The sequence below is a fragment of the Anthonomus grandis genome, chromosome 19, assembly GCF_022605725.1.
Source record: "Anthonomus grandis grandis chromosome 19, icAntGran1.3, whole genome shotgun sequence".
NCBI classification, from domain to species: domain Eukaryota; kingdom Metazoa; phylum Arthropoda; class Insecta; order Coleoptera; family Curculionidae; genus Anthonomus; species Anthonomus grandis.
Window position 1 is genome coordinate 897,707 of NC_065564.1, and position 72,089 is coordinate 969,795.

General features: G+C 35.1%; 2 protein-coding genes across 3 annotated transcripts; both read left to right on the top strand.

Annotated features, from left to right (window-relative positions):
* Nucleotides 1–12,121: 12,121 nt before the first annotated feature.
* On the top strand, nucleotides 12,122–31,605 carry LOC126747570 (uncharacterized). Its single transcript, XM_050456307.1, has 6 exons — nucleotides 12,122–12,330; nucleotides 19,982–20,196; nucleotides 20,251–20,386; nucleotides 30,885–31,018; nucleotides 31,117–31,345; nucleotides 31,409–31,605. Exons 1-6 carry the CDS (start codon nucleotides 12,282–12,284, stop codon nucleotides 31,486–31,488), a joined length of 843 nt encoding a protein of 280 aa, XP_050312264.1. The 5' UTR covers nucleotides 12,122–12,281; the 3' UTR covers nucleotides 31,489–31,605.
* A 13,679-nt stretch (nucleotides 31,606–45,284) lies between these two features.
* Nucleotides 45,285–48,681, top strand: LOC126747332 (G protein-activated inward rectifier potassium channel 3-like). Of its 2 annotated transcripts, none has more exons than XM_050455887.1 (6): nucleotides 45,285–45,476; nucleotides 45,531–45,832; nucleotides 45,889–46,091; nucleotides 46,158–46,408; nucleotides 48,231–48,461; nucleotides 48,528–48,681. In XM_050455887.1, exons 1-6 carry the CDS (start codon nucleotides 45,319–45,321, stop codon nucleotides 48,673–48,675), a joined length of 1,293 nt encoding a protein of 430 aa, XP_050311844.1. In that variant the 5' UTR covers nucleotides 45,285–45,318; the 3' UTR covers nucleotides 48,676–48,681. The 2 variants fall into 2 exon arrangements, with proteins under 2 accessions (XP_050311844.1, XP_050311843.1); XM_050455886.1 differs by having other exon boundaries at nucleotides 45,286–45,476; nucleotides 45,889–46,094.
* The last annotated feature ends 23,408 nt before the right edge of the window (nucleotides 48,682–72,089 follow it).

Consider the following 72,089-nt stretch of genomic DNA (forward strand, 5'->3'; position numbering starts at 1 on the left):
GTTATTGTTAATTTTTGAGTTTTTTTGCTTTTCAGGATTTTTTTTTGCTCTTGTTTTGATAGTTAGAAAAAAATGTTATTAGGCTTTTTTGATGACAATTTAATGGTCTATCTCGTGGTAATTTTGTTTTTTAATTTTCTCAAAATTTGAATTTTTCGAAATTTTTGAGGTCAAAAATTGGGCTGTTTTCAAAGAATCGCCCATAACTTCCGCATTTTAGGGTAAAAAGGTATTCTAGCTTTTTTTTAGATATTCTTGCATGGAATCTAATGCAAAAATAAAATCACCAATTTTTTTCACAGTTTCCAAGAAAATTGGGAAAATATAGAAATCGGTTTTCTTCAATTTTTTCGAAAATGGTCATAGATAAAATTGTAAAATATTTTCAAAATGGTAGCTCTTCTTAGGCCCAATAACTTTTATAAAAACGATTTTTCTCTCAGCATCAAATATTTTCCAAAAAAAAATAAAAACCATTTTTTGGAGAATTTCCCTGGGGTACACCCTGCAAATTTTGGGGTCAAAAATCGATTTTTTTAAATTTGCATTTTTGGTTCTGGGAACTCACTTATAGCAAATCTAACACATATTCACCCCTCAAAGCGTTCCCTTCTTAACAATTTTTTGAGTTATAGCCAATTTTTGAGGTGCTTTTTGAGGAAATAATTTTTCAAAAATTTTTTGTGCCGTTATTATTCAGTTTGGAAAAAAATGTTATTAGGATTTTTTGACACTTATTTAACCCTCTACCTTATGGTAATTTTGTTTTTTGATTTTTTCAAAATTTTAATTTTTTGAAATTTTTGAGGCTAAAATTTGGGCCGTTTTCAAAGAATCGCCCATAACTCTCTTAATATGCTTTTTAGGGCAAAAAGGCATTCTAGCTTTTTTTCAGACATTCTTCCATAGAATCCAATGCAAAAATAAAATCACCAATTTTTTTCACAGTTTCCAAGAAAATTGGAAAAATATGAAAATTGGTTTTCTTGAAATTTCTCGAAAATGGTCATAGATAAAAATGTAAATTATAATGAAAATTATAACTCTTTTTAGGCCCAATAACTTTTGTTAAAACAATTTTTCTCTCAGCCTCAAAGATTTTCCAAAAAAATAAAAAAACCATTTTTCGGAGAATTTCCCTAGGGTGTACCCTGCAAATTTTGGGTCAAAAATCGATTTTTTTAAATTTCCATTTTTGGTTCTAGGAATTCACTTATAGCAATTCTAACGCATTTTTACTCCTCAAAGCATTTCCTACTTAACCATTTTTTGAGTTATAGCCAATTTTTGAGGTATTTTTTGAGGAAATAATTTTTCAAAATTTTTTTGTGTCGTTATTATTCAGTTTAGAAAAAAATGTTATAAGGATTTTTTGATGCTTATTTAACCCTCTACCTTATGGTAACTTTGTTTTTTGATTTTTTCAAAATTTAAATTTTTCGAAATTTTTGAGGTGAAAAATTGGGCTGTTTTCAGAGAATCGCCCATAACTCCGTTAATATGCTTTTTAGGGCAAAAAGGTACTCTAGCTTTTTTTTAGACACTAATGCATAGAATCTAATGCAAAAATAAAAAGACCAATTTTTTTCACAGTTTCCAAGAAAATTGGAAAAATAGGAAAATCGGTTTTCTTTAATTTTCTCGAAAATGGTCATAGATAAAAATGTAAAATATTTTGGAAATTATAGCTCTTCTTGGGCCCAATAACTTTTATTAAAACGATTTTTCTCTCAGCCTCAAAGATTTTCCAAAAAAAAATAAAAACCATTTTTCGGAGAATTTCCCTAGGGTACACCCTGCAAATTTTGGGTCAAAAATCGATTTTTTCAAATTTGCATTTTTGGTTCTGGGAACTCACTTATAGCAATTTTAACACATTTTCACCCCTCAAAGCGTTTCCTTCTTAATAATTTTTTGAGTTATAGCCAATTTTTGAGGTTTTTTTGAGGAAATAATTTTTCAAAAATTTTTTGTGCCGGTATTATTCAGTTTAGAAAAAAATTTTATTAGGATTTTTTGACGCTTATTTAACCCTCTACCTTATGGTAATTTTGTTTTTTGATTTTCTCAAAATTTGAATTTTTCGAAATTTTTGAGGTCAAAAATTGGGCTGTTTTCAAAGAATCGCCCATAACTTCCTTAATATGCATTCTAGGGTAAAAAGGTATTCTAGCTTTTTTTTAGATATTCTTGCATGGAATCTAATGCAAAAATAAAAAGGCCAATTTTTTTCACAGTTTCCAAGAAAATTGGAAAAATATGAAAATCGGTTTTCTTGAAATTTCTCGAAAATGGTCATAGATAAAAATGTAAAATATAATGAAAATTATAGCTCTTTTTAGGCCCAATAACTTTTGTTAAAACAATTTTTCTCTCAGCCTCAAAGATTTTCCAAAAAAATAAAAAAACCATTTTTCGGAGAATTTCCCTAGGGTGTACCCTGCAAATTTTGGGTCAAAAATCGATTTTTTTAAATTTCCATTTTTGGTTCTAGGAATTCACTTATAGCAATTCTAACGCATTTTCACCCCTCAAAGCGTTTCCTTCTTAACCATTTTTTGAGTTATATCCAATTTTTGAGGTATTTTTTGAGGACATAATTTTTCAAAAATTTTTTGTGTCGTTATTATTCAGTTTAGAAAAAAATGTTATAAGGATTTTTTGATGCTTATTTAACCCTCTATCTTATGGTAATTTTGTTTTTTGATTTTTTCAAAATTTGAATTTTTCGAAATTTTTGAGGTCAAAAATTGGGCTGTTTTCAAAGAATCGCCCATAACTTCCTTAATATGCATTTTAGGGTAAAAAGGTATTTTACCTTTTTTTTAGACATTCTTGCATGGAATCTAATGCAAAAATAAAAACACCAATTTTTTTCACAGTTTCCAAGAAAATTGGTAAAATAGAAAAATCGGTTTTCTTTAATTTTCTCGAAAATGGTCATAGATAAAAATGTAAAATATTTTGGAAATTATAGCTCTTCTTAGGCCCAATAACTTTTATTAAAGCGATTTTTCTCTCAGCCTCAAAGATTTTCAAAAAAAAAATAAAAACCATTTTTCGGAGAATTTCCCTAGGGTGTACCCTGCAAATTTTGGGTCAAAAATCGATTTTTTTAAATTTGCATTTTTGATTCTAGGAACTCAGTTATAGCAATTCTAAGACATATTCACCCCTCAAAGCGTTTTCTTCTTAACAATTTATTGAGTAATAGCCAATTTTTGAGGTATTTTTTGAGGAAATAATTTTTCAAAAATTTTTTGTGCCGGTATTATTCAGTTTAGAAAAAAATGTTATAAGGATTTTTTGATGCTTATTTAACCCTCTACTTTATGGTAATTTTGTTTTTTGATTTTTTTTAAATTTGAATTTTTCGAAATTTTTGAGGTCAAAAATTGAGCTTTTTTTCAAAAAACTCCCATAACTCCCTTAATATGCTTTTTAGGACAAAAATGTGTTTTAGCTTTTTTTTAGACACTAATGCATAGAATCTAATGCAAAAATAAAAACACCAATTTTTTTCACAGTTTCCAAGAAAATTGGGAAAATATGAAAATCGGTTTTCTTTAATTTTCTCGAAAATGGTCATAGATAAAATTGTAAAATATTTTCAAAATGGTAGCTCTTCTTAGGCCCAATAACTTTTATTAAAGCGATTTTTCTTTCAGCCTCAAAGATTTTCAAAAAAAAAATAAAAACCATTTTTCGGAGAATTTCACTAGGGTGTACCCTGCAAATTTTGGGTCAAAAATCGATTTTTTTAAATTTCCATTTTTGGTTCTAGGAATTGACTTATAGCAATTCTAACGCATTTTTACTCCTCAAAGCATTTCCTACTTAACCATTTTTTGAGTTATAGCCAATTTTTGAGGTATTTTTTGAGGAAATAATTTTTCAAAAATTTTTTGTGTCGTTATTATTCAGTTTAGAAAAAAATGTTATAAGGATTTTTTGATGCTTATTTAACCCTCTACCTTATGGTAACTTTGTTTTTTGAATTTTTCAAAATTTAAATTTTTCGAAATTTTTGAGGTCAAAAATTGGGCTGTTTTCAGAGAATCGCCCATAACTCCGTTAATATGCCTTTTAGGGCAAAAAGGTATTCTAGCTTTTTTTTAGACACTAATGCATAGAATCTAATGCAAAAATAAAAAGGCCAATTTTTTTCACAGTTTCCAAGAAAATTGGAAAAATAGGAAAATCGGTTTTCTTTAATTTTCTTGAAAATGGTCGTAGATAAAAATGTAAAATATTTTGGAAATTATAGCTCTTCTTAGGCCCAATAACTTTTATAAAAACGATTCTTCTCTCAGCCTCAAAGATTTTCCAAAAAAAAATAAAAACCATTTTTCGGAGAATTTCCCTAGGGTACACCCTGCAAATTTTGGGTCAAAAATCGATTTTTTTTAAATTTGCATTTTTGGTTCTGGGAACTCACTTATAGCAATTCTAACACATTTTCACCCCTCAAAGCGTTTTTTGAGTTATAGCCAATATTTGAGGATTTTTTGAGGAAATAATTTTTTAAAAATTTTTTGTGTCGTTATTATCCAGTTTAGAAAAAAATGTTATTAAGATTTTTTGACACTTATTTAACCCTCTACCTTATGGTAATTTTGTTTTTTAATTTTTTCAAAATTTGAATTTTTTAAAAATTTTGAGCAGTTTTTAAAGAATCGCTCATAACTTCCTTAATATGCATTTAAGGGCAAAAGGGCATTCTAGCTTTTTTTTAGACACTTTTACATAAAATCTTTCCAAGAAAATTGGAAAAATCAATTGACAAGGAATCCTCCTCCAATTAGACATGATTTAAATGCAAAAACCGCGACTCTTTAACCCCCCCAAACGCCACAAATCAGCCATAAAAATCTACTAAAATAATTATTATTATTCCCGAATATTAAAACGGGGATAAACAAAGAAAATATGGACGGCCAGTACATCGAAAAACGCACCCCCAAGCCCTCGTTTAACATGACAAAAACCTCGTGTATAATCCAGGTCGATCCGGTGGTGTACGTTTTCGGCTTTTTATGTGCATATTCATTATACGTTCGGGAGCCGCGGTCAATTTAAATTAAAAAAAAAAAAAAACATAATGTGGAAAGGGTGCCAAACATTATTGTTATATAACAATTTATTAAATCCCCCCCTAATGGGGAGAGTCATAACCGAACTTTTCGTCGATTATACGCCATCTTTGAATTATGAGAAAACTTGCTGGCAATCGGATTAATCCATCCGGCGGCTCGTAAAGGCTAAAAGCCCCATTTGCCCTTTCCGGGGCATTTCCTTATTTAATTGGTTTTATTAAACAAATTAATCCGGGGCGCGGGAATATACACATAAAAGGTTGGGGTTTTTGTTATTGCACACCATCTTTAAAACTCACATAATGAAATAAGTTCGGGCTTATCTTTTGTATATAAGTTGCAACACTCGAAACTTGCACGATATATTATATTGGGCGGCTGTGGTGGGTGATGTTCCGGAAGGAAAAATGCAAATGTCTGGAATCTGGAAGAAGGTAAAACTTCTCTCACTCCGTTCCGGATTTCCGGGCGAAAACTTATACAATTTATTCGTAATTTCGTGTTAGAAGTTGTGCGCTTTGTTTTAGTGCGGAATTTGTTTTATTAGTTCGTATGTAAGTAAATGCCAAACAAAAAGGAGACGATGCTTTCAGGAAAATGTCCACAGAAAAGTTGTTTTGGAGAATCGCCCTGAACGAGGAAAAAGCTCTTAAAAATTCCCCAAATTTAGGGAATCAAATTAAAAAAAACAAAAGGGAAAACCGCCGTTGGCAACAGCGCAAATATTTAGGTGAACCTCTTTTACTACTGAAAAACTGTATATTCTTCCAGTCGTCCCCGGGTCCGCCCTTTGTTCACTGCCGATAAAAAAAAAGAGAAATCTGTTTTATTAAATTTCTGGAATAAGAGAGGGGTCAAGGGAAATTGCCCCCCCCCCCCCCCCCAAGTAATAAGATCCAGGGAAAACTGCTCGCTCTTACATTTAATTCTTTACGCCGTGTTTTATGCGGAACTTAATGGGTTTTCGAGCTTTTGTTACCCTCTCCACCTCATTTTTTTTTGGTGTCGAATGGTTTTTATTGGTTAAAATAGTAACGGTTTTTGGGGAATTTCCCATTGGTTTCATTCTCTAAAATGTGGCAATTTGGTTTTTATAATTAACGAAAATTGAGAGAGCTATTCAAAGCGATCAGGAAAATGAGTTCTCAAATTAGACTTGGCCTGGAAAAAGTCTTGATAACTTTTTAGGTTTTCATGATAAATTAGTGGAATAAAGAGCAATAGGTACTGGAATGATGTGGCTATGTGGCTGTGTATTCAGTTATAGTAGATTCTAATTTAAAAGTGTCAAAATTTTAAATTAACTGACAAGAAAAATTATTTTATTAAATATAATTAAAAGCGATGTGGGACATGAGTTTTCAAATTAAACTTGGTCTGAATAAATTTTCATAACTTATGAGGTTTTTAAGATAAATTAGTGAAATAAAAAGCAATAGGTACTGAAATGATGTAGCTATGTAGCTGTGTAGTCGGCTCCAGCATATTCGCATTTAAAACTGTCAAAATTTTAAATTTACTGACGAGACTTATTATTTTATAAAGTACAATTCACAGCGATGTGGGACATGAGTTCTCAAATTAGACTTGGCCTGGAAAAAGTCTTATAACTTCTTAAGTTTTCAAGATAAATTAGTGAAATAAAAAGCAATAGGTACTGGGAATGATGTGGCTATGTGGCTGTGTAGTCAGTTATAGTAGATTCTAATTTAAAAGTGTCAAAATTTTAAATTAACTGACAAGAAAAATTATTTTATTAAATATAATTAAAATGATGTGGGACATGAGTTTTCAAACTTGGTCTGGAAAAAGTTTCATAACTTCTCAGGTTTTCAAGATAAATTAATCAAATAAATGACACTAGGTACTGAAATGATGTAGCTATGTAGCTGTGTAGTCAGCTCCAGCATATTCGCATTTAAAACTGTCAAAATTTTAAATTTACTGACGAGACTTATTATTTTATAAAGTACAATTCACAGCGATGTGGGACATGAATTTTCAAATTACAGTTGGTTTGAAAAAGTGGCTTAACTTCTTAAGTTTTTGGGATAAATTAGTAAAATAAACGGGAATTGGTACTGAAATGATGTGGCTATGTAGCTATATATATAGTCGATTATAGCATTTTCTCAATTAAAAATAACAACATTTTGATTTTAATGACAATAAAAAAATTGCATTGTTATTATTAAAATCGATCGGGATTATGAGTTTTTAAACTTGGTCTGGAAAAAGTAAAATAACTTCTCAGGTTTTCAAGATAAATTAATCAAATAAATGACACTAGGTACTGAAATGATGTAGCTATGTAGCTGTATAGTCGATTATAGCATTTTCTCAATTGAAAATAACAAGATTTTGATTTTAATGACAATAAAAAAATTGCATAGTTATTATTAAAATCGATCGGGATTATGAGTTTTCAAATTAACTTGGCCTGGAAAAAGTAAAATAACTTCTCAGGTTTTCAAGATAAATTAATCAAATAAATGACACTAGATACTGAAATGATGTAGCTATGTAGCTGTGTAGTCAGCTCCAGCATATTCGCATTTAAAACTGTCAAAATTTTAAATTTACTGACGAGACTTATTATTTTATAAAGTACAATTCACAGCGATGTGGGACATGAGTTTTCAAATTACAGTTGGTTTGAAAAAGTTGCATAACTTCTTAAGTTTTTGGGATAAATTAGTAAAATAAACGGGAATTGGTACTGAAATGATGTGGCTATGTAGCTGTATAGTCGATTATAGCATTTTCTTAATTAAAAATAACAAGATTTTGATTTTAATGACAATAAAAAAATTGCATAGTTATTATTAAAATCGATCGGGATAATGAGTTTTCAAATAAAATTTGGCCTGGAAAAAGTAAAATAACTTCTCAGGTTTTCAAGATAAATTAATCAAATAAATGACACTAGGTACTGAAATGATGTAGCTATGTAGCTGTGTAGTCAGCTCCAGCATATTCGCATTTAAAACTATCAAAACTTTAAATTTACTGACGAGACTTATTATTTTATAAAGTACAATTCAAAGCGATGTGGGATATGAGTTTTCAAATTACAGTTGGTTTGAAAAAGTGGCATAACTTCTTAAGTTTTTGGGATAAATTAGTAAAATAAACGGGAATTGGTACTGAAATGATGTGGCTATGTAGCTGTATAGTCGATTATAGCATTTATTAATTTAAAAATAACAAAATTTTGATTTTAATGACAATAAAAAAATCGCTTAGTTATTATTAAAATCGATCGGGATTATGAGTTTTCAAATGAAACTTGGTCTGGAAAAAGCTTCATAACTTCTCAGGTTTTCAAGATAAATTATTGAAATAAAAAACAACGGGTAGTGGAATAATGTCGCTATGTAGCTGTATAGTCAGCAGTAGTCAGCAGACACTACATTCCCATTTAAAAATCTAAAAATTTTTATTTTATTGACATATTGACAATATTTAAATTATTATTCAAAACGATCAGGAATACGAGTTCTCAAATTAAACTTGGCCTGGAAAAAGTTTCATAACTTCTCAAGTTTTTAAGATAAATTATTGAAATAAAAAACAACGGGTACTGGAATAATGTCGCTTTGTAGCTGTTGAATCAGCTTTAGCATATTTTTATTTAAAAATATCAAAATATTGATTTTACTGACGAGAGCAGAAAATCATATTTAATATTCAAAGCGATTAGGGACGCGAGTTTTCAAACAAAAATTGGACTGGAAAAAGCTTCATAACTTTTCAGGTTTTTAAGATAAATTAATGAAATAAACGGCAATGGGTACCGAAATTATGCAGCTATATAGCTCTTGAGTCAGCTACTCGTCACTCTTATTTAAAATTCTCAAAATTTTGACATGACTAGAGAAGCTATTAAGCCTCTGGCACAAGGGGTTCCCAGTAAATTTTTTAAGCGTAAATTATTCAATTTCCTTAAGAAATGTAATGGAAAAAACCAGAAGTTATTTACTTACTTCTCGCCCCTCCCGCTTAGAGTCAACTGGCCAATAATCCCCGGAATAAAACGGCCACACGGCCGATATTAGCGAAATTTCATTAGTGCCGTGCCAGTGCTCTCCTTTACCTCCCTGGGTGCGGATATTGGATTATATTATTAAGTTCGGCCCCCCCACATATTTTCACCGTGAAACAGCCGCTTCGGAAAATGCAAAAGTTTCAGGGTGGAAAAGTGCAGCCGGCTTTTACAATTGTACCTATTACAACCAGGATGAAAAAGAGAGAACAAGGAAAAACGACAGGATAACTTCATTATCCCTTTTTGGACAAGAAATCGAAAACTCCCCCCGGACTTAATCCAATTAAATATTGCAAAAAGGAAACTTTGCCAGTTTCAGCTTTTCATTTACGATCATCGGGACGGGATAATTTAGTTTTCTGAAGAAAAGTTTCGCTCGTCGGGACACGGATGATGATAATAACGATCCGGGTTTTAATGTGCCAAAGCGGAGGGAGAAGAATTGCTCGCGTTTTGTGGTCAGTCCAAGTTGACGGTTTCCATCTACTATTCCGGGCGTCAAGTTATCAAATCAAAAGGGGGGCGGGAGGACTCGACTGTGTCGACACGAATTATTTACGAAACGCGAGCGTTAAAAAACGTTTTTCTGCGTGAAATACGGCGCCCGAGACGATTTGTCAACGCGAGTTTACGAGAGAAACTCTCGACTGTTAAATAAATTCGCTGTCGCCGGGGTCCGGTTTTTTTTTCCTTTCCCTCGGCGATAAAAAGCGATTTCTTCCTCCCCCCCCAGTAATGCACATAAAAATTGGACACCCCACCGACGTTAAGTAACGAGAGAGAGAGAGAAAGAAGAAGGGTGTATTCCGTGTCTCAAGGACTTTTTAAATGATGACTTAACAGTTACATAGCCACATCATTTTAGTACCTACTGGTTTTTATTTCATTAATTTATCTTTAAAAACTGAGAAGTTATGAAGATTTTTCTGGGTCAAGTTTAGTTTGAAAACTCGCGTCCACGATCATTTTGAATAGTAATTATTATAGTTCTTCTTGGCAGTAAATTCAAAATTTTGGCACTTTTAAATAATAATATCCAGTAGCTGACTATATAGCTACATAGCAACATGATTTCAGTACCTATTGCTGTTTATTTCAATAATTTAGCTTAAAAACCTGAGAAGTTAGAAGACTTTTTTCGGACCAAGTTTAATTTAAGAACTCGCGTCCCTGATCGCTTTAAATATTAATTTTAAGAGTTCTTCTTGCAACTAACTTCGAAATGTTGACACTTTTAATAAAAATGTGCTCTAGCATACTATACAGTTACATAGCTACATTAATTCACTAGGTATTGCTGTTTATTTCACTAATTTATCTTGAAAACCTAAGAAGTTATGAAACTTTTTTCAGACCAAGTTTAATTTGAGAACTCATACTCCTGATCCCGTTGAATAATCAATTTAATTAGTTTTGATCCAAAATTTTGTTAGTTGTCTAGTGAGTTTGGATTTCAGGATCAGTGAAATAAACGTCCAGTTTAACACAACATGACCGACGTTTCTTAAAATATATTTGCCTCCTCAGGGCGCTAAAAATACAAGATTTTTTTTTTTAAATAACTGCTAGAAGTGCATCAAAGAAATAAAAATCGAAATAAATAATTGATAACCATCAATAGTACATATTTTATCATTGTCCTTTATGATTATACCAAAACATTTTAATTCGTACGTGTCTTGTCTTGTGTTAAGAAATATATAAAAAAAAACAATTATGTTTTTACAAAAACTTGCTTTTTTTTAGGCCCCCTGAGGAAGCAAATATATTTTCGCGAAACGTTGGCCATTTTGAGTTAAATTGGAATTTTATTTTACTGATCCCGAAACCCAAAATCTGACCAGGACAATAATTTTTAATTATAATTAAATACAAATTAATAGCGCTTATAAATAAAAATACGCTATAGCTGACTATACAGCTACAAAACTACATCATTCGAGTACCTATTACCGTTTATTTTACTAATTTATTTAAAAAACTTAAAAAGTTATTAAGCTTTTTTCAAACCAACTTTCATTTGAAAACTCAGGTCCCACATCACTTTGAATTATATTTATTAAAATGATTAGTCTCCCCAGTAAATTTAAAATTTTGACTATTTTAAATAAGAATGTGCCGTAGCTGACTAAACAACTACATAGCTACATCATTTCAGTACCAAGTGTCGTTTATTTGATTAATGTATCTTAAATACCTAAAAAGTTATATAACTTTTTTCAGACCAAGTTTCATTTGAAAACTCATGTCCCACATCGCTTTAAATTATATTTATTATAATAATTTTTCATGTCAGTAAATTGAAAATTTTTACGCTTTTATATAAAAATCTGCTGTAGCTGACTATACAGCTACATAGCCACATTATTCCAGTACCTACTGCTGTTTATTTCACTAATTTATCTTGTAAACCCAAGAAGTTATAAGACTTTTTTCAGACCAACTTTAATTTGAAAACTCATGTCCCTCATCGCTTTGAATATCAACTATAATATTTTTCCTTGGCAGTAAATTTAAGATTTTGACATTTTTAAATAAGAATATGCCGTAATTGACTACCCAATAATATAGCTATACTATTTTAGCCCAAAAGGCTGTTTATTTAATTAATTTACCCCAAAAACTTACGAAGCTATAAAGCTTTTTTCAGTTCAGATCTTGTAGATGCGTAGCCTCTGGCCACATAAGGGCCTTTTAATTTACATTTTTAACACGGAAATTGTACAATTGGAAACCCCCTTTTGCCTCAATTTTTTCCCTGATGAATGCAATTTTTTGAATAGAAAAGAGACTTTTACACCACCCCGCTCCACCCCACTCCATCGAAGCATCATTAAATTTTTCGCTAACTTCGCGAATAACGTTTCGAATCAAATTTTAATTTTTTTTTTAATTTAACGGGGCATGCGTGTGCGGGGATCGTCCGCGTCCCGTGCCGACGCCGAAATTCGCGCATATTTTCTCCGTCGCGACGTCCGTCCGTCAGTCCGTTTCGTGAACCGACGTCGCGCGTACCGACGCTTTTCCACCGTTTTCGCAATTTTCTCACGGCGAAAATACGCGCAAAATAGTATGAAGTGAACGTCGGGAAAAACTGAGCCCCCTTTCCTCCCCCTCATAAGTTTCTAAAAGGAAAAATGCGGTTTTCCACGTGCGTGGCCCTGGCGATTTTACTGATTTTCGAAAGTAAGTGGTGCGCGCGTTAAATTTAACTTAATTAAATCAACTAATTACGGATGCGGTCCTGCACTTGACGTGCAATTAATTCCGGTTAAATAGAGAAATAATTGTTTTAAATGGGGGGGGGGCAAGTTATGCAACTCCTACCCTACGACTACTGACAGGGGAGACAAATTTAATATAGGAAACCCTCCTCAGTGGAAGCTTTTATATAAATTGAATTCGTTAGTCCAGACAATCCAGGAGAATCTCTTTTATTTATTTTTTTAATTCGCTTCATATTTGAGATTTAATGCGGAAAATTGGCCTCCCTGCAGGGACGAAAAGCCCCAATTTATTTAGAAAACGGGAAACTGAGTGGTAGAAAGCGCTTGAGGGAGGAAAAAACAATTTCCCACGATGAGGTTCCCTTTTGAGCCCTTTGGACACAATTTGAGTTTATTTGAGGGGGGTTAGAGGGTCCGACCCCTAATTGAAAATTAATCATGATTTTCTCAACGGCATTTCCATCTGGATTAATGAATGGATGGGGTGGTAAAAGTTGCGGCGTTCACAAAAGATGATCGATCGCCATAAACGACGAAGTTTCCCAACGAATAAAATAATTGTCTGCGTTGTGTGGAAACTTTTGGAAAATGTCATTTTTTTTTACAATTTTTTTGAAAAAAGATCATAATTTCAAAAATAATTGACCAATTTATTTATGGTCTTTGCACATCGATTAGCAATAGAAATATTTATATTGTCAGTAATTTTCACGTAAATTGGACTAAATTTGAATTTTTTATGAATTTTTAAAGTTGGGACTAGATTTTTCGTAGACCGTTTTTTGAAAATTTTTCATATAGTAAAAAGTAATAAACCAATTCTCTTTTGGTCTTTTTCCATGGATTGCCAATAGAACGTTTTATAATTCCAGTAAGTTTCATGTAAATTGGTCTTGATTTAAATTTTTTATGAATTTTTAAACTTGAGATCAGATTTTTTTTTGAACATTTTTTTGAAAAAAATTCATAATTTTAAAAATATTAGACGAATTTACTTATGGTTTTCGCACGTCGATTAAGAATAAAACTGCCTATAAATTTAGTAAGTTTCATGTAAATTGGCCTTGATTTAAATTTTTTATGAATTTTTAAACTTGAGACCAGATTTTTTTTAACCATTTTTTTGAAAAAAATTCATAATTTAAAAAATATTAGAACAATTTACTTGTGGTTTTCGCACGTCGATTAAGAATAAAACTGTCTATAAATTTAGCAAGTTTCATCTAAATTGGCCTTGATTTAAATTTTCTATGAATTTTTTAACTTGAGACCAGATTTTTTTTAACCACTTTTTTGAAAAAAAATCATAACTTTAAAAATATTAAACGAATTTACTTATGGTTTTTGCATGTCGATTAAGAATATAACTGTCTACAAATTTAGTAAGTTTCATGTAAATTGGCTTTGATTTAAATTTTTTATAAATGTTTAAACTTGAGACCAGATTTTTTTTTGACCATTATTTTGAAAAAAAATCATAATTTTAAAAATGTTAGACGAATTTACTCATGGTTTTCGCATATCGATAAAGAAGAAAATCATCTATAAATTTAGTAAGTTTCATGTAAATTGGCCTTGATTTAAATTTTTTATGAATTTTTAAACTTGAGATCAGATTTTTTTTTAACCATTTTTTTGAAAAAAATTCATGATTTTAAAAATATTAGACGAATTTACTTATGGTTTTCGCACATCGATAAAGAAGAAAATCATCTATAAATTTAGTAAGTTTCATGTAAATTGGCCTTGATTTAAATTTTTTATGAATTTTTAAACTTGAGACCAGATTTTTTTTTAACCATTTTTTTGAAAAAAATTAATAATTTTAAAAATATTAGATGAATTTACTTATGGTTTTCGCACATCGATAAAGAAGAAAATCATCTATAAATTTAGTAAGTTTCATGTAAATTGGCCTTGATTTAAATTTTTTATGAATTTTTAAACTTGAGACCAGATTTTTTTTTAACCATTTTTTTGAAAAAAATTCATAATTTTAAAAATATTAGACGAATTTACTTATGGTTTTCGCACGTGTATTAAGAATAAAACCGTCTATAAATTTAGTAAGTTTAATGTAAATTGGTCTTGATTTAAATTTTTTATGAATTTTTAAACTTGAGATCAGATTTTTTTTTTACCATTTTTTTGAAAAAAATTTATAATTTTAAAAATATTAGACGAATTTACTTATGGTTTTCGCATATCGATTAAGAATAAAACCGTCTATAAATGAAGTAAGTTTCATGTCACCTAGCCTTGATTTAAATTTTTTATGAATTTTTAAACTTAAGACCAGATTTTTTTTTTAACAATTTTTTTTTTAAAAAATTCATAATTTTAAAAATATTAGACGAATTTACTTATGGTTTTCACACGTCGATTAAGAATAAAACTGTCTATAAATTTAGTAAGTTTCATGTAAATTGGCCTTGATTTAAATTTTTTATGAATGTTTAAACTTGAGACCAGATTTTTTTTAACCATTTTTTTGAAAAAATTTCATTACTTTAAAAATATTAGACGAATTTACTTATGGTTGTCACACGTCGATTAAGAATAAAATTGTCTATAAACTTAGTAAGTTTCATGTAAATTGGCCTTGATTTAAATTTTTTATGAATTTTTAAACTTGAGACCAGATTTTTTTTTGACCATTTTTTTGAAAAAAATGCATAATTTTAAAAATGTTAGACGAATTTACTTATGGTTTTCACCCGTCGATTAAGAATAAAATTATTTATAAATTTAGTAAGTTTCATGTAAATTGGCCTTGATTTAAATTTTCTATGAATTTTTAAACTTGAGATCAGATTTATTTTTGACCATTTTTTTGAAAAAAATTCATAATTTTAAAAATATTAAACGAATTTACTTATGGTTTTCGCATGTCAATTAAGAATAAAACTGTATATAAATTAAGTAAGTTTCATGTAAATTGGCCTTGATTTTAATTTTTTATGAATTTTTAAACTTGAGATCAGATTTTTTTCAACCATTTTTTTGAAAAAAATTCATAATTTTAAAAATATTAGACGAATTTACTTACGGTTTTCGCATGTCGATTAAGAATAAAACTGTCTATAAATTTAGTAAGTTTCATGTAAATTGGCCTTGATTTAAATTTTCTATGAATTTTTAAACTTGAGACCAGTTTTTTTTTACCATTTTTTTGAAAAAAAATCATAATTTCAAAAATATTAGACCAATTTACTTATTTTTTCGCACGCCGATTAACAATAAAACCGTTGATAATTTTAGTAAATTTCAAGTAAATCGGCCTTGATTTGAATTTTTTATGGATTTTTAAACTTAAGACCAGATTTTTTTAAACCATTTTTAGAAAAAAATTCATAACTTCAAAAATATTAGACCAATTTACATGTGATCTTCGTATGTCAATTAAGAATAACACCGTCTATAGTTTTAGTAAGATTCATGTAAATCGGCCTTGATTTAAATTTTATATGAATTTTTAAACTTGAGACCAGATTTTTTTTAACCATTTTTTTGAAAAAATTTCATAATTTCAAAAATATTAGACCAATTTACTTGTGGTTTTCGCACGCCCATTAACAATAAAACCGTTTATAATCCTAGTAAGTTTCAAGTAAATTGGCCTTGATTTAAATTTTTTATGAATTTTTAAACTTAAGACTAATTGATTGACCATATTTAATATTCAAAGCGACCAGGGACGTGGTTTTCAAATTAAACTTGGTCTGGAAAAAGTCTCATAACTTTTTTGGTTTTTAAGGTAAATTCATAAAATAAATAGCTATAGGTACCGAAATGATGCAGCTATATAGCTGTATAGTCACCCAAAGCATTTCCTCTTTGCAATTTTTCCTTTTTGCAATTAATAATCAAGTTTTTCTCATCATATTTTGAACTAGATAAGGCCTAAATAAATTATAAACCAAAGGCGAAGCTCCTCACGTATATACTACGTGTAATTTAATTAAGTTCATGCAGCAGATTAATGCAAAGGTATGAACCCGGTCGTATATATAAACAACTCAACTCCCGCGAAAGGGTCCATTAAAACGTGAATTGAAAAGGACGAAAGCTACCACCTCCTGGATTTATTAAGTCTATTGTTTTTTTTTTCCTTTTTTATTATTAAATAAAAAAAGAAAATACAATTTATCCCTCTCCAAAGCCGCTCCCGAGACTTGTCGGGGATCTAAATCCAGTCCGTTCAATTATGATTTTAAGTGGGGATTATAATTTAAATAAAGCACAATTCGGATCCGTTTCGGTGGCAGCATAAAAGACATCGTATTAAAGGCATTATTGTCCTTTTGCCGCTTTCTCCTCTTCTTCTTCTTCTTCTGCTGCTGCTTCGTCTTCGTCGTCTCTTATAGAGCGCCTCTAATTTACTTATTTTCTTTTCTGTGTAGCCGAATGGAAATACGACTTTCGAGAGGGCGAGGAATTATTATCCATAACCTCCTGAACGATGACTTTTTAATTTTTCTTATTCCCTCATAATAAAATATTCTTATAAAATGACAGATCGATGGTGACGTGAAAGTTTCCCCCTTCGCCCCCGAGAGTTCGAAAACTCGTTTCAATTGTCTTTTACCTGGCGGCGTTTGTTTTATCATCCCCGACTTTAAATCTTTCCGCCCGAGTTACTACCAGTGACGGTTCGAGTTTTATGATTTATTTATTTTTCCGGTCTTATGTTAGACAAACGCTAATGCAGTTTCCCTTCCCTGTTTACTCTCCTCCCTTCATATTAACCCCACAAATCCGAAATAATGCCCGGAAAAAGAGAGTGTCTCGATAAAAATCCGGGTTCGGGTCTCACGTACTCCGGTGCACTCGTGACCCACATTATGATTGAGTTACTCTCCCTACCCTGTCGAGGGTTGTTTTTTTTTTGGGGGAGGGGGATGAAATTCACTTACCGCTGAGGTGCGGAGAGACACTTGATTGTGTCAAAATTGGAATAACCGAAAGTTTGCTCAAGAAATCAATAAATGAATGCCAGTAGTGACTTCTTTAAAAGAAGCCTTGTCGTGAATTGCGATGCAGGTTTCCGAAATGGAATTTTTAAAGGTGTAATCCGATCCGGATATACTAATTCAAAAAACAAGTGCCTGTCTGCCGCCGTGAAGGAACTATACGAGCGAGAGAGATGGAGAGTAAGCGAACCTGGGGAAATATGGAAAGTTATAAATAACCGAATTCGTGTGTGTGTGTATGTATAGGCGAGTGCCGGTTTATCTCCGCGAATAAATGTGTTTTCAATTTCCCTCTGCCCGCCTCCCCCCCCCCCCTACTCCTCTTACACACGCTAATTTATCGCGTTTTGGGAAATTTCAAATTGGGATTTGAGAATTGTGACATTTTCCAGAAAGGGGTTTTCAAAAAAATAACCCACAAAAAATCTAGTTCTAAGTTTAAAAATTCATAACAAGTTCAAATCAAGACCAATTTACTTGAAACTTGCTACGAATATAAACAGTTCTATTTGCAAATGATGTGCAAAGACCATAAGTAAATTGGTCTAATATTTTTTAAATAATAAATTTTTCTTAAAGAACGGTCAAAAAAAATCTAGTCCCAAGTTTAAAAATTTATAAAAAATTTAAATCATGACCAATTTACTTGAAACTTGCTACGAATATAAACAATTCCATTTGTAAACAACGTGTGAAGACCATAAGTAAACTGGTCTATTATTTTTTAAATTATAATTTTTTTTCAAAGAACGGTCAAAAAACATCTACTCTCAAGTTTAAAAATTCATAAAAAATTTAAATCAAGACCAATTTACTTGAAACTTGTTACGAATATAAACAGTTCTATTTGTAAACGATGTGTGAAGACTGTAAGTAAACTGGTTCATTATTTTTTAAATTGTAAATTTTTTTCAAAGAACAGTCAAAAAAAATCTACTCTTAAGTTTAAATATTCATAAAAAAATCAAATCAAGATCAATTTACTTGAAACTTGCTACGAATATAAACAGTTCTATTTGTAAACGACCTGTGAAGACTATAAGTAAATTGGTTTATTATTTTTTAAATAATAAATTTTTCTTAAAGATTGGTCAAAAAAATTTACTCTCAAGTAAAAAAATTTATAAAAAATTTAAATCAAGACCAATTTACTTAAAAGTTACTAAAAATATGAACAGTTCTATTTGTAAACGATGTGCAAAGACCATAAGTAAATTGGTCCAGTATTTTTTCATTTATAATTTTTTTTTCAAAGAACGGTAAAAAAAAAATCTACTCTCGAGTTTAAAAATTCATAAAAAACTTAAATCACGAGCAATTTACTTGAAACTTACTGGAATTATAAATCGTTTTATTGGTAATTTACCAAAGAAAACCAGAAGTAAATTGGTCTATTACTTTTTAAGTTATGAAAGGTTTTCAAAAAAGGGTCTACAAAGAATCAAGTCCCAAGTTTAAAAATTCATAAAAAATTTAAATCGAGAGCAATTTACTTGAAACTTACTGAAATTATAAATCGTTTTATAGGTAATTTACCGAAGAAAACCAGAAGTAAATTGGTCCATTACTTTTTAAGTTATGAAAGGTTTTCAAAAAATAGTCCACAAAAAATCAAGTCCCAAGTTTAAAAATTCATAAAAATTTCAAATCAAGACCAATTAACTTGACATTTACTGGAGTTATAAATCGATTTATTGGTAATTTACTGAAGAAAACCGGAAGTAAATTGGTCCATTACTTATTAAGTTATGAAAGGTTTTTCTAAAAATTGTCTACAAAAAATCAAGTCCCATAAAGGCCAATTTACTTGAAACTTATTGGAATTATAAAGCGTTCTATTGGCAATAGATATGCGAAGTCCATAAGTAAATTAGCCTGCGAATCAGTAGGGCGTAGACTCCTCAAACGGTAGACTCTAAAATCTGAAAAAAAAAACAATTGAAAGGAACGTTTTAATAGAAATTTAATCCCATTACCTGTGTTTCGTCACAATCCGATCGTCCCTTGTTTGCACGAAAACCCCGAAAATTAGTAGTCAGTTCGCAATTTGCCCCAATTATAGGACCAAACAATGGGCCTTCCATTATATAGTGGGGGCCCCGCGGTAATGGCTCTTCTATTTACTAATTTAAATTAGACCCTCTTAAAACTCGCTTAAAACCACCACCCTCCCCCCTTCACCCTGTAATATCAAACCGCGAATTAATCCATTGTTCCATTTATAGGGCGAAGGGAAAAACACGGGAAAATTGAAAGATAACAAGACAAAGGGGGGCGCAGAGGGTTGTTTCCCCAGTATAGTATAGAAATGTACCTACTGGAAACAACTTACGCCCCATTGAAACTGTTTATCCGGCGCCATTAAACCCATCCCCCTGCACATACAATTTATTTTCACAGTCTGGATAAGACGATTGCTGCCCGGGCACATAAACCACCCTTAAACCATCGACGGTTATAATTGCCATTAAATTATCCAGGATGCTCCCTGGATCCAAGATTCGAATTACGTCATAAACTACTGGTCCGCGTAATTAACGTTTTGTCTATCGATAATAAGTCGCCATCGTAAATCTGGATCTGATGACGGCAAATGAAACGTCCCCCTTATATAAATTTAACGTTTTTGCGTTACAGAAATCCGTCACACAAAGAGCCTCAAGGGGATGAAACTGACTATTCCGAGGGCGGTTAGGGAGGGCCACTCGGCCACCCTCGATTGCCAGTACGACCTACAGGGGGCCCAACTTTATTCGGTCAAATGGTACCGGGAGAACGACGAGTTTTACCGCTACGTCCCTAAAGAGGAACCGCCCACCAGGGTGTTCACCATCCAAGGAATCCACGTGGACGTAAGTTTTCCCACGAAAGTGTCACACCAATCGAAACAAACGACGGTTTTCCAGGTTTCCGTATCGGATGCGAACAAGGTCACCCTGTTGTCCGTGGGCCGCGACATTTCCGGACTGTTCCAGTGCGAAGTTTCCGCGGACGCACCCTCGTTCCATACCGACGTCAGGTCCGCGCCCATGACAGTTGCCGGTGAGTTTTACACCCTAAAAAACAAAAAAAAATTCCTTTAGTCAAGTAGTAGTAGTAGTAATATAAACGCGGCTCCTCCTCACATGCCCTCCTAATAAATTTATTTTCCATTTTACGTTCGTATAACGCGAGTTTACTGCCCCATAAACAAAATTCCGGGAGGCCATCTAATATTAATTAGGTCGTGCATAAGGGGAGAGCGAGTAGTGGATGGATTCTGGATTTTACCTTCTTCGTATAAAAGGAAATTGCCCTTTTTATTAGGATAAACCGATACGCTCTACGAGGATTTTTAAATCGAGCTTAAAGGGTTGTTGTTTGGGCATTAAGTAACGACGGCGCCATTACACGCGATTAAGGGATGCATTGAGAGTGAGGGATTTGTCGTAGATATCTTGGCTACTTAGGTACATTGTTCCAGGACCAATTACTGTTTATTTTGACAAATTATCTTAAAAAGCTGAGAAGTTATGAAGCTTCTTCCAGGCTCATGTTTATTTGAAAACTCGCGTCCCTGATCAGTTTGAATATTATTTATTGTGATATTCCTTATAGGAAAATGGGAAAATTGACCACTTTTTATGAAAAAAATGCTGTAGCTAGCTATGTAGATCGATAGCTTTATCTTTAGAGTACCAATTAATTTTTATTTCAATCATTTATCTTAAATAGCTGAGAAGTTATGAAGCATTTACCAGGCCAATGCCGATTTGAAAACTCGCGTCCCTGATCGCTTTGCATATTAAATACGATAATTTAATTTGTCAGTAAATTTAAAGTTATGACACTTTTTAAGAGGCTGACTATACAGCTACATAGCTACATCATTTCAGTACCAATTACTGTTTATTTCGACAAATTATCTTAAAAAGCTGAGAAGTTATGAAGCATCTTCCAGGCTCATGTTTATTTGAAAACTCGCATCCCTGATCAGTTTGAATATTATTTATTGTGATATTCCTTATAGGAAAATGGAAAAATTGACCACTTTTTATGAAGAAAATGCTGTAGCTAGCTATGTAGCTCAGTAGCTTCATCTTTAGAGTACCAATTAATTTTTATTTTAATCATTTATCTTCAATAGCTGAGAAGTTATGAAGCTTTGACCAGGCCAATGACGATTTGAAAACTCGCGTCCCTAATCGCTTTGAATATTATATATGATAATGTAAATTCAAAATTTTGTCACTTTTAAAATGAAAGCGCCGTAGCTGACTATACAGCTACATAGCCACATTATTTCAGTACCAATTGCTATTTATTTCATTAATGTATCTTAAACAGCTAAGAAGCTATGGCGTTTTTTGTAGTCCAACTTTAATTTGAAATCACAGCAAATGACTGACAAAAATTGTCCCTGCAATAAAATGCCTGGAAAAGGGATAGAAACATGCTTTAATTGCCTGGAATACTAATAGCATTTTCCTGTAATAACAACAAGAAAAATTACTAGAAAAAGGGTGGAAAGATGCTTAAATTTCCCGCAAAGGAAATGAGAAATAACAGACAATGCCTGCAAAAATTAAAGATCTTTCTCTGGACAATCAACCAGAAAAATGCCCTAAAAAAAGCTTCGAAAGGTGCCTGGAAAACAAAGGAAAAATAGCAGCAAATGCCTGCGAAAATTGACGTAATTTCCCTGGAAAAACAACAAGAACAATGCCTACAAAAAGGGATGGAAAAATGCTTTAAATGTCTGGAAAGAGAGGAGAAATTACAGCAAATACATGTAGAAATTGACGACATTTCTCTGGAAAAACGACATGAAAAATGCCTAGAAAAGAGATGAAAATACGCCTGGAAAAACAGCAGCCAAAATGCATTAGAAGAAAATATATAGAACGTCTGAAGTTTTTAATTTTTCCTGTCAGTACATCCAAAATCTAGACTATTTTTAATAAAATGTTGCATAGCCACATCATTTTAGTATCATTTGCCGTTGATTTCAATGAATTATCTTAAAAATCTGAGAAATTATGAAGCTTAGCCCAGGCACACGTTTGTTTGGAAACTCTCGTCCCTGATCACTTTGAATATTAATCAGAATAATTTATCTTGAAGGGAAACACACAATTTAACTACATTTTATGGAAGACTTGCTGTAGCTTACTATACAGCTACATAGCTACATCATTTCAGTATCAATTCAAAAAAATAATATCAAAAAAAAGCTAAGAAGTTATGACGCTTTTTCCAGTTCAACTTCAATTTGAAAACTCTCGTCCCTGATCGCTTTGTGTATTAAATGTAATAATTTTGTTTGCCAATAAATTCAAAATTATGACATTTTTTAAAAGGCTCAGTATACAGCTACATTGCTACATCATTTCAGTACCAATTGCTGTTTATTTCAACCATTTATCTTTAAAAGCCAAAAAGTTATGAAGCTTTTTCGAGTCTAACTTTAATTTGAAAACTCGTATCCCTAGTCGCTTTCAATATAAAACATTAGAGCTTTACTTGCCAGTAAATTCAAAATTTTGGCATTTTTAAAAGTAAAGCGCTGTAGCTGACTATACAGCTACATAGCTACATCATTTCAGTACAACATGCAATTTATTTCAATCATTTATCTTGAAAAGTTGAGAAGTTATGAAGCTTTTTCCAGATCAAATTTAATTTGAAAACTCGCGTCCTTGATCGGTCTGAATATTAACTATAAAATTTTCACTTGCAAGTAAATTGACAATTTTGACACTTTTTAATAAAGGAAGTGCCATAAATGACTTAATAACTACATAGCCACATTATTTCGGCACCAATTGCCGTTTATTTCATTAATTTATCATGAAAACTTAAGAACTTCTAAAGCTTTATCCATTCCAATTTTGCTCTCAACCACCGATCGCACTGAACCGCAATTTTTAGCATCGAGTAACGACAGCATCATTACATCGTGTGATTAAGGTACAGGGGGGACCTCGGCCCTCCGGAACAGCTGCTCCAAATGGGGCCTCTCAATTTCCAAAATGAACTCGTATTCCAGCAAGCGGAAGCGGGGTGGAGAGACAGGGTCGCTTGTTCTCTCGTAAATGTGTGCCGGTAAAACGGGTCGTTTTACTACTACGGGAGCACTTTACGTTTTGGAGACTTTATCGGGGCGGCATTTGTTTTCCGATTGAGGTTAAGGTAAATTACCCTCCGTGGCAATCGATTACTCGTGCATAATTTAAACGGACGACGACGGATGTTATTTAAAAATTACTCGATTAAGTGACCTTAAGATGCGCCAACTAATTGGTCGATAAACCGCCATGCGGGAGGAGCATTATTGTTAGGACGATTCCGCCGCACTGTAAATCTCCCATTGTAATCCGGAGGATTCAATTCCGGGCGCCTTTACAATTGATTTTCGCTTTCCCATAAATTTTTCCCCTTTATACGTTTTATGGTAAATCACCGCGTTAACGAGCGACTCTCGATGATTGTTTGTTGGTTGATTTTTGGGGCCGACCGGATCGCCCGATTCCGCCCCCGTTAACCCTCCACGCACGCAAAAATATAAAATTTTATTAAAATAATCCTCCTTCTCCCCCCCCCCCCCCCCCAATCCCTTGGGGATATTACTTTTAATAGGGCGAACGCATTTTCCGGCCATAAAGGGCTTTATATCATGTTTTAATAATTAAAAGTTTCAGTGCGTCGGTATTCGTTGAATTTATTTAATAAATGGAAATTTATTTGCAGGGGCGTTTTTCTGTCCCGGATAGATTTTAATTAAATCTACATTAATTTATTCAATAGCCCGATTTGTTGGAGAACTTGTGTTTTTTTTAGTTTGGCAATTGATGCGCCTTAATGCGACCGATCGAAAAGGGTTCTATGATTTTTTCGGAAAAATGAATAGTAAGGGATTTAAACGGGGTTTCCGGTGCCGGAAATCAGGAAAATTTTTGAAAAAGTCATCGGAATTGAAGAGTTTTTTGTTTTATTATTTAGGGCTTGGGGAACCCTTTGAAAAATCCTTATGAGGTTTTTTGCTCAGGTTTATAGTAAGGGCACGAAAAATTTTTGAAAATATTTTTTTCCTCAAAAATTGGCTGTAACTCAAAAATTGTTACGTGGAAAATGATTTAATGGGAGGAAAATGTGTTAAAATTTGTCTAAAATGGTTTTTGGAAGGAAAAATGCTCATTTAAAAAAATCGATTTTTGGGTCAAAATTTGCATGGTATACCCTCAGGGAAATTCTCTAAAAAATGGTTTTAATTTTTTTTTGGAAAATCTGTGAGGCTAAGAGAAAAATTGTTTTTACAAAAGTTGTTTGGCCTACAAAGGGCTATCGTTTGCAAAATATTTTATAATTTTAGGTTTGACCGTTTTTGAGAAAATTCAAGAAAACCGATTTTCATATTTTCCTAATTTTCTCTGGAACTATGAGGAAAATTACTGTTTTTGCTTTTGTATTGGGTTCTATGCAGGGATGCCAAAAAAAAAATTAGAATACCTTTTTGCCCTAAATTGCATAATAAGGGAGCTATGAAGGATTTTTGAAAAACAGCCCAATTTTTGAGGTCAAAAATTTCGAAAAATGAAAATTTTCGAAAAATTCAAAAACAAAATTGCCACTTAGTAAAGCATTAAATTGACATAAAAAAATCCTAATAACACTTTTTTCTAAGTTTCATAATAAGAGCACAAAAAATGTTTGAAAATATTTTTCCTCAAAAATGACTCAAAAATTGGCTCTAACTCAAAAAAATTGTTGAGTATTAAACGTTTTAAGGGAGGAAAATATGTTAGAATTGCTCTAAAATACTTTCCAGACCGAAAAATGCCCATTTAAAAAAAAATCGTTTTTTGGGTCAAAATTTGCAGGGAATACCCCAGGGAAATTCTCTAAAAAATGGTTTTAATTTTATTTTGGAAAATCTGTGAGGCTGAGAGAAAAATTGTTTTAACAAAAGTTGTTTGGCCTAAAAAGGGCTATCGTTTGCAAAATATTTTATAATTTTAGGTTTGACCGTTTTTGAGAAAATTCAAGAAAACCGATTTTCATATTTTTCCAATTTTCTCCGAAACTATAAGGAAAATTGGTGTTTTTACTTTTGTATTGGGTTCTATGCAAGGATGCCTAAAAAAAAGGTAGAATACCTTTTTGCCCTAAATTGCATAATAAGGGAGCTATGAAGGATTTTTGAAAAACAGCCCAATTTTTGAGGTCAAAAATTTCGAAAAATTAAAATTTTCAAAAAATTCAAAAACAAAATTGCCACTTAGTAAAGCATTAAATTGACATAAAAAAATCCTAATAACACTTTTTTCTAAGTTTCATAATAAGAGCACAAAAAATTTTTGAAAATATTTTTCCTCAAAAATGACTCAAAAATTGGCTCTAACTCAAAAAAATTGTTGAGTAATAAACGTTTTAAGGGAGGAAAATACGATAGAATTGCTTTAAAACGCTTTCTGGAACGAAAAATTCCTATTTAAAAAAATCGATATTTGGGTCAACTTTTTGCAGGGAATACCCCAGGGAAATTCTCTAAAAAATGGTTTTAGTTTTTTTTTGGAAAATCTGTGAGCCTAAGAGAAAAATCGTTCTAACAAAAGTTGTTTGGCCTAAAAAGGGCTATCGTTTGCAAAATATTTTATAATTTTAGGTTTGACCGTTTTTGAGAAAATTCAAGAAAACCGTATTTCATATTTTCCTAATTTTCTCTGAAACTATGAGGAAAATTACTATTTTTACTTTTGTATTGGGTTCTATGCAAGGATGCCTGAAAAAAAGTCAAAATACGTTTTTGTCCTAAAGTGCATAATAAGAGAGCTATTAAAGATTTTTGAAAAACAGCCCATTTTTTGAGGTCAAAAATTTCGAAAAATTAAAATTTTCTAAAAATCCAAAAACAAAGTTGCCACTTAGTAGAGCATTAAATTAGCATGAAAAAATCCTAATAACACTTTTTTCTAAGTTTTATAATAAGAGCACAAAAAATTTTTGAAAATATTTTTCCTCAAAAATGACTCAAAAATTGGCTCTAACTCAAAAAAATTGTTGAGTAATAAACGTTTTAAGGGAGGAAAATACGATAGATTTGCTCTAAAACGCTTTCTGGAACGAAAAATGCCTATTTAAAAAAATCGATTTTTGGGTCAAAATTTGCATGGTATTATACCCCAGGGAAATTCTCTAAAAAATGGTTTTAATTTTTTTTTGGAAAATCTGTGAGCCTGAGAGAAAAATCGTTTTTACAAAAGTTGTTTGGCCTAAAAGAGGCTATCGTTTGCAAAATATTTTACAATTTTAGGTTTAACCGTTTTTGAGAAAATTGAAGAAAACCGATTTTCATATTTTTCCAATTTTCTCCGAAACTATGAGGAAAATTACTATTTTTACTTTTGTATTGGGTTCTATGCAAGGATGCCTGAAAAAAAGTTAAAATACCTTTTTGCCCTAAAGTGCATAATAAGGGAGCTATTAAAGATTTTTGAAAAACAGCCCAATTTTTGAGGTCAAAAATTTCGAAAAAATAAATTTTTCGAAAAATCCAAAAACAAAATTGCTACTTAGTAGAGCATTAAATTAGCATGAAAAAATCCTAATAACACTTTTTTCTAAGTTTTATAATAAGAGCACAAAAAATTTTTGAAAATATTTTTCCTCAAAAATGACTCAAAAATTGGCTCTAACTCAAAAAAATTGTTGAGTTTTAAACGTTTTAAGGGAAGAAAATATGTTAGAATTGCTCTAAAATATTTTCCAGACCGAAAAATGCCTATTTAAAAAAATCGATTTTTGAGTCAACTTTTTGCAGGGAATACCCCAGGGAAATTCTCTAAAAAATGGTTTTAATTTTTTTTTGGAAAATCTGTGGGCCTAAGAGAAAAATCGTTTTAACAAAAGTTGTTTGGCCTAAAAGGGGCTATCGTTTGCAAAATATTTTACAATTTTAGGTTTGACCGTTTTAGAGAAAATTCAAGAAAACCGATTTTCATATTTTTCCAATTTTCTCCGAAACTATGAGGAAAATTGGTGTTTTTACTTTTGTATTGGGTTCTATGCAAGGATGCCTAAAAAAAAGGTAGAATACCTTTTTGCCCTAAATTGCATAATAAGGGAGCTATGAAGGATTTTTGAAAAACAGCCCAATTTTTGAGGTCAAAAATTTCGAAAAATTAAAATTTTCGAAAAATAAAAAAACAAAATAACCATTTACTAAAGCATTAAATTAGCATGAAAAAATCTTATTAACACTTTTTTCTAAGTTTCATAATAAGAGCACAAAAAATTTTTGAAAATATTTTTCCTCAAAAATGACTCAAAAATTGGCTCTAACTCAAAAATATTGTCGAGTATTAAACGTTTTAAGGGAGGAAAATATGTTAGAATTGCTCTAAAACGCTTTTTCGAACGAAAAATTCCTATTTAAAAAAATCGATTTTTGGGTCAATTTTTTGCAGGGAATACCCCAGGGAAATTCTCTAAAAAATGGTTTTAATTTTTTTTTGGAAAATCTGTGAGGCTGAGAGGAAAAACGTTTTAACAAAAGTTGTTTGGCCTAAAAAGGGCTATCGTTTGCAAAATATTTTATAATTTTAGGTTTGACCGTTTTTGAGAAAATTCAAGAAAACCGATTTTCATATTTTTCCAATTTTCTCCGAAACTATGAGGAAAATTGGTGTTTTTACTTTTGTATTGGGTTCTATGCAAGGATGCCTAAAAAAAGGTAGAATACCTTTTTGCCCTAAATTGCATAATAAGGAAGCTATGAAGGATTTTTGAAAAACAGCCCAATTTTTGAGGTCAAAAATTTCGAAAAATTAAAATTTTCGAAAAATCCAAAAACAAAATTGCCACTTAGTAAAGCATTAAATTGATATAAAAAAATCCTAATAACACTTTTTTCTAAGTTTCATAATAAGAGCACAAAAAATTTTTGAAAATATTTTTTCTCAAAAATGACTCAAAAATTGGCTCTAACTCAAAAAAATTGTTGAGTAATAAACGTTTTAAGGGAGGAAAATATGTTAGAATTGCTCTAAAATACTTTCCGGACCGAAAAATGCCCATTTAAAAAAATCGTTTTTTGGGGCAAAATTTGCAGGGAATACCCCAGGGAAATTCTCTAAAAAATGGTTTTAATTTTTTTTTGGAAAATCTGTGAGTCTAAGAGAAAAATCGTTTTAACAAAAGTTGTTTGGCCTAAAAGGGGCTATCGTTTGCAAAAAATTTTACAATTTTAGGTTTGACCGTTTTAGAGAAAATTCAAGAAAACCGATTTTCATATTTTCCTAATTTTCTCTGGAACTATGAGGAAAATTACTGTTTTTACTTTTGTTTTGGGTTCTATGCAAGGATGCCTAAAAAAAAGTTAGAATACCTTTTTGCCCTAAATTGCATAATAAGGAAGCTATAAAGGATTTTTGAAAAACAGCCCAATTTTTGAGGTCAAAAATTTCGAAAAATTAAAATTTTCGAAAAATCCAAAAACAAAATTGCCACTTAGTAAAGCATTAAATAGACATAAAAAAATCCTAATAACACTTTTTTCTAAGTTTCATAATAAGAGCACAAGAAATTTTTGAAAATATTTTTCCTCAAAAATGACTCAAAAATTGGCTCTAACTCAAAAAAATTGTTGAGTATTAAACGTTTTAAGGAAGGAAAATATGTTAGAATTGCTCTAAAACGCTTTTTCGAACGAAAAATTCCTATTTAAAAAAATCGATTTTTGGGTCAACTTTTGCAGGGAATACCCCAGGGAAATTCTCTAAAAAATGGTTTTAATTTTTTTTTGGAAAATCTGTGAGTCTAAGAGAAAAATCGTTTTTACAAAAGTTGTTTGGCCTAAAAGGGGCTATCATTTGCAAAATATTTTATAATTTTAAGTTTGACCGTTTTTGAGAAAATTCAAGAAAACTGATTTTCATACTTTCCTAATTTTCTCTGGAACTATGAGGAAAATTACTATTTTTACTTTTGTATTGGGTTCTATGCAAGGATGCCTAAAAAAAAGGTTGAATACTTTTTTGCCCTAAATTGCATAATAAGGGAGCTATTAAAGATTTTTGAAAAACAGCCCAATTTTTGAGGTCAAAAATTTCGAAAAATTAAAATTTTCGAAAAATCCAAAAACAAAATTGCCACTTAGTAAAGCATTAAATTAGCATGAAAAAATCCTAATAACACTTTTTTCTAAGTTTCATAATAAGAGCACAAAAAATTTTTGAAAATATTTTTCCTCAAAAATGACTCAAAAATTGGCTCTAACTCAAAAAAAATGTTGAGTATTAAACGTTTTAAGGGAGGAAAATATGTTAGAATTGTTCTAAAATACTTTCCGGACCGAAAAATTCCCATTTAAAAAAATCGTTTTTTGGGGCAACTTTTTGCAGGGAATACCCCAGGGAAATTCTCTAAAAAATGGTTTTAATTTTTTTTTGGAAAATCTGTGAGCCTGAGAGAAAAATCGTTTTTACAAAAGTTGTTTGGCCTAAAAGGGGCTATCGTTTGCAAAATATTTTACAATTTTAGGTTTGACCGTTTTTGAGAAAATTGAAGAAAACCGATTTTCATATTTTTCCAATTTTCTCCGAAACTATGAGGAAAATTACTATTTTTACTTTTGTATTGGGTTCTATGCAAGGATGCCTAAAAAAAAGTTAGAATACCTTTTTGCCCTAAATTGCATAATAAGGGAGCTATAAAGGATTTTTGAAAAACAGCCCAATTTTTGAGGTCAAAAATTTCGAAAAATTAAAATTTTCAAAAAATAAAAAACAAAATAACCATTTAGTAGAGCATTAAATTGATATAAAAAAATCCTAATAACACTTTTTTCTAAGTTTCATAATAAGAGCACAAAAAATTGTTGAAAATATTTTTCCTCTAAAATGACTCAAAAATTGGCTCTAACTCAAAAAAATTGTTCTATAGAAAATATTTTAAAGGAGAAACTGGCTTAGAATTATCATAAGCTAATTTCCATAACCGAAAATTTAATTTAAAAAATTGTTTTTTAGCCCAAAATTGCACGTACTTCACTGGGAAATTCTCCAAAAAATGTTGTTAATTTTTTTTTGGAAAATCTATGCAGCTGAGAGAAAAATCGTTTAAACAAAAGTTGTTTGAGCTAAAAAGATCTACCGTTTGCAAAATATTTCACACTTCTATCTGTAGTAATTTTCGAGATAATTCATAAAAACTGATTTTCATATTTTCCCAATTTTCTCTGGAACTATAAGGAAAATTAGGGTTTTTACTTTTGCATTCAATTCTTTGCAAAAATACCCCGAAAAAAGCAGGAATACCTTTTTGCCCTAAACAGCCTAATAAGGAAACTATGAACGTTTTTTTAAGAACGTTCCAAGCACCGGAAATCTAAAAAATTTCCAAAAAACCCTCCGAATCCCGAAATTCTTTTTTACACCACCAAGAGCTCGACGAACCCTTTAAAAAACCCTCATAGCACATTTCCCTCCGATGTATAATAAAGACGCCACGCCCCAAACAACCCCAATAATTTCACTTAAAAAAAAGGGTTGTTTTTTTCCAGTGGTTCCCGTAGGGATCCCACTGGTCACCGTAGACAAAACCGGCCTGGAACACGGGAGGCCTCTAATAGCCGACTGCCACGTCCCCCCCAGCCATCCAGCCTCAAACGTCACTTTCTTCGTAAACGACGAAAAGGTAAGACAGTGACTCAATCGTCATAATAGAGATATAAAAAGTTCCTTTTCCATAACAACTGATTGCTGATTTCCACTCTCGAAACTCGTTCGTTCCAGGTTCCGGGCTACACCTCCGAACAAATCACGCCGTTGGCGGACCAGTCTCTGGAACAAAAAACGGCGCGCCTGGAACTATCCGGGGTGGGGGGCAGCTGGGAACCGTTGAGGATCACCTGCGAGGCCTCCCTCTTTAAATTGTACCGGGCGAGGAGCCTGGAGGTCCAGGTGAAACCGGACACGCCCCATCCCGCGTCCGTACTCTTAATGGGCGAGAGAAACTCTTCAGGTAAGTCTGGATCGGTTGTAAGAATTTATTGTTGAGAGCGAGGTGGGGGGGTGTTACTTGCAGGTGCCCGGACCAATTTGATGCTCATGCCCCCGTCGAGGCTCGTCTCCCTGGGGGTGTTTCTCGTGAAAGTGTTCTTTTAAGGGTGCGTGAACTGGTTGACAAACATATTATATACGGACTAATCTGTGATACTAGTTGTACATAAAACTGATATTATTTGTTTCCCTATTTAAGAATATATATGTGATAAAATTAGAGTGGGTGGTTTTACTGTTGGTCCCCCGGAGGAGTCAGATGTGACGCCTTTTCGGGGGTGTCTTAATCCGGCGTGTTCAACGAACCAACTTAATTCCGGAAAACAACTTTTCACTTAAGGCAGCAGGGGGAAACTCGTCAAGAGAGCGGATTAACCGGGGGATTATCCGAACGTTCCAATTTACTCGACTCACTGTCGTTTGTTTCTTTTCTCATCGTTTTTTTCTTTATAGTGTAACTAGCTCTAGAGGGAGCTAGAGCAACGCGCGACGATAGTTAAATAAACGTTTATTTATGGTGTATACCGGGACGTGCCTTTTTGGTTGAACTTCAATTATAAATAAAGTGTACAGGGGGTCCCAAATTCAAGGCTGACCATTGGAGTCTCGGAAAGTGTAAGAGTTAAATGGAGACAAAGTTGCGCAATTTGGAGTTTAATAAAATGACGTTTAAAAAATTGTAAAGTTACGGATACTTCCGGAGATGGACTCTTATGGTTTCCGAGATTCCAATCGAATTTGGGACACCCTGTACATACCTATAACTTATTTATTATACTACTAAAAAAATCGCAGAATAAATATTTATTCAACGGTAGCGATTTGTTGCTGGGGAGCGAGAGTCGTCGATAAGCAAAACAAATCCACTCCGGGGCAACGGGGATCGATCCAGGGAGGGGGAGGGAGCAACGGAATTGTTTCCGATTTTAGCACACGTAAGCCCCCAATAACAACAACTGGATCGGACCACTTTTCTACTCCGGACCGATTCTCCCATATATTTTTTATTCAATAACATCCCCCATCCTCCCCCGTTTACTTTTGTAAAAGTTTCCTTCGGTATTGCGGTGGCTTTGGCAAATCGAGATTGACGTATCCCTCTTGGAGTAATTTAATCGGCACGGAGACCCTAAAAGCGTCAATTTCCAGGTTTTCCAGGAATTTTTTTGACATTTTTCCAGTGCCAATCGATGCCTTTTTAAATAAACAATCGAAAAGTGTTCTATGAATTTTTTGGAAAAACCAACAGGGACGCCGCAATTCGTGATTTCCGGTAAAACGGAAATTTCGAAAATTTCCTAAAAACCGTCCGAATCAAAAATTTCTTTTTCTCCCTACCTAGAGCGAGAAAAGACCTTCAAGAAATCCTTACACCAAATTTCCGTCAGAAGCACAATAGGCCCGGAATTATTAAAAGTTCATCACATCACATCACAGCTTTGGTACGGTTTTTTATGCAGCGAAACCCGGAATAATCCGGGGTCCTAATCAAAATCATTTCTCCTCCTCCTACCCCGTAATACTATTATAATTGTAATGTAATTTAATCGTTCTGGATCGCGGCCAAGATTCTCCCCCGTGCCTCCCTACCCCCCCCGTGCTGGAAATATACGATTTCCTCTGTTGCGGGGCCAATTTATCAAAACGCTATTGTTTTCGCTGCATATTCTCTTCCTCCTCCCACCCCCGCTCGTGAGGGAGGAAGAGGAGGAGGAGGAGGATTCTAATGTTAAATTTACATTTTATGATTGTTTGTGCGAGGCAAGTGGCGTCTCTCTTAATCGCAAAAAAAAAAATCGCGTTAAAAATGCTTTCAAGGAAAAACTGTTAAGGTGTAATTTATTTTTGTGACGTTTCTGGAATATTTGGGATCTTCTGAATCGTTTGGTACCACTGGGAGGGTCGTACGACGGATATTTTTCGAGATACAGCCCGTTCAAGGTTCAGAAAAAAAACCATTTTTTTAAAATTTTGATCAAAAATAGCCAACTTTGGAATTTTTTCCAGAGAAAGCTGTTGACTCTCAAATTATTTTTTCAACGTTTCTAGAATATTTGGGATGTTCTGAATCGTTTGGTACCACTGGTAGGGTTGTATGATGGATATTTTTCGAGATACAGTCCGTTCAAGGTTGAGAACATTTTTTTTAAAATTATTTTTGATCAAAAATGGCCAACTTTGGAATTTTTTTCAGAGAAAACTGTTGACTCTCAAATTATTTTTTCAACGTTTCTAGAATATTTGGAACCTTCCGAATCGTTTGGTACTACTGGGAAAGGCGTACCACTGATATTTCCAAGATACAGCCTTTTAAAATTAAGAAAAAAATTCATTTTTGAATGAAAAATGGCCAAATTTAGAATTTTTTCCAGGAAAAACTGTTAAATCTCAAATTATTTTTCCAACGTTTCTAGAATATTTGGAACCTTCTGAATCGTTTGGTACTACTAGGAAAGGGGTACCACTAATATTTTTTGAGATATGACCTTTCAAAATTAGGAAAAAAATTGATTTTTGAATGAAAAATGGCCAACTTTGGAATTTTTTCCAGGAAAAACTGTTGAATCTCAAATTATTTTTCCAACTTTTCTAGAATACTTGGAACCTTCTGAATCGTTTGGTACTACTAGGAAATGTGTACCACTAATATTTTCCGAGATACGGCCTTTCAAAATTAGGAAAAAAAAATATTTTTGAATGAAAAATGCCCAATTTTGGATTTTTTTCCAGGAAAAACTGTTGCCTCTCAAATTAATTTTCCAATGTTTCTAGAATATTTGGAACCTTCTGAATCGTTTGGTATTACTAGGAAACGTGTACCACTAATATTTTCCGAGGTACAGCCTTTCAAAATTAAGAAAAAAAATTGATTTTTGAATAAAAAATGGCCAACTTTGGAATTTTTCCCACGAAAAACTGTTGACTTTCAAATTATTTTTCCAACGTTTCTAGAATACTTGGAACCTTCTGAATCGTTTGGTACTACTAGGAAAGGCGTACCACTGATATTTTCCGAGCTACGGCCTTTCAAAATTAGGAAAAAAGTTGATTTTTGAATGAAAAATGGCCAATTTTGGAATTTTTTCCAGAAAAAACTGTTGACTCTCAAATTATTTTTCTAACGTTTCTAGAATATTTGGAGCCTTCTAAATCGTTTGGTACTACTAGGAAAGGTGTACCACTAATATTTTCCGAGATACGGCCTTTCAAAATTAGGAAAAAAATTGATTTTTGAATGAAAAATGTCCAACTTTGGAATTTTTTTCCAGAAAAACTGTTGACTCTCAAATAATTTTTCTAACGTTTCTAGAATATTTGGAGCCTTCTTAATCATTTGGTACTACTAGGAAAGGTGTACCACTAATATTTTCCGAGATACGGCCTTTCAAAACTAGGAAAAAAAATGATTTTTGAATGAAAAATGGCCAATTTTGGAATTTTTTTCAGAAAAAACTGTTGACTCTCAAATTATTTTTCCAACGTTTCTAGAATATTTGAAACCTTCTGAATCGTTTGGTACTACTCAGAAAGGTGTACCACTAATATTTTTCGAGATACAGCCTTTCAAAATTAAGAAAAAAATTGATTTTTGAATGAAAAATGTCCAACTTTGGAATTTTTTCCAGGAAAAACTCTTAACCCTCAATTTATTTTTCCAACGTTCTCAGAATATTTGGAACCTCCTGAATCGTTTGGTATAACTGGGAGAGTCGTACGATTGACATTTTCCAAGATACAGCTCTTCAAAAAAAAATCAACTTAACGTTTAATAATACATTTTACGATTGTGTGTGCCAGAAGCAAGTCGCGTCTCCCCCCTAATCGCAAAAAAGCAATCACATTAAAAATCCTCTCTGTCTCTCTCCCTTCCCTTCTCGAAATTATTCCGGAAAGATGAATAATTAAAATACAATTACTTCGCAGCAGAAGATGCTCCTTGTCTACCTTGATTGAATATTTCATGAGCAGGAGCCCTTCCCGATGATACCAAGGCCGCCCTTTGAGCGTAAAAACAACTACTGAGAGTGTATGTGCACCTGAGGAACTACAAATAGAAACAACGTCCGGCCCGCACCCCCTTCCTCCCGCTCGTTACATTTTAATCAACAAACGGGAAACGGGGACTTTTCTATATTCCCGATCCCGAAAGCTAATTTCGGGTCATAAAAGAGTCGACAGTGGTGCGAGCCCGAAACTTGTCAATTCCATTCCAGTGGGCTTTTTTTTTTTTTTGTTGCCATATCAACCCCGGGCGTCAATCTAATTAGCGACTGATTTTTTAAATAAGCCACGCGATACGCGGGTTAAACGGGAGTCATTTGTTTAACCGAGGCGGAGGGGTGGGTGGAGGAAAATTAAAAATAAACATAACGGAGCAATTTTCCGGCACCGCGCCATCGAATTTAAAACGCGGAAACTCATTAGCCGACGTGTCAGTTTTAAAAACCCGATTCGTTTGATTTTGATGACGTCGCTCTTAAATGATGCATTATTTCATTACAAACCGAATATTTTTTTAAATTTTTTGCGAAAACTCAATAGGGACCGAGTTAAGCCTGATTTCCGGTGCCGGAAATTAGAAAAATTTCCAAAAACTTGACCGAACTTGAAAATTTCTTTTTTGAGCATTAAGAGCTTTAGGCTGCCTTCAAGAAAGTCTTAAGGCACTTTTAGGTGAGATGCATAATAAGGCCTCTAGGCCTAAAAGAATGACATTTATGGGATAAAATAACGTGAAAGATGGGCCGGAGCAAACTGCACATTACATACGAGTGAAAGATGGCCCGAGGGAGCCTAAATATGCACAAAAACATCTGAGAAATAAATAAAACAAACGAATCTGTCGCGTCCAAAAATCCGTTTTCGTATAAAAATGGAAATGTCGCGGTAAATTCGAAACGGCCGAGGTGAGAATAATAATTCCGTTGTTTTTTGTTAAAGGAGCGGATTTGTCAAGGCTTCTTCCCCAAATTCCCGGTCGGGATAAAATATTTATTCAAATATCCGCGAAACAGCTGCCGGGGCGCATATTTAATTCAATGCGCTGCAGACGAAAGAAGAAGAACCCCCTTCATCCTGAAAGTGAAATGATAAAATATAAATAAATGCACCGGAGTGGGAGGACATTTATTTATCTGGACGGGAGGGTGGTGTTTCCGCCGCCACAACATTCAATTGTTATTTTATTAACATCCCTTTTCAAGGGGATTTATAACGTGTTCATGAAAATATGTAAATGTCACCCCCGAAGAACGCACTACCCTCTTTAAGGAATTTAAAAAAAAAAAATACAAATAGTGACTTTCGAATTATTTTTTCAACGTTTCTAGAATATTTGGAACCTTCTGAATCGTTTGGTACTACTGGGAGGGTTGTACGACTGATATTTTCCGAGATACAGCCCTTCAATGTTGAGGAATAAATCGATTTTCATCGGAATTGGTCTTTTAACTTTGTTCGTTAAAAACTCATGAAAATCGACTTTTTCTCGAACTTTGAAGAGCTGTATCTCGGAAAATATCCATTATACGACCCTCCCAGTGGTACCAAACGATTTAGAAGATCCCAAATATTCTAATATGTATGAGACCTCTTGAATCTTTTGATACCACTGGTAGAGTCGTACCTTTTAAATTTTCCAAGATACAGCCTTTCAAACTTGAGAAAAAAAATCGATTTTTTTAAAAAATGGTCAACTTTGGAATTTTTTCCAGGAAAAATTGATGACTCTCAAATTTTGTTTTTTACATTTTTAGAATATTTGAGACTTTCTCAATCGTTTAGTACTACTGGGAATATCGTACGACGGATATTTTCCGAGATACAGCCCGTTCAAAGTTGAGAAAAAAATCAAATTTTAGTTACTTTGGTCAAAAATGACCAACTTTGGAATTTTTTCCAGAGAAAACCGTTAAGTCCTAAATTACTTTTCCAACATTTCTAGAATATTTAAGACCTCTAAAATTATTTAGTACTACTGGCAGAGTCGTACCACTTAAATTTTCCAAGATACAGCCTTTCAAACATGAGAAAAAAAATCGATTTTTATAAAAAATGGTCAATTTTGGAATTTTTTTCAGGAAAAATTGTTGACTCTAAAATTTTGTTTTCTACGTTTTTAGAATATTTGAGACTTCCTCAATCGTTTAGTACTACTGGAAATATCGTTGGACTGAAATTTCCAGAGATACAGCTCTTCAAAGTTGAGAAAAACGTCAAATTTTAGTAACTTTGATCAAAATTGACCAACTTTGGAATTTTTTCCAGAGAAAACCGTTAAATCTTAAATTACTTTTCTAACGTTTCCAGAATGCTTGAGATCTCCTGAATCTTTTAGTACTACTGGCAGAGTCGTACTACATACATTTTTTAAGATACAGCTTTTCAAGCTTGAGAAAAAAAATCGACTTTAACGGAAAATGGCAAACTTTGGAATTTTTTCCAGGGAAAATTGTTGACTCTCAATTTTTTTTTTCGATGTTTTTAGAATATTTGAGACTTTCTCAATCGTTTAGTACTACTGGGAATATCGTACGACGGATATTTTCCGAGATACAGCCCGTTCAAAGTTGAGAAAACAATCAAATTTTAGTTACTTTGGTCAAAAATGACCAACTTTGGAATTTTTTCCAGAGAAAACCGTTAAGTCCTAAATTACTTTTCCAACATTTCTAGAATATTTAAGACCTCTAAAATTATTTAGTACTACTGGCAGAGTCGTACCACTTAAATTTTCCAAGATACAGCCTTTCAAACATGAGAAAAAAAATCGATTTTTATAAAAAATGGTCAACTTTGGAATTTTTTCCAGGAAAAATTGTTGACTCTAAAATTTTGTTTTCTACGTTTTTAGAATATTTGAGACTTCCTCAATCGTTTAGTACTACTGGAAATATCGTTGGACTGAAATTTCCAGAGATACAGCTCTTCAAAGTTGAGAAAAACGTCAAATTTTAGTAACTTTGATCAAAATTGACCAACTTTGGAATTTTTTCCAGAGAAAACCGTTAAATCTTAAATTATTTTTCTAACGTTTCCAGAATGTTTGAGATCTCCTGAATCTTTTAGTACTACTGGCAGAGTCGTACCACATACATTTTTTAAGATACAGCCTTTCAAACTTGAGAAAAAAAATCAACTTTCACGGAAAATGGCAAACTTTGGAATTTTTTCCAGGGAAAATTGTTGACTCTCAATTTTTTTTTTTTATGTTTTTAGAATATTTGAGACTTTCTCAATCGTTTAGTACTACTGGGAACATCGTACGATTGATATTTTTCGAGATACAGCTCTTAAAGGTTGAGCAAAAGAATCGATTTTCACCGAAAATGGTCAACTTTGGAATTTTCTCCAGCGAAAACTGTTAACTCTCAAATTATTTTTCTAAAGTTTCCAGAATATTTGGGCCCTCCTAAATCGTCTGGTACTATTGGGAGGGTTGTACGATGGATATTTTCCGAAATACAACCCGTTCAAAGTTAAGAAAATTAATCAAATTTTAGTAACTTTGATTAAAAATTACCAACTTTTGATTTTTTTCCAGAGAAAACCGTTAAGTCCTAAAATGCTTTTCCAACGTTTCCGGAATGTATGAGACCTCTTGAATCTTTTGGTATCACTGGTAGAGTCGTACCTTTTAAATTTTCTAAGATACAGCCTTTCAAACTTCAGAAAAAAAATCGATTTTTACAAAAAATGGTCAACTTTGAAATTTTTTCCAGGAAAAATTGTTGACTCTCAAATTTTGTTTTCTACATTTTTAGAATACTTGAGACTTCCTTAATCATTTAGTACTACTCGGTATATCGTACGACAGATACTTTCCGAAATACAGCCCTTAAAAGTTGAGCAAAAAAATCGACTTTCACGGAAAATGGCAAACTTTGGATTTTTTTCCAGGAAAAACCGTTAACTCTGAAATTATTTTTTTAAAGTTTTCAGAATATTTGAGCCCTCCTGAATCGTCTGGTACCATTGAGAGGGCTGTACGACGGATGTTTTCCAAGATACAGCCCGTTCAAAGTTGAGAAAAAATCGAATTTTAGTAACTTTGATCAAAAATGACCAACTTTGGAATTTTTTCCAGAGAAAACCGTTAAGTCCTAAATTAATTTTCTAACGTTTCCAGAATGTTTAAGACCTCTAGAATTCTTTGGTACCACTGGCAGAGTCGTACCTTTTAAATTTTCCAAGATACAGCCTTTCAAACTTGAGAAGAAAAATCAATTTTTTAAAAAAATGGTCAACTTTGGAATTTTTTCCAGGAAAAACTGTTGACTCTCAAATAATTTTTCCAACGTTTCTAGACTATTTGGAACCTTCTGAATCGTTTGGTACCACTAGGAGAGTTGTAAGACTGAGATTTTCCAGGATACAGCCCTTCAAAGTTGACAAAAAATCTATGTTTAATAAGTTTGATCAAACGGACGCAAGACTGTTTCCGCTGTCACAATATTCAATTGTTGTTAAGCCCAAAGTGCCTCACCCCGGCAAAGATTTTCCGGAAACATCCCACGCCCCCCGAAGGGGATTATAACACGGCAACTTTGTCCATAAAAATATGTAAATGTCACCCCGAAGAGCGCGCACGACCCTTTTTAGGAAATTATGACGTTTCATAGAATAAAGAATTTACATATATACACACGGTGCAACATTAGGGGGGCGGCAAAGTAGGTAAAGAGAGACCCGCCGCCCCCTCTTTTCCCACCCCATCCCACACCGGGGGAGCCCTAAAATTTACCACACGACCCAATTCAACGACGAATCCATATGGGAAAACGAGACTGCGACATTGGGAAATTTGTATTTCGCCACCTTTTGTGTCACCGCGAAAACCGGGTCACGAAGATAAATAAGAACCTTACGGGAAAATAATCCGGGGGTTTGCTCTAATCAGATCCTCCTTCTTATGCCAGATCTGTTCGCAATTTTGAAAATGTCATCATGGGGAAGAAAATTGGATGTTTTAATTTGTCCACTGGACGTTCCCCTTGGCCCCCCACAGAAAAGTGCTCTACAACTTTTTCAAAAAACACCGCTTAGCAAGGGAGCAAACGGTGATTTCCGGTAGCGGAAATCTGGAAAATTCAACCGATTTCAAAAATTCTTTCGCCCATCATTTAGAGCATGAAAAGCTCTATAAAAAACGCTTATACCATTATGGCCTAAGGTGTATCAGAAAGGCACCACATCGTTAAAACCCTTTAACATTGTATATAGGGTGACGGGCGCATTACACCCCCGCTCGATATTATTAAACCAGAGATGCTGCCAGACGGAAATTGGCCGAGATTAAAGACAGATTAATTCCTAGGAAACCGGTTTATTAGGAAACCAAATTGGAAACATCAACCAGGATCGGGCTTTGAGGGCTCTTTATTGCTCCGGTTTAATGCACGCTCTCACGAATATATGTACGTAATACGTACAACGTATGTGTGTGCTTACCGTTATACGGAGACGTCGAGTGGGAAAAACGTGAGAGCCTAAAACGACGATCCGGTAAATTTAATCCGGAACTTTTTCAAACGGGTATAATTAAAAGGAAATTTTCGGGAAACGTGCTTATTTGCATTTAAATTATTTTTTGTTTTTCAGGTGGGAAAATTATTAATTAAGAGCGGTGAGGAGGGAGGGGGGGAGGGAGAAGGAGGGTGCTTTGATGTCCGGGGTTTAATAAAAAAAATTGGTTTCCTTCAATTTCGCTTCGCCTAAGCCCTTAACTTATACATTGGAAAAAAAAGGAGGAAGGGGGGGGGGATTTTAATCGAAAATTGCCCACTTTGGAATTTTTTTCTTAAAAAAACCGTCGACTCTCAAATGATTTTTTTAACATTTCTGGAATATTTGGGATCTTCTGAATCGTTTGGTACCACTGGGAAAATTGTACGACTGATATTTTAGGAGATATGGCCGTTCGAAGTTGGACAGAAAAGTCGATTTTCCTCTATTTTCGTTGAAAATTGCCAAAACGTTGGAATTTTTTCCAGGGAAAACAGTTGAAGCTCAAATAATTTTTTTAACATTTCTGGAATACTTGGGACCTCCTGAATCGTTTGGTACCACTGGGAAAATTGTACGACTGATATTTTAGGAGATATGACCGTTCAAAGTTGGACAGAAAAGTCGATTTTCCTCTATTTTTGTTGAAAATTGCCAAAACATTGGAATTTTTTCCAGGGAAAACAGTTAAAGCTCAAATAATTTTTTCAACATTTCTGGAATATTTGGGATCTTCTGAATCGTTTGGTACCACTGGGAAAGTCCTACGACTGATATTTTTAGAGATATGACCCTTAAAAGTTAAGAAAAAAAGTGATTTTTAATTGAAAATGGCTAACTTTGGAAATTTTTCCAGGAAAAACAGTTGACTTTCAAATATTTTTTCCAACATTTCTGGAATATTTGGGATCTTCTAAATCGTTTGGTACTACTGGGAAAATTGTACGACTGATATTTTAGGAGATATGGCCGTTCAAAGTTGGAGAGAAAAATCGATTTTCCTCTATTTTTGTCGAAAATTGCAAAAACATTGGAATTTTTTCCAGAAAAAACAGTTGACTCGCAAATATGTTTTTTAACATTTCTGGAATAATTGGGATCTTCTGAATCGTTTGGTACCACTGGGAAAGTCATACGACTGATATTTTCAGAGATACGGCCCTTAAAAGTTAAGAAAAACATTGTTTTTTAATTGAAAATGGCCAACTTTGGAATTTTTTTCAGGAAAAACAGTTGACTCTCAAATAATTTTTTTAACATTTCTCGAATATTTGGGATCTTCTGAATCGTTTGGTACCACTGGGAAAGTCATAGAACCGACATTTTCAGAGATACGGCCCTTTAAAGTTAAGAAAAAAATTGATTTTTATCGAAAATGGCCAAGTTTGGAATTTTTTCCAGGAAAAACAGTTGACTCTTAAATAATTTTTTTAACATTTTTGGAATACTTGGGATCTTCTGAGTCGTTTGGTACTACTGGGAAAATTGTACGACTGATATTTTAGGAGATATGGCCGTTCAAAGTTGGACAGAAAAGTCGATTTTCCTCTATTTTCGTTGAAAATTACCAAAACATTGGAATTTTTCCCAGGGAAAACAGTTGAAGTTCAAATAATTTTTTCAACATTTCTGGAATACTTGGGATCTTCTGAATCGTTTGGTACCACTGGGAAAGTCCTACGATTGATATTTTCTGAGATACGACCCTTCAAAGTTAAGAAAAAAAATTGATTTTTATCGAAAATGGCCAACTTTGGAATTTTTTCCAGGAAAAACAGTTGACTCTCAAATAATTTTTTCAACAGTTCTGGAATACTTGGGATCTTCTGAATGGTTTGGTGCCACTGGAAAAGTCATATGACTAATATTTTCTAAGATACGACCCTTCAAAGTTAAGAAAAAAATTGATTTTTATCGAAAATGGCCAAGTTTGGAATTTTTTCCAGGAAAAACAGTTGACTCTCAAATAATTTTTTCAACATTTCTCAAATATCTGGGATCCTCTGAATCGTTTGGTACTACTGGGAAAGTCATATGACTAATATTTTCTGAGATACGACCCTTCAAAGTTAAGAAAAAAATTGATTTTTATCGAAAATGGCCAAGTTTGGAATTTTTTCCAGGAAAAACAGTTGACTCTTAAATAATTTTTTTAACATTTTTGAAATACTTGGGATCTTCTGAATCGTTTGGTATTACTGGGAAAGTCCTACGACTGATATTTTCTGAGATACAACCCTTCAAAGTTAAGAAAAAAAATTGATTTTTATCGAAAATGGCCAACTTTGGAATTTTTTCCAGGAAAAACAGTTGACTCTCAAATAATTTTTTCAACATTTCTGGAATACTTGGGATCTTCTGAATCGTTTGGTGCCACTGGAAAAGTCATATGACTAATATTTTCTAAGATACGACCCTTCAAAGTTAAGAAAAAAATTGATTTTTATCGAAAATGGCCAAGTTTGGAATTTTTTCCAGGAAAAACAGTTGCCTCTCAAATAATTTTTTCAACATTTCTCAAATATCTGGGATCCTCTGAATCGTTTGGTACCACTGGGAAAGTCATATGACTAATATTTTCTGAGATACGACCCTTCAAAGTTAAGAAAAAAATTGATTTTTATCGAAAATGGCTAAGTTTGGAATTTTTTCCAGGAAAAACAGTTGACTCTGAAATAATTTTTTCAACATTTCTGGAATACTTGGGATCTGCTGAATTGTTTGGTACTACTGGGAAAATCCTACGACTGATATTTTCAGAGATACGATCCTTAAAAGTTAAGAAAAAAATTGATTTTTAATTGAAAATGGCCAACTTTGGAATTTTTTCCAGGGAAAACAGTTGAAGCTCAAATAATTTTTTCAACATTTCTGGAATATTTGGGATCTTCTGAATTGTTTGGTACCACTGGGAAAGTCCTATGACTGATATTTTCAGAGATACGACTCTTAAAAGATAAGAAAAAAAATTGATTTTTATCGAAAATGGCCAACTTTGGAATTTTTTCCAGGGAAAACAGTTGACTCTCAAATAATGTTTTCAACATTTCTGAAATATTTGGGATCTTCTGAATCGTTTGGTACCACTGGGAAAGTCCTACGACTGATATTTTCAGAGATATGACCCTTAAAATTTAAGACAAAAAAATCGATTTTTATCAAAAATGGTTAACTTTGGATTTTTTTCCAGGAAAAGCTATTGACTCTCAAACTATTTTTTTCATCTTTTTAGGATATATGGAACCTGCTGAATCATTTGATATCACTGGGAACCTTGTACGACCTATATTTTTTGAGATATGCTTGTTGAAAACTGAGAAAAAAAAATCGATTTTTAGCAATTCTCATAAAAAATGTCCAACTTTGGAATTTTTTCCAGAAAAAACTGTGGACTTTTAAATTATTTTTTCAACGGTTTTATATTATTTGGGACCTCCTAAATTGTTTGGTACCACCACAAGAATCGTACGACTAATATTTTCCGAGATACAAGCCCTTCAAACTTGAGTAAAAATTCAATATCCATCAAAAATTACCAACTTTGAAATTTTTTCCAGGCAAAACTGTTGACCCTCAAACAACTTTCTCAATGTTTCTAAGATATTTGGGACCTTCTGAATCGTTTGATACCATTGGTAAAGTCGTACGACTGACATTTTCCGAGATCCAGCCCTTCAAAGTTGACACACAATTTTCACAAAAACTAAAACTGCCTCTTTGTTATTACTCTGAGAAAAATTAGATATGAGCATTTCTTAAAGACCTCATCGAGCTTTACATGATGCAAAAAAAAATTTTGAAATTCCGCGTAAGTTTAGAAATTTTCCAAAATTTCCGGCACCGGAAACCAAAAATTCCTCCCTTACCGTAGGTTTCTCGAAAAAAAGCGTAGAATACTTTTCGATTCGTATTGATACAGAGCACCCGTTGGCATAACAAAAACATCAAATATTTAACAACCCAAACGGAAATCTCGCATTTAACTTTTAAAAAATTACGCGAGCAAACAAAACACATTAATCCTCAGACAACGCCGTGGTAACCACTTAAGGCGCGGGAAGCCTTTTAAAATAAATCAGGACCGTCCCAATAATAAATCAGAAAAAAAAAATTTTCATATCCACGTCGATTTAATATAATTTCGGCGCGACCTGAAAGCATTTTCTTGTTTTTATCGTGAAAATCACTTTGGAATTCCGCCGAACGAACTCCATTGGCGGCGGTCTGTTTAATAATTGAACCCACCGGCACGGACAAACCGCACAATCACAGCGAAAAAAAGAAATCAATGATTCACCTGTGCAATTATGCCCGAACAAACAATTAAATCTAATAATTTCATATCTAATCTCAAGTGCGGAGGCAATAAAGTAAGTGTGTGTGTGCTCAAGATAAGTTTAAAAAGGACTCCAGCCAGTATCGCGGCGAATAATGTTCGAATACGATGTGAAAACCGATCAGTACGTGAAGGTGGATTTCGATGAGTTTTCCGAGAGCGAGGAGGAAGAGGAGGAGGAGGAGCTGAATCCCACCGATACGGTGAAATCCTTGAAGCCTTTACTCGTCCTGAGGAAACAGAGAAGAAAGAGGTAAAAGGGGGGCGGAACGCATGAAACGCAACTTTTAAACTGGGCGATTTCCAGAACGGTTAGGACCAGCGTCCTGTTTCACTTTCATTTGTCGCGTATCGTCCGCAAATCGGGCCGCATCAACACCTTCTTAAACCATCTGCCGCACAAGAATCTCTATTACATCAAGGACTTGGGCAACACGTTATTGACCCTGCAATGGCGCTGGATCTTGACCACCTTGTGTCTGGTCTATTTCGCTTGTTTCATCTTGTTCAGTTGGCTCTGGATGTTTTTGGCCGGCGTCAGCGGGGACTTCGATAAAGACAAGGATCCGGCGGAGCAGTCCTGTATCGTTAATGCCAGATCTTTTACTGGCAAGAAAGACCACTTCGACTATATAGAGTCTTTTCTTTTAAGGTTTCCTTTGCAGGTTACCTCCTGCTGAGCATTGAGACCATGACAACCATCGGTTACGGCTACAGGTTCCCTACAGAGCACTGTACAGGCGGTTGGGTTCTACTGATGCTACAGTCGATGTTCAATATTGTGGTGCAAGGCGCTTTGGTGAGCGCGGTCTACGTGAAAACCTCCAAGCCGTTCACCAAATCCTCCTCGCTATTTAGCAAAAAAGCCGTAGTAAGTTCCTTAGTTATATAAGTCACAAGGCTTTATATGCGGTATGGCTCAGGTTGTTTGTAGGTGTGCCTCAGGGACGGTAAGTTGTGCTTCATCTTTCGTATCCACGATTTTTCCAGGAAGATTTGGTGCGGCACCAACATATCCTTGTACTATCTGGATAAGGAGCAGAACAGTTTGGAGGAGGATTTCGAGATGATCAAGATGACCACGGAGCCTCACGGGTTGCTCATTTTCCCCCTGGAAATTGAGCACGTCATCGACGAGGACAGTCCTTTGTGGAAGTTTCGACCTCTCGAGTTTTTACACAGCAGGTATTTATCGATCGATTTTTAGGTGAATTAGAAGACCTAAAATGAGAGTTTGTGACTTTATTGTTGTTCCTAGGTGAATTTCTTATAAGGGTTTCTTAAAGGATTTTTGGCGCTTTAGGGTATGCACAAAAGAATTTTTAAATTCGGCCTAATTTTGAAAAAATTTCGAAATTTCCGGCACCGGAAATCGAGGTTCGCGCCCTTGCTGTTGGTTTTTTCTAAAAAAATATAGAATACTTTTCTGTTTATTATAATCTGGAGGATCCATTGGAAGTAACACTAAAGCGGAAGTCCCTCATACATTATGTTATACACCGAAATATGCCAGTTCAATTTTTGACGAAAATAGCAAATTTTGGATTTTTTTTCCAGAAAAAACTGTTGACTCTCAAATTAATTTTTTCACGTTTCTAGAATATTTAGGACCTTCTGAATCGTTTGGTACCACTGGAAGAATCGTACGATTGATATTTACCAAGATATGCCTGTTTAAAACTTGAGAAAAATATCGATTTTCACCAATTTTCGTCAAAAATGGTCAACTTTGGATTTTTTTCCAGATAAAACTGTTGACTCTCAAATTATTTTTCCAACGTTTCTAGAATATTTAGGACCTTCTGAATCGTTTGGTACTACTGGGAGATTCGTACGACTGATAATTTCCAAGATATGCCTGTTCAAAGGTTGAGAAAAAAATCGATTTTCACTAATTTTTTATCAAAAATGGTCAACTTTAAATTTTTTTCCAGAGAAAACTGTTGACTCCTAAATTATTTTTTCAACGTTTCCAGAATATATAGGACCTTTTGAATCGTTTGGTACCACTGGGAGAGTCGTACGAATGATAATTTCCAAGATATGCCTGTTCAAAAGTTGAGAAAAAATCGATTTTCACTATTTTTTTAACAAAAATGGTCAACTTTGGATTTTTTTCCAGAGAAAACTGTTGACTCTCAAATTATTTTTCCAACGTTTCTAGAATATTTAGAACCTTCTGAATCGTTTGGTACCACTGGAAGAATCGTACGACTGATAATTTCCAAGATATGCCTGTTCAAAACTTTAAAAAAAAAATCAATTTTCACCAATTTTCGTCAAAAATGGTCAACTTTGGATTTTTTTCCAGGTAAAACTGTTGACTCTCAAATTATTTTTCCAACGTTTCTAGAATATTTGGAACCTTTTGAATCGTTTGGTACTAGTGGAAGAGTCGTACGACTGATAGTTTCCAAGATATGCCTGTTCAAAGGTTGAGAAAAAAATCGATTTTCACTAATTTTTTAACAAAAATGGTCAACTTTGGATTTTTTTCCAGAGAAAACTGTTGACTCTCAAATTATTTTTCCCACGTTTCTAGAATATTTAGAGCCTTCTGAATCGTTTGGTACCACTGGAAGAATCGTACGATAGATATTTTCTGAGATATTCCCGTTCAAAGTAAAACAAAAAAATCGATTTTTACCAATTTTCATTGAAAATGACCAACTTTGAAATTTTTTCCTGGGTAAACTATTAGTTTTAGACAAATTTCTCATAAGCATTTATTAAAGTCCTCGCGAAGCTTTAGATGATGCAAAAAAGATTTTTTAAATTTGATTAAATTTTGGAAAAATTCCCAAATTTCCGGCACCGGAAATCACGACTCACGTCTTTACTATTAATTTTTCGCAAAAAACCATAGAATACTTTTCGATTCGTTGTAACCCAAAGCATCTATTGCCAAAAGAAAAATTCCAATATTCCAAAAAACTCAAGCGGAAACCCATCATCAATTCCAAGAAAATAATTTTTTTTTTACAATAATCAAACGAGACATACATAGGTTTGAAATCGTTGCGGTGGCCGAAGGCAGTTCAACAATAACAGGACAAGCGTCCCAGAACCGTACCTCGTACTGCAACGAGGACATCATGTGGGGCCACCGATTTTTACCGTGCGTAGACTACGACGAAACCCGTAGAACCCACGTGGTAGATTACAAGAAGTTTAAGCAAGTCGTACCGTTCGATACGCCCCTGTGCAGCGCGCGGAAATTAGCCGAAATGCAGTCCAGGTGAGTCCAAGTCATGAGGAGAGAGAGAGAGGGGGTGGTGCGCGGATGACTAGGGTTTCATTACAGATTGTCCAAGGGGGTCCAAGAGAACCGTGAAAAACTGGAGAGTATTAGCGAGGAGCCGTGCAAGGAGGAGCACGAGAGGATCCCGAAGTTGTTTAGAACATTGTTTCATCCAGAGAGTGTACACGATTTCGGGAAATACAGGTTGTGATGTAGATTGGGGTGTTTTATTGACGTAATATGAAAAAATGAGGGCCGAGGATAAATTGCACCACGGACCTTCTGAATCGTTTGGTACCACTAGAAGATTCGTACGATAGATATTTTTCGAGATATTCCCGTTCAAAGTTAAACAAAAAAAGTTGATTTTTACAAATTTTCATCCGAAATGGTCAACTTTGGATTTTTTTCCAGAGAAAACTGTTGACTCTCAAATTAATTTTGACGGGTTTCTAAAATATTTAGGACCTTTTGAATCGTTTAGTACCACTGGGAGAGTCGTACGACTGATAATTTCCAAGATATGCCTGTTCAAAAGTTGAGAAAAAAATCGATTTTCACCAATTTTCGTCAAAAATGGTCAATTTTGGATTTTTTTCCAGAGAAGACTGTTGACTCTCAAATAATTTTTTCAACGTTTCCAGAATTTATAGAACCTTCCGAATCATTTGGTACCACTGGGAGAGTCGTACGACTGATATTTACCAAGATATGCCTGTTCAAAAGTTGAGAAAAAAATCGATTTTCACCAATTTTCGTCAAAAATGGTCAACTTTGAATTTTTTTCCAGAGAAAACTGTTGACTCTCAAATTATTTTTTCAACGTTTCTAAAATATTTAGGACCTTTTGAATCGTTTGGTACCACTGGGAGAGTCGTACGACTGATATTTACCAAGATATGCCTGTTCAAAAGTTGAGAAAAAAATGGATTTTCACCAATTTTCGTCAAAAATGGTCAACTTTGGATTTTTTTCCAGAGAAGACTGTTGACTCCCAAATTATTTTTCTAACGTTTCTAAAATATTTAGGACCTTTTGAATCGTTTGGTACCACTGGGAGAGTCGTACGACTGATATTTACCAAGATATGCCTGTTCAAAAGTTAAGAAAAAAATCGATTTTCACCAATTTTCGTCAAAAATGGTCAACTTTGGATTTTTTTCCAGAGAAAACTGTTGACTCCTAAATAATTTTTTCAACGTTTCCAGAGTATATAGGACCTTCTAAATCGTTTGGTACCACTGGCAGATTCGTGCGACTCATAATTTCCAAGATATGCCTGTTCAAAAGTTGAGAAAAAAATCGATTTTCACCAATTTTCGTCAAAAATGGTCAACTTTGGATTTTTTTCCAGAGAAAACTGTTGACTCCCAAATTATTTTTTCAACGTTTCCAGAATACATAGGACCTTCTGAATCGTTTGGTACCACTGGCAGATTCGTACGGCTGATAATTTCCAAGATATGCCCGTTCAAAAGTTGAGAAAAAAATCGATTTTCACCAATTTTCGTCAAAAATGGTCAACTTTGGATTTTTTTCCAGGGAAAACTGTTGACTCTGAAATTATTTTTCTAACGTTTCTAAAATATTTAGGACCTTTTGAATCGTTTGGTACCACTGGGAGAGTCGTACGACTGATAATTTCCAGAATATGGCTGTTCAAAAATTGAGAAAAAAATCGATTTTTACCAATTTTCATCCAAAATGGTCAACTTTGGATTTTTTTTCAGAGAAAACTGTTGACTCCTAAATTATTTTTTCAACGTTTCCAGAATATATAGGACCTTCTCAATCGTTTGGTATCACTGGGAGAGTCGTACGACTGATATTTACCAAGATATGCCTGTTCAAAAGTTAAGAAAAAAAACGATTTTCACCGATTTTCGTCAAAAATGGTCAATTTTGGATTTTTTTCCAGAGAAAACTGTTGACTCTCAAATTATTTTTCCAACGTTTCTAAAATATCTAGGACCTTCTGAATTGTTTGGTACCACTAGAAGAATCGTACGATAGATATTTTCCGAGATATTCCCGTTCAAAGTTAAACAAAAAAAGTTGATTTTTACAAATTTCCATCCGAAATGGTCAACTTTGGATTTTTTTCCAGAGAAAACTGTTGACTCTCAAATTAATTTTGATGGGTTTCTAAAATATTTAGGACCTTTTGAATCGTTTGGTACCACTGGGAGATTCGTACGACTGATAATTTCCAAGATATGGCTGTTTAAAGGTTGAGAAAAAAATTGATTTTCACTAATTTTTTAACAAAAATAATGGTCAACTTTGGATTTTTTTCCAGAGAAAACTGTTGACTCTCAAATTATTCTTCCAACGTTTCTAAAATATTTAGGACCTTTTGAATCGTTTGGTACCACTGGGAGAGTCGTACGACTGATATTTACCAAGATATGCCTGTTCAAAAGTTGAGAAAAAAATCGATTTTCACCAATTTTCGTCAAAAATGATCAACTTTGGATTTTTTTCCAGAGAAGACTGTTGACTCCCAAATTATTTTTCCAACGTTTCTAAAATATTTAGGACCTTTTGAATCGTTTGGTACCACTGGGAGAGTCGTACGACTGATATTTACCAAGATATGCCTGTTCAAAAGTTGAGAAAAAAATCGATTTTCACCAATTTTCGTCAAAAATGATCAACTTTGGATTTTTTTCCAGAGAAGACTGTTGACTCCCAAATTATTTTTCCAACGTTTCTAAAATATTTAGGACCTTTTGAATCGTTTGGTACCACTGGGAGAGTCGTACGACTGATATTTACCAAGATATGCCTGTTCAAAAGTTGAGAAAAAAATCGATTTTCACCAATTTTTGTCAAAAATGGTCAACTTTGGATTTTTTTCCAGAGAAAACTGTTGACTCTCAAATTATTTTTCTAACGTTTCTAAAATATTTAGGACCTTCTGAATCATTCGGTACCACTGGGAGATTCGTACGACTGATATTTACCAAGATATGCCTGTTCAAAAGTTGAGAAAAAAATCGATCTTCACCAATTTTCGTCAAAAATGGTCAACTTAGGATTTTTTTCCAGAGAAAACTGTTAACTCTTAAATTATTTTTCCAACGTTTCCAGAATATATAGGACCTTCTGAATCTTTTGGTACCACTGGGAAATTCGTACGACTGATAATTTCCAAGATATGCCTGTTCAAAAGTTAAGAAAAAAATCGATTTTCACCAATTTTCGTCAAAATTGGTCAACTTTGGATTTTTTTCCAGAGAAAACTGTTGACTCCCAAATTATTTTTCCAACGTTTCTAAAATATTTAGGACCTTCTGAATCATTTGGTACCACTGGGAGATTCGTACGACTGATAGTTCCCAAGATATGCCTGTTCAAAAGTTGAGAAAAAAATCGATTTTCACCAATTTTCGTCAAAAGTGGTCAACTTTGGATTTTTTTCCAGAGAAAACTGTTGACTCTCGAACTATTTTTTCAACGTTTCCAGAATAAATAGGACCTTCTGAATCGTTTGGTACCACTGTGAAAGTCGTACGACTGATATTTTCCGAGATATGCCCGCTCAAACTTTAGAAAAAATCGATTTTAACCAATTTTCATCGAAAATGGACCAACTTTGGAATTTTTTCCCGGGTAAACTATTAGCCTTAGACAAATTTCTTATAAGCATTTATTAAAGTCCTCGCGAAGCTTTAGATGATGCAAAAGTCAGTATTAATTAATTGGGTTTTTTTTTTATTGACAATTTAAATATCACGAGGGCCGAGGACAAATTGCACCATGATGACACTTTAACGGGCATTTTAATGCCCTACCGAGGTAATAACAAAACAAAGCGCCGCAAAAACCGCGTCCCGTTTTTAAACTGGGGGAAAACCTCCTCTCCCTCCCTCGCCCCTGAGAGAGGAAATTTCGCTTGATGTCAATTCATATGTGCGGGAAACAGGAGGACGACGAGTTTCCACATATGAGGAGCGGTGAAAAACTCCCCCATTATAGTGGGAAATTTATTAAGGGACACTAACAAGGACCGTAATCAAGTGAAAACGGCCCGGGGCTCATCTCTTATGCGTCTCGACTCCGGGCGAACGGGTCTCACCTTTAATTTTATGACAGTTTGGCTAAGGGCCAATCTTGGCCGGAGTCTCACTTAAATATACAATTTCCCTCCTTTATATATATATAAGTCGTCGTCTTTGGTGCGGATCGTCTTGACCCCAAAATTGGTGTAAAAAACTCACACTTTTATTATGTCAAAGGACATATGGGGATCGTAATTTGTTTAGGTCCAATTAAAATTTTGAGGATGCGGGAGAGGGGGGGTGAGGGAGGCGAGTAATTGAGTTATTTGCATTCCGCGGCTCTCCTTTTCGGTTTGGCACGTTATTCGCGCGCCCCGCCCGGAATAATGCACTAAGCGTTATAGGGTAGAATGTGTAATTAGAAGCGAAATACTGCGGAGGGATGTCTCTTAAAACGCGGGCCAGGACAAACCGCACGAAGTAAAGTAAACCCCCTTTTTAGGATTATGATTTTTGCTTAGGAATGAGGTGACTTGTGGCTTAAGGGCGAGCAGACAAACTGCATGACTTGAGGAGTCCTGAGGAGATCGAAACGTCGATCAAAACGTACAAATCGATGGTCTGAAGTAGCTTCTTTTGAAATAAGTCAAATAAAATATTGATTTGTTTATTTCGGTCTGGATCTTCTGGAAATTGTGTTTTTCTTGAATGGTTGGGACAGTGTGAGTGAGACAGCATCAATTTGTCCTCCTCCTCTGTGATATGTGAGAGAAATACAGTGATATACAGGGTGTCATGGGTCCGGAAATGCACAGTTTTCAAGATACAGGGTGAGGAATTTTTTATTAATATTAAACAAAATATTTACTCGATTCTTTTGTTTCATCACTGTGTTTCTCTAACGTATCACAGAGGAGGAGGATAAATTGATGCTGTCTCACTCGTACTGTCCCAACCATTCCAGAAAAAACACAATTTCCAGATGATCCAGACATTTCCAGGATATGGCTGCTCCAAAGTTGAGAAATAAATCGATTTTCATAGAAATTGATCAGTTTTGGAATTTTTTCCAGGAAAAACTGTTGACTCTCAAATATTTTTTTCGACACTTCCATAATATTTGGGACCTCCTTAATCGTTTAGTACTATTAAAAGAGTCGTACGACTGATATTTACCAAAATATGCCTGTTCAAAACTTAAGAAGAAAATCGGGTTTTTGACCAATTTTCGTCAAAGACAGTCAACTTTCGATTTTTTTCCAAAGAAAACTGTTGACTCCCAAATTATTTTTTCTACGTTTTGAGAATAAATAGGATCTCCTGAATCGTTTGGTACTACTGGAAGATTCGTACGACTGATAATTTCCAAGATATGCCTGTTCAAAAATTGAGAAAAAAAAACGATTTTCACCAATTTTTGTCAAAAGAGGTCAACTTTGGATTTTTTTCCAGAGAAAACTGTTGATTTTCAAATTATTTTGCCAACGTTTCTAGAATATTTAGGACCTTCTGAATCGTTTGGTATCACTGGAAAAATCGTACGTTAGATATTTTCTGAGATATTCCCGTTCAAAGTTAAACAAAAAAAGTCAATTTTTACCAATTTTCATCGAAAATAGCAAATTTTGGAATTTTTTCCAGAGAAAACTGTTGACTCTCAAATTATTTTGCCAACGTTTCTAGAATGTTTAGGACCTTCTGAATCGTTTGGTACCACTGAAAGAGTCGTACGATAGATATTTTCTGAGATATTCCCGTTCAAAGTTAAACAAAAAAAGTCGATTTTTACCAATTTTCATCGAAAATAGCAAATTTTGGAATTTTTTCCAGAGAAAACTGTTGACTCTCAAATTATTTTTCCAACGTTTCTAAGATACTTAGGATCTTCTGAATCGTTTGGTACCACTGGAAGAATCGTACGATAGATATTTTCTGAGATATTCCCGTTCAAAGTTAAACAAAAAAAGTCAATTTTTACCAATTTTCATCGAAAGTAGCAAGTTTTGGAATTTTTTCCAGAGAAAACAGTTGACTCCCAAATTATTTTTTTAACGTTTCTAGAATCTCTAGGACCTTCTGAATCGTTTGGTACCACTGGAAGAATCGTACGATAGATATTTTTTGAGATATTCCCGTTCAAAGTTAAACAAAAAAAGTCGATTTTTACCAATTTTCATCGAAAATAGCAAATTTGGAATTTTTTCCAGAGAAAACTGTTGACTCCCAAATTATTTTTTTAACGTTTCTAGAATAAATAGGATCTCCTGAATCGTTTGGTATCACTGGAAGAGTCGTACGACTAATACTTTCCAAGATATGCCTGTTCAAAAGTTGAGAAAAAAAATCGATTTTCACCAATTTTCGTCAAAAGTGGTCAATTTTGGAATTTTTTCCAGAGAAAACTGTTGACTCTCAAATTATTTTTTCAACGTTTCTAGAATATTTAGGACCTTCTGAATCGTTTGGTACCACTGGGAGATTCGTACGATTGATAATTTCCAAGATATGCCTGTTCAAATATTGAGAAAAAAAATCGATTTTCACCAATTTTTGTCAAAAGAGGTCAACTTTGGATTTTTTTCCAGAGAAAACTGTTGATTCCCAAATTATTTTTCCAACGTTTCTAGAATATTTAGGATCTTCTGAATCGTTTGGTACCACTGAAAGAATCGTACGATAGATATTTTCTGATTTATTCCCGTTCAAAGTTAAACAAAAAAGTAGATATTTACCGATTTTTATCGAAAATAGCAAATTTTGGAATTTTTTCCAGAGAAAACTATTGACTCCCAAATTATTTTTCCAACGTTTCTAAAATATTTAGGACCTTCTGAATCGTTTGGTACCACTGGAAGAATCGTACGATAGATATTTTCTGAGATATTCCCGTTTAAAGTTAAACAAAAAAAGTCGATTTTTATCAATTTTCATCGAAAATAGCAAATTTTGGAATTTTTTCCAGAGAAAACAGTTGACTCCGAAATTATTTTTCCAACGTTTCTAGAATATTTAGGACCTTCTGAATCGTTTGGTACCACTGGAAGAATCGTACGATAGATATTTTCTGAGATATTCCCGTTCAAAGTTAAACAAAAAAAGTCGATTTTTACCAATTTTCATCGAAAATAGCAAATTTTGGAATTTTTTCCAGAGAAAACTATTGACTCCCAAATTATTTTTCCAACGTTTCTAAAATATTTAGGACCTTCTGAATCGTTTGGTACCACTGGAAGAATCGTACGATAGATATTTTCTGAGATATTCCCGTTTAAAGTTAAACAAAAAAAGTCGATTTTTATCAATTTTCATCGAAAATAGCAAATTTTGGAATTTTTTCCAGAGAAAACAGTTGACTCCGAAACTATTTTTCCAACGTTTCTAGAATATTTAGGACCTTCTGAATCGTTTGGTACCACTGGAAGAATCGTACGATAGATATTTTCTGAGATATTCCCGTTCAAAGTTAAACAAAAAAAGTCAATTTATACCAATTTTCATCGAAAATAGCAAATTTTCTATATCAGCCCTTGATTTAATCATTTCTGTCTGAATCTTAATTAAGTGTCTTTCGATTCATGTGTTTTACTCCCTTTGAAATTCTATTGGATGGAAAAATAAATAACCCTAAGAAAGCGAGGGGGTGAGGGGGGTGTGGTTGATACGGGTGCAATTTGCATGTAAAACCCGAAAAAAAGAAACACATATTTCGTGCGCTCTCTTTGGATTTGGAAGTATAAGTTCGTCATTTGTACCTTTATCCCTATAGACGGATTGCGGGAAATATTGTTGTTCCCGTCTCGCTATTGTCACCGGAAATCCGGTCGCGTAAAGAAACACTCGTTTTCGGAATTGCCAACAATGGCAGGCAAGCAGCGACAACCAACTACTGCTACTCTTGCGGTAATATTTTCGAGTTTTCATGTAAAATTCATGCACGTTTGCAGTTTGTACCTATGTAAAGACACACACACACACACGTTGGCTCACGTTTCTTTGTTTGAAACTTTAGAAATTTTAGTAGTGCACCGTCAAAAGTTTAGTTACGAGGGTGGGAAAACGATGATGCACGGGTACATGCGAGGGTGTTTTTTTGTCTACCGCCCCCCGGCCCTCCTCCCCCTACCGCCGCACCGGAAGCCATCCACCCACACTTTTAAACAAATTATGTTTTATTTGAAAAAAAAACAAAAACCTCTCGATTACGGTGGCAATAGAGGGAGGAGAAGAGGGGTGAGGGCGCCAAATAGTAGAAAAAACGTGACAGGTAAACAGAACCGAACTTGTCCAAACAGAAACGTAAATTCCCAAAGAATTTATTTGATTGCGGCGTTTCGGGGGAGCGGCAAATAAATAAATATCGTCTCCGACGGAAACTGTTAGGGCCTCGAAGGAAGGAATTCCGGAGAAACCGGAATTTATCGCGCCCCTCTACGCTCCGCTCCACCCTCCTCTTCTTCACAGGCGGATAATAATGAATCGAGGGCATTAAATATCGAGTTTTACTATCGAAAATATGACTTATTATACTTTTGTTCTCTCTCTCTCTCTGTTTACCGCAGGTGTGTTCCCTTTAGCTCTCTCTCTGTCCCCCCTTCAGCCCCCTGGGCCCACCGACGCGAATCTATATTAAAAGGGAAATTAACCGGTCGCCGCCGCTTGACAGCCAACAAATGGTAATTCGATTGGGTTAAAAGTCACGTCGCCCCCGGAGTTTTTCCTGCTTTTTAATTATCCAAATAGAAATTTGCGACGGTGATGGTTTTTCGCCCCCCGTTTCCCTACGCCTCCCCCTAAATGATTAATCGAGGTTTGACGCTGATTTATTGTTTACCAGAAGGAATGACTATCGTACACTATTAAGTTATGCATAATGCGAACGCCCCCCTTTCCCTCCCTTGCCAGTTTATGCCCCCAGGGGCGTAAAAATTTTTTAATTAAAACTTCCCCCCTCCCGAGCGGAAATTAATCGGGTAATTAAGTATGAACGATGGGACCGGAAAGAATTTAAATTACAATTTTTTTTTTCGAATTCGAACTAACTATACCAGCGGATTGTTCTCATCAAGTACATTACGAAAACACCGGGTTATAACAGGATCCGAGCAGAACTAAGGGAATGAGAGCACTTTGAAAATCCTGAAAAAGTCGGTTTTCGACGTCCGTTTTTGAGGCCAAAAATGGGCATCAAAAATGCCATATCTCAGCTATTAGAAGAGCTACGACCTTGGGGATGGTCTCGCTGGATTCAAAATGACGAAACTAAGACAAAACCGTTGGAATTTTCCCGATAGCTCCCATAGAAGCCAAGATATCGACCTTCAAAGTTTGGACTTTTTCATTTTTCGGGTATACCCCCCCGTATCGAATTTTTTCACCAAAAATTGAATTTTTTCGAAATCAAACTAAGTATACCAGCGTGTTATTTGGGTCACCTAGATTACGAAAACACCGGGTTATAACAGGATCCGAGCAGAACTAAGGGAATGAGAGCACTTTGAAAATCCTGAAAAAGTCGGTTTTCGACGTCCGTTTTTGAGGCCAAAAATGGGCATCAAAAATGCCATATCTCAGCTATTAGAAGAGCTACGACCTTGGGGATGGTCTCGCTGGATTCAAAATGACGAAACTAAGACAAAACCGTTGGAATTTTCCCGATAGCTCCCATAGAAGCCAAGATATCGACCTTCAAAGTTTGGACTTTTTCATTTTTCGGGTATACCCCCCCGTATCGAATTTTTTCACCAAAAATTGAATTTTTTCGAAATCAAACTAAGTATACCAGCGTGTTATTTGGGTCACCTAGATTACGAAAACACCGGGTTATAACAGGATCCGAGCAGAACTAAGGGAATGAGAGCACTTTGAAAATCCTGAAAAAGTCGGTTTTCGACGTCCGTTTTTGAGGCCAAAAATGGGCATCAAAAATGCCATATCTCAGCTATTAGAAGAGCTACGACCTTGGGAATGGTCTCGTTAGATTCAAAATGACGAAACTAAGACAAAACCGTTGGAATTTTCTCGATAGCTCCCATGGAAGCCGAGATATCGACCTTCAAAGTTTGGACTTTTTCATTTTTCGGGTATACCCCCCCGTATCGAATTTTTTCACCAAAAATTGATTTTTTTCGAAATCAAACCAAGTATACTAGCGTGTTATTTGGGTCACCTAGATTACGAAAACACCGGGTTATAACAGGATCCGAGCAGAACTAAGGGAATGAGAGCACTTTGAAAATCCTGAAAAAGTCGGTTTTCGACGTCCGTTTTTGAGGCGAAAAATGGGCATCAAAAATGCCATATCTCAGCTATTAGAAGAGCTACGACCTTGGGAATGGTCTCGTTGGATTCAAAATGACGAAACTAAGACAAAACCGTTGGAATTTTCTCGATAGCTCCCATGGAAGCCGAGATATCGACCTTCAAAGTTTGGACTTTTTCATTTTTCGGGTATACCCCCCCGTATCGAATTTTTTCACCAAAAATTGAATTTTTTCGAAATCAAACTAAGTATACCAGCGTGTTATTTGGGTCACCTAGATTACGAAAACACCGGGTTATAACAGGATCCGAGCAGAACTAAGGGAATGAGAGCACTTTGAAAATCCTGAAAAAGTCGGTTTTCGACGTCCGTTTTTGAGGCGAAAAATGGGCATCAAAAATGCCATATCTCAGCTATTAGAAGAGCTACGACCTTGGGAATGGTCTCGTTGGATTCAAAATGACGAAACTAAGACAAAACCGTTGGAATTTTCTCGATAGCTCCCATGGAAGCCGAGATATCGACCTTCAAAGTTTGGACTTTTTCATTTTTCGGGTATACCCCCCCGTATCGAATTTTTTCACCAAAAATTGAATTTTTTCGAAATCAAACTAAGTATACCAGCGTGTTATTTGGGTCACCTAGATTACGAAAACACCGGGTTATAACAGGATCCGAGCAGAACTAAGGGAATGAGAGCACTTTGAAAATCCTGAAAAAGTCGGTTTTCGACGTCCGTTTTTGAGGCCAAAAATGGGCATCAAAAATGCCATATCTCAGCTATTAGAAGAGCTACGACCTTGGGGATGGTCTCGTTGGATTCAAAATGACGAAACTAAGACAAAACCGTTGGAATTTTCCCGATAGCTCCCATAGAAGCCGAGATATCGACCTTCAAAGTTTGGACTTTTTCATTTTTCGGGTATACCCCCCCGTATCGAATTTTTTCACCAAAAATTGAATTTTTTCGAAATCAAACTAAGTATACCAGCGTGTTATTTGGGTCACCTAGATTACGAAAACACCGGGTTATAACAGGATCCGAGCAGAACTAAGGGAATGAGAGCACTTTGAAAATTCTGAAAAAGTCGGTTTTCGACGTCCGTTTTTGAGGCCAAAAATGGGCATCAAAAATGCCATATCTCAGCTATTAGAAGAGCTACGACCTTGGGAATGGTCTCGTTGGATTCAAAATGACGAAACTAAGACAAAACCGTTGGAATTTTCTCGATAGCTCCCATGGAAGCCGAGATATCGACCTTCAAAGTTTGGACTTTTTCATTTTTCGGGTATACCCCCCCGTATCGAATTTTTTCACCAAAAATTGATTTTTTTCGAAATCAAACCAAGTATACTAGCGTGTTATTTGGGTCACCTAGATTACGAAAACACCGGGTTATAACAGGATCCGAGCAGAACTAAGGGAATGAGAGCACTTTGAAAATCCTGAAAAAGTCGGTTTTCGACGTCCGTTTTTGAGGCCAAAAATGGGCATCAAAAATGCCATATCTCAGCTATTAGAAGAGCTACGACCTTGGGAATGGTCTCGTTGGATTCAAAATGACGAAACTAAGACAAAACCGTTGGAATTTTCTCGATAGCTCCCATGGAAGCCGAGATATCGACCTTCAAAGTTTGGACTTTTTCATTTTTCGGGTATACCCCCCCGTATCGAATTTTTTCACCAAAAATTGATTTTTTTCGAAATCAAACTAAGTATACCAGCGTGTTATTTGGGTCACCTAGATTACGAAAACACCGGGTTATAACAGGATCCGAGCAGAACTAAGGGAATGAGAGCACTTTGAAAATCCTGAAAAAGTCGGTTTTCGACGTCCGTTTTTGAGGCCAAAAATGGGCATCAAAAATGCCATATCTCAGCTATTAGAAGAGCTACGACCTTGGGAATGGTCTCGTTGGATTCAAAATGACGAAACTAAGACAAAACCGTTGGAATTTTCTCGATAGCTCCCATGGAAGCCGAGATATCGACCTTCAAAGTTTGGACTTTTTCATTTTTCGGGTATACCCCCCCGTATCGAATTTTTTCACCAAAAATTGATTTTTTTCGAAATCAAACTAAGTATACCAGCGTGTTATTTGGGTCACCTAGACTACGAAAACACCGGGTTATAACAGGATCCGAGCAGAACTAAGGGAATGAGAGCACTTTGAAAATCCTGAAAAAGTCGGTTTTCGACGTCCGTTTTTGAGGCCAAAAATGGGCATCAAAAATGCCATATCTCAGCTATTAGAAGAGCTACGACCTTGGGAATGGTCTCGTTGGATTCAAAATGACGAAACTAAGACAAAACCGTTGGAATTTTCTCGATAGCTCCCATGGAAGCCGAGATATCGACCTTCAAAGTTTGGACTTTTTCATTTTTCGGGTATACCCCCCCGTATCGAATTTTTTCACCAAAAATTGATTTTTTTCGAAATCAAACTAAGTATACCAGCGTGTTATTTGGGTCACCTAGATTACGAAAACACCGGGTTATAACAGGATCCGAGCAGAACTAAGGGAATGAGAGCACTTTGAAAATCCTGAAAAAGTCGGTTTTCGACGTCCGTTTTTGAGGCCAAAAATGGGCATCAAAAATGCCATATCTCAGCTATTAGAAGAGCTACGACCTTGGGGATGGTCTCGTTGGATTCAAAATGACGAAACTAAGACAAAACCGTTGGAATTTTCCCGATAGCTCCCATAGAAGCCGAGATATCGACCTTCAAAGTTTGGACTTTTTCATTTTTCGGGTATACCCCCCCGTATCGAATTTTTTCACCAAAAATTGAATTTTTTCGAAATCAAACTAAGTATACCAGCGTGTTATTTGGGTCACCTAGATTACGAAAACACCGGGTTATAACAGGATCCGAGCAGAACTAAGGGAATGAGAGCACTTTGAAAATCCTGAAAAAGTCGGTTTTCGACGTCCGTTTTTGAGGCCAAAAATGGGCATCAAAAATGCCATATCTCAGCTATTAGAAGAGCTACGACCTTGGGAATGGTCTCGTTGGATTCAAAATGACGAAACTAAGACAAAACCGTTGGAATTTTCTCGATAGCTCCCATGGAAGCCGAGATATCGACCTTCAAAGTTTGGACTTTTTCATTTTTCGGGTATACCCCCCCGTATCGAATTTTTTCACCAAAAATTGATTTTTTTCGAAATCAAACCAAGTATACTAGCGTGTTATTTGGGTCACCTAGATTACGAAAACACCGGGTTATAACAGGATCCGAGCAGAACTAAGGGAATGAGAGCACTTTGAAAATCCTGAAAAAGTCGGTTTTCGACGTCCGTTTTTGAGGCCAAAAATGGGCATCAAAAATGCCATATCTCAGCTATTAGAAGAGCTACGACCTTGGGAATGGTCTCGTTGGATTCAAAATGACGAAACTAAGACAAAACCGTTGGAATTTTCTCGATAGCTCCCATGGAAGCCGAGATATCGACCTTCAAAGTTTGGACTTTTTCATTTTTCGGGTATACCCCCCCGTATCGAATTTTTTCACCAAAAATTGATTTTTTTCGAAATCAAACTAAGTATACCAGCGTGTTATTTGGGTCACCTAGATTACGAAAACACCGGGTTATAACAGGATCCGAGCAGAACTAAGGGAATGAGAGCACTTTGAAAATCCTGAAAAAGTCGGTTTTCGACGTCCGTTTTTGAGGCCAAAAATGGGCATCAAAAATGCCATATCTCAGCTATTAGAAGAGCTACGACCTTGGGAATGGTCTCGTTGGATTCAAAATGACGAAACTAAGACAAAACCGTTGGAATTTTCTCGATAGCTCCCATGGAAGCCGAGATATCGACCTTCAAAGTTTGGACTTTTTCATTTTTCGGGTATACCCCCCCGTATCGAATTTTTTCACCAAAAATTGAATTTTTTCGAAATCAAACTAAGTATACCAGCGTGTTATTTGGGTCACCTAGATTACGAAAACACCGGGTTATAACAGGATCCGAGCAGAACTAAGGGAATGAGAGCACTTTGAAAATCCTGAAAAAGTCGGTTTTCGACGTCCGTTTTTGAGGCCAAAAATGGGCATCAAAAATGCCATATCTCAGCTATTAGAAGAGCTACGACCTTGGGAATGGTCTCGTTGGATTCAAAATGACGAAACTAAGACAAAACCGTTGGAATTTTCTCGATAGCTCCCATGGAAGCCGAGATATCGACCTTCAAAGTTTGGACTTTTTCATTTTTCGGGTATACCCCCCCGTATCGAATTTTTTCACCAAAAATTGATTTTTTTCGAAATCAAACTAAGTATACCAGCGTGTTATTTGGGTCACCTAGATTACGAAAACACCGGGTTATAACAGGATCCGAGCAGAACTAAGGGAATGAGAGCACTTTGAAAATCCTGAAAAAGTCGGTTTTCGACGTCCGTTTTTGAGGCCAAAAATGGGCATCAAAAATGCCATATCTCAGCTATTAGAAGAGCTACGACCTTGGGAATGGTCTCGTTGGATTCAAAATGACGAAACTAAGACAAAACCGTTGGAATTTTCTCGATAGCTCCCATGGAAGCCGAGATATCGACCTTCAAAGTTTGGACTTTTTCATTTTTCGGGTATACCCCCCCGTATCGAATTTTTTCACCAAAAATTGATTTTTTTCGAAATCAAACTAAGTATACCAGCGTGTTATTTGGGTCACCTAGATTACGAAAACACCGGGTTATAACAGGATCCGAGCAGAACTAAGGGAATGAGAGCACTTTGAAAATCCTGAAAAAGTCGGTTTTCGACGTCCGTTTTTGAGGCCAAAAATGGGCATCAAAAATGCCATATCTCGGCTATTAGAAGAGCTACGACCTTGGGGATGGTCTCGTTGGATTCAAAATGACGAAACTAAGACAAAACCGTTGGAATTTTCCCGATAGCTCCCATAGAAGCCGAGATATCGACCTTCAAAGTTTGGACTTTTTCATTTTTCGGGTATACCCCCCCGTATCGAATTTTTTCACCAAAAATTGAATTTTTTCGAAATCAAACTAAGTATACCAGCGTGTTATTTGGGTCACCTAGATTACGAAAACACCGGGTTATAACAGGATCCGAGCAGAACTAAGGGAATGAGAGCACTTTGAAAATCCTGAAAAAGTCGGTTTTCGACGTCCGTTTTTGAGGCCAAAAATGGGCATCAAAAATGCCATATCTCAGCTATTATTAGAGCTACGACCTTGGGGATGGTCTCGTTGGATTCAAAATGACGAAACTAAGACAAAACCGTTGGAATTTTTCCGATAGCTCCCATAGAAGCCGAGATATCGACCTTCAAAGTTTGGACTTTTTCATTTTTCGGGTATACCCCCCCCGTATCGAATTTTTTCACCAAAAATTGAATTTTTTCGAAATCAAACTAAGTATACCAGCGTGTTATTTGGGTCACCTAGATTACGAAAACACCGGGTTATAACAGGATCCGAGCAGAACTAAGGGAATGAGAGCACTTTGAAAATCCTGAAAAAGTCGGTTTTCGACGTCCGTTTTTGAGGCCAAAAATGGGCATCAAAAATGCCATATCTCAGCTATTAGAAGAGCTACGACCTTGGGAATGGTCTCGTTGGATTCAAAATGACGAAACTAAGACAAAACCGTTGGAATTTTCCCGATAGCTCCCATAGAAGCCGAGATATCGACCTTCAAAGTTTGGACTTTTTCATTTTTCGGGTATACCCCCCCGTATCGAATTTTTTCACCAAAAATTGATTTTTTTCGAAATCAAACTAAGTATACCAGCGTGTTATTTGGGTCACCTAGATTACGAAAACACCGGGTTATAACAGGATCCGAGCAGAACTAAGGGAATAAGAGCACTTTGAAAATCCTGAAAAAGTCGGTTTTCGACGTCCGTTTTTGAGGCCAAAAATGGGCATCAAAAATGCCATATCTCAGCTATTAGAAGAGCTACGACCTTGGGGATGGTCTCGTTGGATTCAAAATGACGAAACTAAGACAAAACCGTTGGAATTTTCCCGATAGCTCCCATAGAAGCCGAGATATCGACCTTCAAAGTTTGGACTTTTTCATTTTTCGGGTATACCCCCCCGTATCGAATTTTTTCACCAAAAATTGATTTTTTTCGAAATCAAACTAAGTATACCAGCGTGTTATTTGGGTCACCTAGATTACGAAAACACCGGGTTATAACAGGATCCGAGCAGAACTAAGGGAATGAGAGCACTTTGAAAATCCTGAAAAAGTCGGTTTTCGACGTCCGTTTTTGAGGCCAAAAATGGGCATCAAAAATGCCATATCTCGGCTATTAGAAGAGCTACGACCTTGGGGATGGTCTCGTTGGATTCAAAATGACGAAACTAAGACAAAACCGTTGGAATTTTCCCGATAGCTCCCATAGAAGCCGAGATATCGACCTTCAAAGTTTGGACTTTTTCATTTTTCGGGTATACCCCCCCGTATCGAATTTTTTCACCAAAAATTGAATTTTTTCGAAATCAAACTAAGTATACCAGCGTGTTATTTGGGTCACCTAGATTACGAAAACACCGGGTTATAACAGGATCCGAGCAGAACTAAGGGAATGAGAGCACTTTGAAAATCCTGAAAAAGTCGGTTTTCGACGTCCGTTTTTGAGGCCAAAAATGGGCATCAAAAATGCCATATCTCAGCTATTAGAAGAGCTACGACCTTGGGGATGGTCTCGTTGGATTTAAAATGACGAAACTAAGACAAAACCGTTGGAATTTTCCCGATAGCTCCCATAGAAGCCGAGATATCGACCTTCAAAGTTTGGACTTTTTCATTTTTCGGGTATACCCCCCCGTATCGAATTTTTTCACCAAAAATTGAATTTTTTCGAAATCAAACTAAATATACCAGCGTGTTATTTGGGTCACCTAGATTACGAAAACACCGGGTTATAACAGGATCCGAGCAGAACTAAGGGAATGAGAGCACTTTGAAAATCCTGAAAAAGTCGGTTTTCGACGTCCGTTTTTGAGGCCAAAAATGGGCATCAAAAATGCCATATCTCAGCTATTAGAAGAGCTACGACCTTGGGGATGGTCTCGTTGGATTCAAAATGACGAAACTAAGACAAAACCGTTGGAATTTTCCCGATAGCTCCCATAGAAGCCGAGATATCGACCTTCAAAGTTTGGACTTTTTCATTTTTCGGGTATACCCCCCCCGTATCGAATTTTTTCACCAAAAATTGATTTTTTTCGAAATCAAACTAAGTATACCAGCGTGTTATTTGGGTCACCTAGATTACGAAAACACCGGGTTATAACAGGATCCGAGCAGAACTAAGGGAATGAGAGCACTTTGAAAATCCTGAAAAAGTCGGTTTTCGACGTCCGTTTTTGAGGCCAAAAATGGGCATCAAAAATGCCATATCTCAGCTATTAGAAGAGCTACGACCTTGGGGATGGTCTCGTTGGATTTAAAATGACGAAACTAAGACAAAACCGTTGGAATTTTCCCGATAGCTCCCATAGAAGCCGAGATATCGACCTTCAAAGTTTGGACTTTTTCATTTTTCGGGTATACCCCCCCGTATCGAATTTTTTCACCAAAAATTGAATTTTTTCGAAATCAAACTAAGTATACCAGCGTGTTATTTGGGTCACCTAGATTACGAAAACACCGGGTTATAACAGGATCCGAGCAGAACTAAGGGAATGAGAGCACTTTGAAAATCCTGAAAAAGTCGGTTTTCGACGTCCGTTTTTGAGGCCAAAAATGGGCATCAAAAATGCCATATCTCAGCTATTAGAAGAGCTACGACCTTGGGGATGGTCTCGTTGGATTCAAAATGACGAAACTAAGACAAAACCGTTGGAATTTTCCCGATAGCTCCCATAGAAGCCGAGATATCGACCTTCAAAGTTTGGACTTTTTCATTTTTCGGGTATACCCCCCCGTATCGAATTTTTTCAACAAAAATTGAATTTTTTCGAAATCAAACTAAATATACCAGCGTGTTATTTGGGTCACCTAGATTACGAAAACACCGGGTTATAACAGGATCCGAGCAGAACTAAGGGAATGAGAGCACTTTGAAAATCCTGAAAAAGTCGGTTTTCGACGTCCGTTTTTGAGGCCAAAAATGGGCATCAAAAATGCCATATCTCAGCTATTAGAAGAGCTACGACCTTGGGGATGGTCTCGTTGGATTCAAAATGACGAAACTAAGACAAAACCGTTGGAATTTTCCCGATAGCTCCCATAGAAGCCGAGATATCGACCTTCAAAGTTTGGACTTTTTCATTTTTCGGGTATACCCCCCCGTATCGAATTTTTTCACCAAAAATTGAATTTTTTCGAAATCAAACTAAGTATACCAGCGTGTTATTTGGGTCACCTAGATTACGAAAACACCGGGTTATAACAGGATCCGAGCAGAACTAAGGGAATGAGAGCACTTTGAAAATCCTGAAAAAGTCGGTTTTCGACGTCCGTTTTTGAGGCCAAAAATGGGCATCAAAAATGCCATATCTCAGCTATTAGAAGAGCTACGACCTTGGGAATGGTCTCGTTGGATTCAAAATGACGAAACTAAGACAAAACCGTTGGAATTTTCTCGATAGCTCCCATGGAAGCCGAGATATCGACCTTCAAAGTTTGGACTTTTTCATTTTTCGGGTATACCCCCCCGTATCGAATTTTTTCACCAAAAATTGATTTTTTTCGAAATCAAACTAAGTATACCAGCGTGTTATTTGGGTCACCTAGATTACGAAAACACCGGGTTATAACAGGATCCGAGCAGAACTAAGGGAATGAGAGCACTTTGAAAATCCTGAAAAAGTCGGTTTTCGACGTCCGTTTTTGAGGCCAAAAATGGGCATCAAAAATGCCATATCTCAGCTATTAGAAGAGCTACGACCTTGGGGATGGTCTCGTTGGATTTAAAATGACGAAACTAAGACAAAACCGTTGGAATTTTCCCGATAGCTCCCATAGAAGCCGAGATATCGACCTTCAAAGTTTGGACTTTTTCATTTTTCGGGTATACCCCCCCGTATCGAATTTTTTCACCAAAAATTGAATTTTTTCGAAATCAAACTAAGTATACCAGCGTGTTATTTGGGTCACCTAGATTACGAAAACACCGGGTTATAACAGGATCCGAGCAGAACTAAGGGAATGAGAGCACTTTGAAAATCCTGAAAAAGTCGGTTTTCGACGTCCGTTTTTGAGGCCAAAAATGGGCATCAAAAATGCCTTATCTCAGCTATTAGAAGAGCTACGACCTTGGGGATGGTCTCGTTGGATTCAAAATTAAGAAACTAAGACAAAACCGTTGGAATTTTCCCGATAGCTCCCATAGAAGCCGAGATATCGACCTTCAAAGTTTGGACTTTTTCATTTTTCGGGTATACCCCCCCGTATCGAATTTTTTCACCAAAAATTGATTTTTTTCGAAATCAAACTAAGTATACCAGCGTGTTATTTGGGTCACCTAGATTACGAAAACACCGGGTTATAACAGGATCCGAGCAGAACTAAGGGAATGAGAGCACTTTGAAAATCCTGAAAAAGTCGGTTTTCGACGTCCGTTTTTGAGGCCAAAAATGGGCATCAAAAATGCCATATCTCAGCTATTAGAAGAGCTACGACCTTGGGGATGGTCTCGTTGGATTCAAAATGACGAAACTAAGACAAAACCGTTGGAATTTTCCCGATAGCTCCCATAGAAGCCGAGATATCGACCTTCAAAGTTTGGACTTTTTCATTTTTCGGGTATACCCCCCCGTATCGAATTTTTTCACCAAAAATTGATTTTTTTCGAAATCAAACTAAGTATACCAGCGTGTTATTTGGGTCACCTAGATTACGAAAACACCGGGTTATAACAGGATCCGAGCAGAACTAAGGGAATGAGAGCACTTTGAAAATCCTGAAAAAGTCGGTTTTCGACGTCCGTTTTTGAGGCCAAAAATGGGCATCAAAAATGCCATATCTCAGCTATTAGAAGAGCTACGACCTTGGGGATGGTCTCGTTGGATTCAAAATGACGAAACTAAGACAAAACCGTTGGAATTTTCCCGATAGCTCCCATAGAAGCCAAGATATCGACCTTCAAAGTTTGGACTTTTTCATTTTTCGGGTATACCCCCCCGTATCGAATTTTTTCACCAAAAATTGAATTTTTTCGAAATCAAACTAAGTATACCAGCGTCGTATTTGGGTCACCTAGATTACGAAAACACCGGGTTATAACAGGATCCGAGCAGAACTAAGGGAATGAGAGCACTTTGAAAATCCTGAAAAAGTCGGTTTTCGACGTCCGTTTTTGAGGCCAAAAATGGGCATCAAAAATGCCATATCTCAGCTATTAGAAGAGCTACGACCTTGGGGATGGTCTCGGTGGATTCAAAATGACGAAACTAAGACAAAACTGTTGGAATTTTCTCGATAGCTCCCATAGAAGCCGAGATATCGACCTTCAAAGTTTGGACTTTTTCATTTTTCGGGTATACCCCCCCGTATCGAATTTTTTCACCAAAAATTGATTTTTTTCGAAATCAAACTAAGTATACCAGCGTGTTATTTGGGTCACCTAGATTACGAAAACACCGGGTTATAACAGGATCCGAGCAGAACTAAGGGAATGAGAGCACTTTGAAAATCCTGAAAAAGTCGGTTTTCGACGTCCGTTTTTGAGGCCAAAAATGGGCATCAAAAATGCCATATCTCAGCTATTAGAAGAGCTACGACCTTGGGGATGGTCTCGTTGGATTCAAAATGACGAAACTAAGACAAAACCGTTGGAATTTTCCCGATAGCTCCCATAGAAGCCGAGATATCGACCTTCAAAGTTTGGACTTTTTCATTTTTCGGGTATACCCCCCCGTATCGAATTTTTTCAACAAAAATTGAATTTTTTCGAAATCAAACTAAATATACCAGCGTGTTATTTGGGTCACCTAGATTACGAAAACACCGGGTTATAACAGGATCCGAGCAGAACTAAGGGAATGAGAGCACTTTGAAAATCCTGAAAAAGTCGGTTTTCGACGTCCGTTTTTGAGGCCAAAAATGGGCATCAAAAATGCCATATCTCAGCTATTAGAAGAGCTACGACCTTGGGGATGGTCTCGTTGGATTCAAAATGACGAAACTAAGACAAAACCGTTGGAATTTTCCCGATAGCTCCCATAGAAGCCGAGATATCGACCTTCAAAGTTTGGACTTTTTTATTTTTCGGGTATACCCCCCCGTATCGAATTTTTTCACATAAAATTGAATTTTTTCGAAATCAAACTAAGTATACCAGCGTGTTATTTGGGTCACCTAGATTACGAAAACACCGGGTTATAACAGGATCCGAGCAGAACTAAGGGAATGAGAGCACTTTGAAAATCCTGAAAAAGTCGGTTTTCGACGTCCGTTTTTGAGGCCAAAAATGGGCATCAAAAATGCCATATCTCAGCTATTAGAAGAGCTACGACCTTGGGGATGGTCTCGTTGGATTCAAAATGACGAAACTAAGACAAAACCGTTGGAATTTTCCCGATAGCTCCCATAGAAGCCGAGATATCGACCTTCAAAGTTTGGACTTTTTCATTTTTCGGGTATACCCCCCCCGTATCGAATTTTTTCACCAAAAATTGATTTTTTTCGAAATCAAACTAAGTATACCAGCGTGTTATTTGGGTCACCTAGATTACGAAAACACCGGGTTATAACAGGATCCGAGCAGAACTAAGGGAATAAGAGCACTTTGAAAATCCTGAAAAAGTCGGTTTTCGACGTCCGTTTTTGAGGCCAAAAATGGGCATCAAAAATGCCATATCTCAGCTATTAGAAGAGCTACGACCTTGGGGATGGTCTCGTTGGATTCAAAATGACGAAACTAAGACAAAACCGTTGGAATTTTCCCGATAGCTCCCATAGAAGCCGAGATATCGACCTTCAAAGTTTGGACTTTTTCATTTTTCGGGTATACCCCCCCGTATCGAATTTTTTCACCAAAAATTGATTTTTTTCGAAATCAAACTAAGTATACCAGCGTGTTATTTGGGTCACCTAGATTACGAAAACACCGGGTTATAACAGGATCCGAGCAGAACTAAGGGAATGAGAGCACTTTGAAAATCCTGAAAAAGTCGGTTTTCGACGTCCGTTTTTGAGGCCAAAAATGGGCATCAAAAATGCCATATCTCAGCTATTAGAAGAGCTACGACCTTGGGAATGGTCTCGTTGGATTCAAAATGACGAAACTAAGACAAAACCGTTGGAATTTTCTCGATAGCTCCCATGGAAGCCGAGATATCGACCTTCAAAGTTTGGACTTTTTCATTTTTCGGGTATACCCCCCCGTATCGAATTTTTTCACCAAAAATTGATTTTTTTCGAAATCAAACTAAGTATACCAGCGTGTTATTTGGGTCACCTAGATTACGAAAACACCGGGTTATAACAGGATCCGAGCAGAACTAAGGGAATGAGAGCACTTTGAAAATCCTGAAAAAGTCGGTTTCTATCGACGTCCGTTTTTGAGGCCAAAAATGGGCATCAAAAATGCCATATCTCAGCTATTAGAAGAGCTACGACCTTGGGGATGGTCTCGTTGGATTTAAAATGACGAAACTAAGACAAAACCGTTGGAATTTTCCCGATAGCTCCCATAGAAGCCGAGATATCGACCTTCAAAGTTTGGACTTTTTCATTTTTCGGGTATACCCCAAGTATCGAATTTTTTCACCAAAAATTGAATTTTTTCGAAATCAAACTAAGTATACTAGCGTGTTATTTGGGTCACCTAGATTACGAAAACACCGGGTTATAACAGGATCCGAGCAGAACTAAGGGAATAAGAGCACTTTGAAAATCCTGAAAAAGTCGGTTTTCGACGTCCGTTTTTGAGGCCAAAAATGGGCATCAAAAATGCCATATCTCAGCTATTAGAAGAGCTACGACCTTGGGGATGGTCTCGTTGGATTCAAAATGACGAAACTAAGACAAAACCGTTGGAATTTTCCCGATAGCTCCCATAGAAGCCGAGATATCGACCTTCAAAGTTTGGACTTTTTCATTTTTCGGGTATACCCCCCCCGTATCGAATTTTTTCAACAAAAATTGAATTTTTTCGAAATCAAACTAAATATACCAGCGTGTTATTTGGGTCACCTAGATTACGAAAACACCGGGTTATAACAGGATCCGAGCAGAACTAAGGGAATGAGAGCACTTTGAAAATCCTGAAAAAGTCGGTTTTCGACGTCCGTTTTTGAGGCCAAAAATGGGCATCAAAAATGCCATATCTCAGCTATTAGAAGAGCTACGACCTTGGGGATGGTCTCGTTGGATTCAAAATGACGAAACTAAGACAAAACCGTTGGAATTTTCCCGATAGCTCCCATAGAA

What these genes read in the sequence shown, in the direction of transcription:
- LOC126747570 (XM_050456307.1), top strand. Translation starts at nt 12,282, where the DNA reads ATGCGGTTTTCCACGTGCGTGGCCCTGGCGATTTTACTGATTTTCGAA. An exon ending in TCCAAGGAATCCACGTGGAC is followed by an intron (nt 20,197 to 20,250) that starts GTAAGTTTTCCC and finishes ACGGTTTTCCAG; the next exon opens with GTTTCCGTATCGGATGCGAA. An exon ending in TCTTCGTAAACGACGAAAAG is followed by an intron (nt 31,019 to 31,116) that starts GTAAGACAGTGA and finishes CGTTCGTTCCAG; the next exon opens with GTTCCGGGCTACACCTCCGA.
- LOC126747332 (XM_050455886.1), top strand. Translation starts at nt 45,319, where the DNA reads ATGTTCGAATACGATGTGAAAACCGATCAGTACGTGAAGGTGGATTTC. An exon ending in AGGAAACAGAGAAGAAAGAG is followed by an intron (nt 45,477 to 45,530) that starts GTAAAAGGGGGG and finishes GGCGATTTCCAG; the next exon opens with AACGGTTAGGACCAGCGTCC. An exon ending in TTAGCCGAAATGCAGTCCAG is followed by an intron (nt 48,462 to 48,527) that starts GTGAGTCCAAGT and finishes GTTTCATTACAG; the next exon opens with ATTGTCCAAGGGGGTCCAAG.